General features: G+C 42.7%; 2 protein-coding genes across 2 annotated transcripts; both read right to left on the bottom strand.

Annotated features, from left to right (window-relative positions):
* Window positions 1–1,907: 1,907 nt before the first annotated feature.
* LOC116330629 (calpain-1 catalytic subunit-like) lies at window positions 1,908–6,814 on the bottom strand. The gene is made up of 12 exons (XM_039618153.1): window positions 6,582–6,814; window positions 6,358–6,445; window positions 6,160–6,275; window positions 5,928–6,061; window positions 5,644–5,833; window positions 5,488–5,550; window positions 5,239–5,324; window positions 3,692–3,763; window positions 3,410–3,567; window positions 3,108–3,265; window positions 2,802–2,813; window positions 1,908–2,114 (listed from the first exon to the last, which is right to left on the bottom strand). Exons 1-12 carry the CDS (start codon window positions 6,798–6,800, stop codon window positions 1,908–1,910), a joined length of 1,503 nt encoding a protein of 500 aa, XP_039474087.1. The 5' UTR covers window positions 6,801–6,814.
* A 35,568-nt stretch (window positions 6,815–42,382) lies between these two features.
* On the bottom strand, window positions 42,383–61,263 carry LOC120442156 (ribonuclease inhibitor-like). Its single transcript, XM_039617974.1, has 6 exons — window positions 61,152–61,263; window positions 59,656–59,829; window positions 59,283–59,456; window positions 50,063–50,236; window positions 43,652–43,696; window positions 42,383–43,476 (listed from the first exon to the last, which is right to left on the bottom strand). Exons 2-6 carry the CDS (start codon window positions 59,700–59,702, stop codon window positions 43,419–43,421), a joined length of 498 nt encoding a protein of 165 aa, XP_039473908.1. The 5' UTR covers window positions 59,703–59,829; window positions 61,152–61,263; the 3' UTR covers window positions 42,383–43,418.
* Window positions 61,264–62,451: the final 1,188 nt, after the last annotated feature.

Raw genomic sequence — 62,451 nt, 5'->3', positions numbered from 1 at the left:
TTTTGGAAGCAGTTTTTAGTTTGTTTTTAGTTTTAGCTATTTTGGGGATATCTGTGTGTGCAGGTGACTATTACTGTGCAGAATTATTAGGCAACTTAACAAAAACAAATGTATACCCATTTCAATTATTTATTTTACCAGTGAAACCAATATAACATCTCCACATTCACAAATATACATTTCTGACATTCAAAACAAAACAAAAACAAATCAGCGACCAATATAGCCACCTTTCTTTGCAAGGACACTCAAAAGCCTGCCATCCATGGATTCTGTCAGTGTTTTGATCTGTTCACCATCAACACTGTGTGCAGCAGCAACCACAGCCTCCCAGACACTGTTCAGAGAGGTGTACTGTTTTCCTCCTTGTAAATCTCACATTTGATGATGGACCACAGGTTCTCAATGGGGTTCAGATCAGGTGAACAAGGAGGCCATGTCATTAGTTTTTCTTCTTTTTATACCCTTTCTTGCCAGCCACGCTGTGGAGTACTTGGACGCGTGTGATGGAGCATTGTCCTGCATGAAAATCATGTTTTTCTTGAAGGATGCAGACTTCTTCCTGTACCACTGCTTGAAGAAGGTGTCTTCCAGAAACTGGCAGTAGGACTGGGAGTTGAGCTTGACTCATCCTCAACCCAAAAGGCCCCACAAGCTCATCTTTGATGATACCAGCCCAAACCAGTACTCCACCTCCACCTTGCTGGCGTCTGAGTCGGACTGGAGCTCTCTGCCCTTTACCAATCCAGCCACGGGCCCATCCATCTGGCCCATCAAGACTCACTCTCATTTCATCAGTCCATAAAACCTTAGAAAAATCAGTCTTGAGATATTTCTTGGCCCAGTCTTGACGTTTCAGCTTGTGTGTCTTGTTCAGTGGTGGTCGTCTTTCAGCCTTTCTTACCTTGGCCATGTCTCTGAGTATTGCACACCTTGTGCTTTTGGGCACTCCAGTGATGTTGCAGCTCTGAAATATGGCCAAACTGGTGGCAAGTGGCATCTTGGCAGCTGCACGCTTGACTTTTCTCAGTTCATGGGCAGTTATTTTTGCGCCTTGGTTTTTCCCACGCGTCTTGCGACCCTGTTGACTATTTTGAATGAAACGGCTTGATTGTTCGATGATCACGCTTCAGAAGCTTTGCAATTTTAAGACTGCTGCATCCCTCTGCAAGATATCTCACTATTTTTGACTTTTCTGAGCCTGTCAAGTCCTTCTTTTGACCCATTTTGCCAAAGGAAAGGAAGTTGCCTAATAATTATGCACACCTGATATAGGGTGTTGATGTCATTAGACCACACCCCTTCTCATTACAGAGATGCACATCACCTAATATGCTTAATTGGTAGTAGGCTTTTGAGCCTATACAGCTTGGAGTAAGACAACATGCATGAAGAGGATGATATGGACAAAATACTCATTTGCCTAATAATTCTGCACTCCCTGTATTTGGCGATGCTTCATCGCCTGCTTTGCGTTTGTGTGGGAGCCCCATCAAAAACCTGTCCATTATGCTAGCAATGTCCAAGCATTCTTTTTTTCTTTTCATACCCCCCCCCCCTGCAATGGCTCTGCGCCCCCCTAGGGGGCGAGCCCCACACTTTGGGAACCTCTGCCTTAAGTGAAGATGGCACTATTAGCTGAGAAAGACACAATGCAGCATCGTCTCTTGACCTTTAATGAATTAAGACTACAGCTTTATTTGTTGATTAATAAAGGAATGGCAGTTAATTATGACCTGCTGCACAACTTTTTATCACTTTTGGAAATAGACTGATGTTTGAAGATCATATTTGATCAAGCTTTCAGCTTTCAGCCAAGGATCCATCATATTAAAATAAGCGACTTTCTTTTGGAATAAAGGTCTTCAGTGAGCCTTACAAAATATGTGAAAGGTCAGAGAAAGCCTTTACCTGATCTTGGCATCAGCTTTGGTGTAGACAGTAAGAACAAAGTCTGCAGTGATGTTGGGTTCATATGTGAACGGGACGATCACATACTCTCCAGGTTCCAGACTGTAGAGTTGAATCACCTCTATGAAACCTTGATAACGGGTTGGTCGCTTTACAGTACTATTGGTGTTAAAGAACTCAGATCCCAGGCGTCCTTGTGGGGTCTGGGAGAAATATGAAGGAATGTATATGATGAAATTGTTTCCCAAGTTTCAGTGTATGTTGTTCAAGTTAAATCAATGCTGACTAAATCTGTGAAGGTTCTCAGTCATCCAGGTCATCGTAGTCTAAGGAGCTTGGAAAGAAAAGCGTCTGGACTTCTTTAAGTTGCTTGAAGACGTTTCACCTCTCATCCGAGAGCTTGAGAAAGAGGAGTGAAAGAAGCCATTTACGTCCACTGTGAGTGACCATCTTTCAACAGAGGTGGTGGTTTACCACACCAACTGTCTGCCATCTATAATCCAGTTTTGAGATCCCTTCCCAGACACCTTAACGCCCACTCACACCCTGGGCCATCTGACCTCAGGAAATCACATGATAGGGTGGGGCCAGGTTTCACAATGAGCTCACCTGAAACCCTGGCTGATTGTGGCCCACACCCGTTTTCACACCTTTAGGTAAAGAATCATCAGGGGGTCCTTTTGTCCCTCTTTGGGGGGATACTCCCACGGGGTTTAAATATGGGACTCTCCACCATTTGACCCTTAGAACTGAAGAAGCTTCTCGGATGAGAGGTAAAACGTCTTCAAGCAACTTAAAGAAGTCCAGATGCTTTTCTTTCCAAGCTCCTTAGACAATGCTGACTATACTTTCAGGAAAAGTTTCATATATTTATCATTGTTTGTACTTACCCCTGGTGGTACCTGTTGATTGTAAAATGGGAACAAGAATTTCAATCATTCAACAGTTCTGCTGGCAGAAAGACTTGTTTCCATAGTAACATTCAATAATGAATGTGAAGGCAAATGCTTCTAAAAGGTTTTTTTAATATTACTAACTTAGCTCTACTGTTATGTAAGTTGTGGTTCTTTAGTAGTAATGTCATAGAGCTGGTTGTTTAAAAAAGTGCTTTAATAAATTTGTTTCATAGCCTTCATTATTCAATTGTAGCATTTAACAGTTATTTATATCTCAGAGAGAACATTTTAAATAAATACCTTATAGATGAGAACTACAACCTCTTCGATTTTCATCTGTCTGCGATGCTCCTGAAGAGGTTTCTGCATCAGGGAGACCAAGACATTTTTGTCTTCTGGCTCCTCCTTGTCAATAACGCTCACCTGGATGCGATACTGAGGGTTTGTTGCAAAGGTGGCTACAAAGAACGAGGAAACATTAATCCTGTTAGTTACATGTTTAGAAATTTATGGTGGGTTTTCTGTTTGCACAGATAAAAGGAACATAAAAACACATTGTTGTTGTAGTGATAGTTATGGTTAAAAAAAAAAACTGGGCTCACGTTCATCCCACTTGCCACCTGCAGAGATCCCTGCTACCCAGCTGCCGTCATAAATCATGCATTTCCACTGACATTTAAAGTCACCATCAAGAAAGTTAGGGGTCTCAGAGCAGATGGTTACCTCCCGAAAATGGGAACAGAAGTCTTCAAACTCCATCCTAAAAGAAATGATTAGCAGAGAGAGATTTAAAAAAAGGTGGATAAAAAATGTGACATGTCAACCCAAAAGACATAAATTTTACCAAAGTTCTCCATGTGGGACTTTTAATTAAACTCATTTACCAGAACTCCCCATCGTCACGGTCGAAACACATTTTTCGAACTTCTGGCTCTACTTTGTCCCACATATCTGACCTGAAAACATGAAACAAATAAGCTCATGACAGACTTCCAAGCAGCAAAGCAGACTTGTTTTTTAATAATAAAATATATATGGCACATATATTATAGCTAGGTAGGCTTAGGCATGTTTTGACAGGTCTGTATTACAAGTATCTTCGTTGCATTTCGATTGTGGATCTTTCTAAATTCAGTTTTCACCTGACTAAATGAAATGTAACTTGGTGCTTCCGGATATGAGTTTTTTTCAAATCCTTTTATTATTTCTTTCTCTCATTTCAGTACATTTTGAATATTCTGAACACAGAATACTGTTCCACATGTTTTTTTAGTCTAATCTGGTATTTGTTTTTCACATCTGATATATGATTTGCACTTAGATGAAGCCCTCTGTTTTTTGTTTTGTTGTTTTCTCTTTCATAAAATCATGTTATTGTGGTAGACGTGGCTTATGGTTTTCCTCTTTGCTTATTTTTCAAAGGAACAGCCCATGGTATTGTGACACACTGTAATATGTGGTCACATTATGTGATTTAATTTTTGTATATTGTATAAGTCTTTAGGTGTAGTTTTGTTAAAGAAGGGCCTTAATTTTGTGATTTTATTGGAGACCCAACATGTGGTGTGATCCCTAGTTGCGCCACAAGGGGGCACTTCCGCCCTAGTGAGATGGTTCAATGTGACGCTACTGCTCGTTTTCAGATCTGGCAGAAGCTAGAGAGGAAAACACACTACCTGTCGTCCATCTCATCATTTATCAATTTTTTTTTCAGAATCAGACATAATCTGTTGGCTGCCCTCTTACTTGGGGCGTGTTACAGTATATTTATAGTAATTTACTGTATTTTCTCTGTTGTTTTAGATGAGGTATTGATTAAAATGAATACCAACATTTTAGTGCATTTTTATTGTAAGGATATGAACAGAAGTGCATATTTACACTATGCCCAGCTGCCTGGTCATTGTTCTTCTTGCACGCCATAGTGACGCTTATTGGATAGTTAAAAAGTTGGTAACCCTAGCTATGCCTTGGAAAGTGTTTGCCATTTTCTCATTTGGCTAGCTTTTCTAAAGATGTTATTCTTTACATTAGAAAGAATCCTGTGATCATCCATCACTACTGTGCTCTGTGGATGTATGGGCATTTTATAAGTTGCAGAGCATTTGGTTTCATTCTGTTTTCTATTTGTCTTTGGTAGCCTAAGAATTGTGTTTTCCTCTTGCACTGAGAGCTTCTTAACTGTGTTTTGTGGGTTTTCAACAGTTTAATTTATGAAAATAAACCTGTCTCTGCCCATGAAACAACTTTTGATTGAACTATATAAATGCATTTAATGGAGTTACAATGATTTTTTGTTAAATTGTCTAAGTTGTCCTTTTATACCTGCAAAATTATCATGAAAGTATAACTGGAATATGTTTTTATACACAACTAAAATAAGAAAAAATGTCTCATTGTCATAAAGTGGATCTTTGATAAAATCACAAACTTGTCGCTCCATTTTCCGTTCCACTCCCCTGCGCCCCATGGATTCATGACTCGCACCAGTCTTACTTTGGAGTCGTTTAACTTCACCTTCAGATTAAATAAAAAAAGTGAAAAAAATTAACCTGAATTCTTCTATATATAATATCACCAAGTATTGGTTAATTGATACTGTCATAATTTTGCTGGAATTATGCTCTTAACATAATCAGTTTTCCAAGATGGAATTCACTTTGCCAGCTCGAGAATTTACCTCAGTGATGCCTGTGACAGAATAGCCATGCCCATCTGCCAGTCCAGTGTTGGCCAATTTATCCTGAAAAAGACATGTAAAATAAATTAAGTTATTGATGGTTTTATTTTTGAGAAAATTATTGTTTTATTGTTTCTCTGAAAAAATAGTTCTTACTGCCTCTTCCCCAGTCATAGAGCAAATCAATGATTTGCACTCAGTGGCTCTGCTTAGTGTCAGCCAAAGCTCATCATGGCTCGGTGCATTGGGTTTCTTGAAATCGTGACAGTGGTACAAACCTCCAGTGAAATCTTTGAAGGCATCCGATGATGACCCACCATGCATGTCTGCGTATGAACCGCAAACTCTGAAGGAGACACAAAGAAAAGGAGAAATATTTGTAAATATTTTCTGTGATCTTCTAACTGATTTATATGAAAGTGTGAGAGGTGGTTCTGTACTTGGCATATGCCTTCTCCAGCAGAGGAGCCCAGAACTCATTTTGACATTTTGAGGACACAGACAGAAACTGTTTGTTGATCGTTGGCAGATAATCATCAATGACAACATCTACCCACTTTCCAAACCTCCAGAACTGAAACAGAGAAAACAGCTAAGGATTAATAACCACAGTGTGTTGTGTTTGTGTTTTGTAAAAGTATTCTTTAGACACATTTATTAATCTTTTGTTACCCTGAAGTGAAATATTCCTGCATAATCCTCAAAGGACTGGTCCATTGGCACAACTTGTTCCATCAGGTTTTTTTGGAAGGTCAGTGCAGACATTGCAGACAAAAACCAGCAGTTACCTGATAAAAGAAGGAAACTAATAGTTCTCCCAAGATTTGGAAAAAAATTGTCATTGTTGTCATATAGCAAATATTTGCTTACCCAATGAGCCTTGTGCAAAGTCAAATCGTGACATACCATCTGTACAGTAAGCAGGCTTATCATTGTTTCCTTGTTCTCTCAGTAAATCCTTGAAAAGACAGTGGAAATAAATCTGATGTTGACAAGCATTGAAAAAAGAATCTGTTTTCCTACTGTACAGAAATGCATTTAACCCATTAAATGTAGAAGTGAAAGAAGAATAAATATAATTAAAATGATGTTACTGCAGGTCGAAGCCATTTCACTTCACTCAAACCAGACACGTCACCCAAAGAATTACTGTTAGGTGGGAACGCATTGTCCACAAACAGTTCTCCTTTGCGGAGGCAGTCAGCTTTTATCTGGGCAAAGTCTTGATTTCTGAACTTGGCAGGGTTGGAGGGGCTTCCCTCGCTGCCATCCTGGTAACGCAAGTTGATGAGACAAGTTTCAGATTTAGCCATGATGATGATGAAGAAGTCTTCAGACAGATTCTGGTACAAGGAAAAAAAATAAATTCAGAGACACAAAACTCTCATTTAAAAGGTTTTCTTGAAAGAACAGAGATTATTACCTGTGCACGGTGGCAAGCAACTGATTCTTCCTTGCAAGACAAGCACCTTGGAATTGCCAAATGTGATATGTGCAGCATCTTATATTCACACTTTCTTATACAAGTTTGAAATCCCACCCCCCAAAAATGTAGAACGGTTATTATAGGGTGTGGCTGAGAGGAATGGGTTAGACAACAAAATAGATTTTCTCTGGGAAAAACAGATGCAAAACCATGACACCTGATTTGAGCATTGTAATTTGCATATTGCTCCGTCTGCTGAAATCCATCATGGGTTTGGACATGTTCACACATGGTCAACAACCAGGAATGAAGTTGCTGTGCTTATATTTGTATTTAAAAAAAATGTTTATACATTCTTATCATGCACACTGTGGCATCAAATAATGTAGTGTTTTCATTTTCAGCAAAATATAACTGAATAAATAAATACAGTTTGTTTGTTTGCTTTGTTTTTGTGATCAGAATGAAGTTTTCCACGTCTTTTAGAAGAACTGTCATCATCTTCAATGAGAACAGGACAAGTGAACAATTGACAATGACTAATTAATATTAAAATCTGTAACATAATGTATTGTTTGGAGTTTAGTCTGTTACTGTTACTATTTTTACCATTTCTCTGGAGCAACTGTAACCTACATAATTTCCTTAGGGATTAATAAAGTATTCTGATTGTTTCAGGATGACCTGCCATGATCCAATGACACATCTGCTGTATCTTTTGCTGTATCTTTTGCTCATTTCTCCTCCTCTTTTCTCTTTTTTCTAAACTGAGCACCTGATGGCTTTGAACTTTTCTTGTCCATCTTCCATTGGTTTTAATTTTGCACTCCAGTATGAACACCAATCCCTGAACTCGAGGATCACCACAAAATAACCTAATAGACCTACACCTTAGTTCACAGATTCACTTTGTCTGGGGTTTATTTCTGGGATTTCACACAAACCAGGATTCAAATCATGAATACATAATGGTCTTGGATTTACAACATTATGAATGAAATGTGCTCTATCTGGAAGCAGCCGGGTTGTGTGTGAGACTTTAAATCATCAAATAGTAAATTATAAATTGTTATTGAGCCCTTTACCCCTAGTCCAAACGTGTATATTTATTTTCTTACTCTTCTTATATATATTGTTTGTTTACTTGCTCTGCTGTAACTGGAGCCTCGTCGTCTCGTCTTCCTATATACTGTACTGTATATAGCGGAGATGACAATAAAGTTTACTTTGACTTCAGCAGCGAGCAGGCGCACCGAGGGCTCTCGCACTCACTTTTCGCGTATAGAATTTCGAAAAAACATGGGTGCAAATTATAAGTCTGTATCATATTGTCTGGTGTTTTTGTGTTTGTTGGCTTGTTTTTATTTTGCGAGTTGGTTATTAGACGCTGGTCCAGCCAGCCAGAGAATCCCCCGCCGCCCTACCCTCTCCTCCCTCGCAAACCAAGGGCGCCCTTACTCCCAGCAAATGGGCGATAGAAAACCGATCGGTGCCTATGCCATTCCTACTATGTGTTGGCATGATGTCGGGGCAGCATGAGTACGAGCATTTTTTTTTGCCGATGCCTGTGATGCCGCCCCCCACCAAGATGCTGTCCCGGGCAACCGCCCATGTCGCCCGTATCAAAAACCGCTACTGGCTGGAGCTTTCTTTAGACGCCTTCCCAGCTTTGACAAAAGTCCAGCTGGGATAACCACATTTACTCAGGGGCTTCTTGATGTGCTGTTCTTCTGCCTCCCTGGCCGCTGTGTCAGTGGGGATGGTGTTCGCTCTGTGTTGTAGCGTCCTAATGACACCCAGTTTGTGCTCCAGTGGATGATGAGAGTCAAACCTTAGATACTGATCCGTATGCGTAGGTTTACGATACACGTCAGCTTTTAGATGTCCCCCATTACTGATGGAAATCTCACAGTCTAAGAAGGCTAACCTGCCACTTTTCATATCCTCCCTGGTGAATTTGATGTATCGGTCCACCGAGTTAATGTGATCCGTGAATTGTGGTCCATCCTGAGATTTGATTTTCACCCAGGTGTCATCCACATATCTGAACCAATGGCTTGGTGGTGTTCCAGGGTAGGATAGCAAAGCCCTCTTTTCCACTTCTTCCATGTACAAATTGGCCACGATGGGTGAAACTGGGGAGCCCATGGCACACCCATGTTTCTGCCTGTGGAACTGACCCTTGTATGTGAAGTAGGTGGAATGAAGACACAGTTCCAAAAGCAAACACACTTGGTCGATGCTGAGAGTGGTCCTGTTGAGGACCGAGGGTATCGGTTAAATTATTAACTTTCAAAAACAATAACTTTGTCTTATTTTCGTTAAGGGTGAGACAATCCTGTTAGTGAGTCTTTAACATCATCTAGACAGTTAAGCTGAGGCTGCAATGGGACAGAGGTAAGACTGACGGCGTCAACATGTTAACGAGTTAACCGCGCTAATGAGCTAACCACGCTAATGCCATGCAGCCCACAGGGGCTGCACAGCCTAAAATCCTTTCATTCTCTCAAAAGTTGACAGCACATCTTATGTATGAATTCTCGTTGTGCTTACTGATCGCGAACCGATTTTATGTGGTACACGGCACTCAGCAATCTTTCAAAAAATGTTTTAGATGTGATGTCAAGATGTGACCTCATAAACAACTTCCCTAAACCTGCTGGTCTGGAAGTCCCGCAGTTCATCTAAACAACAGGCACTTAGACTAAAACAAATATATATGTGTTTGCTATACCATCTATCAGCAAGAAAAGATACAACCTCTTCCCATGACCCTAGGGTCTGAGTGTGTATGCCAGAACACGCTGGAATGCACACAAAGTCTTCGCAGACAACTAAGTATCAGACCCCTATCAATATGACATCGACTATAAACTCTAAGCATATAGGAGTAAATATTTCTAAGCATAAATGACAATCAACAATATAAACCTGACAGCTGGTACATGACCTGATGACAAGGAAGCATTTAATAAAAGTAAAATACTAGGCCCAATAATGTGAAGAGCTTCCTTGAAAAGTTGAGAAGGAAGAATATCCTGGGGGGAATTAGGTCTTAAGTGATCGATTACTTCCTTTAACGCAGGAAAAGTCACAGGCTCAAACTGCAGAAAAACAGCAGAGCACTTAGAAGGCACATCTAGGTCTAACACTGCCTGTGAATGTGGAGACCTTAAAGCTGAGACTTTTTCATTGAAGTTATTCAAAAAGTTTTTAAAGTTCAAAGGAAGCCCCCATAGGAACAGTGGCACAGCGGTTACTCACAGAATTAAAAATATTGAAAAGAACTTGGGGCTTGTGACTGTTGGTAGAAATCACACTGGACAGAAAAGCAGATTTAGCAGTGTGATGGACTGAGCAGTGAAGAAAACTCAGGCATAGGTTAAAGTCCAGAAAAGATTTTTTTTATTTAACTGAAAAACAAATTTAATCAAATTGTAGAGAAAAATCTAAATCTTGGGTCCATAAAAGAGGTCAAAATAACAGAACTCTACTCAAAGTTGACAACAAACAACACTGGTAACTTAAAAAAACTGACCTAACTAAATGAGACAGAGGGGAAACTTAAATAGTGGCTGATCAGCCCACAAAAACGGGGTGGAACACACAAAAAACCTAACTAAAACTAACAGCAGCTCAAACCTGTGGGCATGACACCAAAAACATCCAATCTGTCCTGTAGCTGTTTACTGAATCCTCACACTGCATGCTTAGAGCCAAACCCATTTATTTCTGTAACTCTTTAAAACTGATATTTTGACACAACAGGAACAAACTGAACTGAATGTGAAAGAGCATCTACAGGAGGAGGAGACGGATACAAAACAGTTGGCTGAGTTACAGTGAGCAGATCTGTTTCCAGTGTTTCAATCATTTAACCACAGAGATCAATACACATAATAACATGTCAGTATGTCTATTCTCAGCAGTGCCTTCATAGAGTGATTGACGGATTTGTTTTTCTTGTACTTCACTTAAATATGGGGCTGTATTTTAGAGTTTGAAATAAGTTAACTCTTGTCGTAGAGCTGTCATGCACATTTTACCATTTTAACATGTTAACATACAAAGGACGCCTGACATATTTCTTTCCCTTCGTTGTTGCCTGAAGGTCATACTGTTTTGACATGTCAGTGAAAATTTGAAGCTGTGTGTGGTGGGCCAAGAGTTGTTTCAGGACCTAATATGCAAATTTGATCATGTTTCCTGAAAATGTCGACTGAGAAAAAAAGAAAATCGTCTCATTTTGTTAAGTGGGTGAGATAGTTGCTTGTAGGAATGTTCATTTCCTTGGAATTAGAGGTGAGAGAGAGAGTGTTGTGGTTGTGATAGTTATGTACAGTGATACAGTGTAATGTCTGTATGTAGAAATGCAGATCCTGTATATGAACCCTATAGCTCACAAACAAACTATTGTTAATCTTTTGCTGCTGTTGGTGCCGTAACTTGTAACACTGGCATGATGTTTGAATGTGAAGTCTGGACTTTGATTATGCTGAACCTGCCTCCTGTTGTTTATGAGATATTCACACCAGAAATGTCAGTGAGAATAAAAAAGGGAAAGAAAAAGAAACTCATCTGTATGAGGGGCCGTACAAGCCAAAATTCATTCTTTCACTCTCACACACATACATTCTTCTTTCACATACATATATTTTCACTCTCACATACATATATTTTCACTCTCACACACATATATTTTCACTCTCACACACATACATTCTTCTTTCACACACATACATTCTTCTTTCACATACATATATTTTCACTCTCACACACATACATTCTTCTTTCACATACATATATTTTCACTCTCACATACATATATTTTCACTCTCACATACATATATTTTCACTCTCACATACATATATTTTCACTCACACACATTTTCACTCTCACATACATATATTTTCACTCTCACATACATAAATTTTCATTTATGCATTCCTACATTTTGCTCTCATTTACATGCATTCAGTATGCATTTAATCTCACAAATAATATATGTATGTAAGCAGAGAATGCATATATGTCAGAAGAAAATATATGTATGCAAGAGAATAATGTATGTGAATGAAAGAATATAGTGGAAACGGAAGGAGTTTAATGGAAACGGAAGGCTGGGTGTCTGTACCGCTGTGATTGGCTGAGAAGCACGCGCGGGTCACTTTCAAGTGTCTGACAGCATGGAGGGGGAGAAGAAACTCGAGTTCTTCAGCAAGCTATCGGGGTGTTAAGAAATATTTTATCATCTCCTGAAACGGTCACATCGTTGTCCTCGTCACTTGATCGAGATGGGACGGGCTCAACTTTGTTTTTACGTGCGCTCAGAATAGTGGCACAAAAATAACGCCATAGTTACCCACCAGCTGACCGGTGATCACTCGGGTTAAACATAATATATAAAGCTCAACTGACAAAAATCACCGACTACACCACCAGGTATTATAGGAAAACCATAAAGCCTTTGAACTAAAACAAACGCTGTTGTGACAGTGATGTACACTGTCTTGTTGGTATATATGCATGATTTGTATCACCTTCATGTTTCCAAACCGATACCATGAGCAGCAGTTTTACAGCTCTGGCTCCAGCAAACATCAGCTGATACTAGAAATTAATTTTAAATAAATTCTAACAGCTTATCAAGCTTGAACGTGCTGCTGTTGTTTAGCGTGACATCCGCTGGTTTCCTCTTTCTGACGCAAAGTGGGAGATAAACAAACAAGAAAGACGATCAGCTGATCATTGATCGGTTTCATGATTGAAGTAGCAACAGGAGAGGGAGGGAGGGGAGAGAATGAGGGAGAAGAGGCAGCTGCGCAACGTTAAGACAGAATAACTCCAGCTTTGTCTTTTTTCATTCTAGCTGAAGTACGGGACTAATCGCGTTGTTTTTCCTCTCAATACGGATGTATTGTAATCGGTCCAGCCCAGAGTTGATCATGACCAATTGGCTAATCCACCACCTTTCATTGTTTATACCATTACAAAAACAAACAAACATCTGTTATATTGTGGTTTTGTGGCACAATATAACAGCGTACACTAAAGAGTTGAGCGCGCACGGGCAGAAATGTTGAGCGTGAGCGCAAATACAAAAACTGAGCGAGAGGGGCTGCTATTGTGTGTGTGTGTATGGATAATAGCAAACACTGAAATACATTTTTTGCACGCGGCAATGAATTTTGTTCGCTCAAATTCAGCTTTTCTTCGCTCAAAATAAATTTCTCCTCAAAATGCAACACTTGCACCTGCAAACTTTTTTTTACGTGCGCTCAAATTTTTTTTTTATGTGCGCTCAGAAATAAACAAAAATAAACAAAAATAAGGCCATAGGTAACAGGCATCTCCGAAAATGTTAGAGCACTTATGGAAATATGTGATGTCTTGATGAATCAAGCAGATATTTGAAGTTTACACAGCACCATTCTCGCATGAAAATATCTTAAAAGTTTATTTTGTGACCTATGGCGTTATTTTTGTGCCACTATTCTGAGCGCACGTAAAAAAAAAGTTGAGCCCGTCCCATCTCGTTCAAGTGACGAGGACAATGATGTGACCGTTTCAGGAGATGATAAAATATTTCTTAACACCCCGATAGCTTGCTGAAGAACTCGAGTTTCTTCTCCCCCCTCCATGCTGTCAGACACTTGAAAGTGACCCGCGCGTGCTTCTCAGCCAATCACAGCGGTACAGACACCCAGCCTTCCGTTTCCATTAAACTCCTTCCGTTTCCACTATACTCTTTCATTCACATACATTATTCTCTTGCATACATATATTTTCTTCTGACATATATGCATTCTCTGCTTACATACATATATTATTTGTGAGATTAAATGCATACTGAATGCATGTAAATGAGAGCAAAATGTAGGAATGCATAAATGAAAATGTATGTGAGAGTGAAAATATATATGTGTGTGAAAGAAGAATGTATGTGTGTGAGAGTGAAAATGTATGTGTGTGAGAGTGAAAATATATGTGTGTGAAAGAAGAATGTATGTGTGTGAGAGTGAAAGAATGAAAATATATGTATGTGAGAGTGAAAATATATGTGTGTGAAAGAAGAATGTATGTGTGTGAGAGTGAAAGAATGAATTTTGGCTTGTACGGCTCCTCATACATCTGTCCTGACAAATTATAAAGAAATAGTTCACCTGTAATTAATGGATGTGTTTTTCTAGGTCTACTTTTTACAGTGTAAATATTTTCCTTGTGGCAGCACAGTGTGTGAGTAAGAAACTTGAGAATAGACGGAGTCAGAGCTGAAAAACCCTCCTGTTTTATTTTCTCCATGTAAACAGAGGTGGGTCTGCAGAGGTTCCCAGTGTGGTCAGGAGAGCCTGCCCTGCCTCTCCTGACCGCACGTCACTGGAGAAAAGTCAGATCAGTTTTAACACAGATCTCAGATTTACAGGCTGGAATAATACTTAAGCAGTCCTTCTCTACATGCTGTAAGTCCTAGCCCTGCATGTTCAGAGCTGATCAAAATCTTGATTACCAAATGAACAACTCAGGATCTGATGTTAAATAATGTTTTGTTCTTCTGCACAGCATACAGTTACACACAAATATCAGATTTATGCATGGTCCTTCTATCCCCAGGACCACACCAGAACTCTCCAGAAAATTCTAACAGAAAAGTTTGCCTTTATATCAAAAGCATTGCAATTCTTCTTTATCTACTTCTCATTTACCTAATTTGTCATGCTGTTTCCAGAGGGAAACATATTCAGAAAACATGTGCTTACAGAAAAAACAAACCCAGTGCATTTTAAAAAACTAAAACTGAAATGAGAGGACTACATGTATTTGTAGTCCTCCACGTCGTCCACTTTGACCCTCTCGATTGAACAGGGGTCACAGGTTTCCTGGTCCTCCTAAAATCTACAGTGAATTCTTTGGTCTTTGTCATGTTGAGCTGCAGATGACTGTGCTCACACCACATGACAAAGTAGTCCCACACAGCCTGATACTCCATCTCATTACCCTCACTGATGCCTCCAATCACTGCAGAATCATCAGAAAACTTATATCTGTGAAGGTTCTCAGTCATCTAGGTCATCGTAGTCTAAGGAGCTTGGGAAGAAAAGTGTCTGGACTTCTTTAAGTTGCTTGAAGATGTTTCACCTCTCATCCAAGAAACTTCTTCAGTTCTAAGATCAAATGGTGGAGAGTCCCAGACTTAAGCCCTGTGGGAGTAGGTCACAATAAGCCAGGTTTTGGGTGAACTCATTTTGAACCTAGCCCCACCCTATCATGTGATTTCTTGATGTGAAATGGCCCAGGATGTAAGTGGGTGTTAAGGTGTCAGGGAAGGGATCTCAAAACTGGATCATATATGGCAGACAGTTGGTGTCGTAAACCATTGCCTCTGCTCAAAGACGGTCGTCCACAGTGGACATAAATAGCTTCTTTCACTCCTCTTTCAAACCATCTGTTTTCTTTGTCCAAAATGTGAACATTGGCATCCTCAAAAAGAGTGTCCTTTGTCCTTTAGATGCAGGTGGACTGCTGAGTCTTGTCCCATGGAGGTGGCTCTTCTATGTTGTGCCATGCATTTATGAAGTGGCTGTTTGATCTCTCCAATGTAGAGGTCTGGGCATTCCTCACTACACTGTACAGCATACACTACATTGTTAAGTTTGTGTTTTGAGTTTTGTCTTTGGGATGAACAAGTTTTTGTCTGAGTGTGTACCTGGGTCTGGAGTAAACTGGGATGTCGTGCTTGGAGAAGACTCACGTCCAGACAAAGGCGCCCCATATATCACATAGGAGACACACACATTGATATACACGAAATATTTATTCCATTTCTTTTTTTGTGGTGCCCAAATTTATGCACCTGCTTGATTTTGTTTAAACAATTATTGCACACTTTTTGTAAATCCAGTAAACTTCTTTTCACTTCTCAAATATCACTGTGTGTGTCTCCTGTATGATATATTTAACTGACATTTTTTATTGTAACAACCAACGATTTATACAGGAAAATAATGGCTATTAACAAGGTTGCCCAAACTTTTGCATCCCACTGTATTAGTATATTCTGTCATTAGTGTAATATGAAATAAATTCTACATGTGTCAAGTCGTGTGCCAACATTTGCTGTGTAGTAGAACTGAGACATTAGTCATTATAAAAATTTATTTGAAATAATATTAAAATTCTCAAACAGAAAAACATTGAACATAAATATATAAAATATAAGTATTTACAGAGAGACAGGAATAAAAAGGACCCAGCTGCTCTCCAGAGCAGGAACAAAGCTGAGGAGGAAATGCTCCATTGGAGACTGGCGTGGCCTCTTCAGGGACACCAGGATGGCCAGCTCCACCACCGATGGACCGTCCTGGGACCAGTCCCTCATCTGCCTCGGACCTGTCCTCCTCTCTGGGCCTGTAAAACAGCACAAAACAAAGAAATGAGAAGGCTGCTACTAGATTTTAATTTCAACATTGAAAAAAAACAACAACAACAAAAAAAACAGGATATAATCAGATTGGTTGTAGATATTTAGTAAAGGTGATCACAAGGGAATCCCACCGAGTAAAAAGCTATCAGTGCTGCTGTACATCTGATGCTACAATTGCATACCTGTGGGTGCAGCAGCAGGAGCTCAGGGACTGGGGAGCAAGGAGAAGCAACAGGGGATGCTCTGCTGCAGAATCAGTTGGTTCTGGCAAGACAATATTAAATGTTAACAGGTTGAATACAATAATCATAGCGAAAGTATATACAGTGGTCCCTCATTTATTGCAGCAGGGGTTGTCAGAATAACTAGCCCCTCGCCACGCACTTTATACACTTTTTTCCCCACACACATGAACATTAGTCACAGTTCTCACAAGTTGATTCTCAAAGTGCAAACCTTTGTAGATTGCAAAACGTAAAAGTATTATGCCGTTGTTCTGACAAACCATCCTACTTTGGCAAAACGTCTTACCCGTAGGATAATTTTTCGGTGTCCCCTGACAAACAGTCCTACTTTGGCAAATCGTCCTACCAGTAGGATAATTTTACGCTGCCTTATGACAAACTGCCCTACTTTGGCAAAATGTCCTACTGTACGTAATTTATGCACATTTCTGCTGCCACACAATAATTCCACCACAAATTTAAGTAGGTATGACGGTTTGCCACTTAACTTTGCCCATCAGAGTATGTTTGTAGCTGATATTCATAAAGCCAGTACGGTTTGACACTTCTTTTTACCCATGAAAGTGTGCTTGTAGGTCACATTCAAGAAGGTAGCATGGTTTGGCACGTAATTCTTCCCGTCAGAGTATGCTTCTAGTTTATAATAACAAAGGTAGCATGTTTTGGCACATAATTCTTCCCGTCAGAGTATGCTTCTAGTTTATAATAACAACGGTAGCATGTTTTGGCACGTAATTCTTCCTGTCAGAATTATGCTTCTTGCTCTTATTAACAATGGTAGCATGTTTTGGCACGTAATTCTTCCCGTCAGAATTATGCTTCTTGCTCTTATTAACAAAGGTAGCATGGTTTGGCACGTAATTCTTCCCATCAGAGTATGCTTCTAGTTTATAATAACAAAGGTAGCATGGTTTGGCACTTGTTTGTAGAAGCAGTCTTCATGCCAAGGTGCTTAAGTTATACAGCTGTCACCATTGAAGTGATTGGAACACCTGACTATATAAACTTTGACAATGAACTCACTCCATTATAGTTACAGTATATATTTACTGAATATATTTTCAGATACATATATTTGACATTTATAGATCCAACAGAACACAGGGAGAAAGAACTGAAAAAGAAACAGTATTCATAACAAATTATGCACATTTTTTACACAAGTACTTGACCAGGCTGCTCTTTGTACTTTACTGTGACTGACAGCATATATTTACAGATATATATATTTGATATTTACAGATCCAACAGAACACAGGGAGAAACAACTGAAAAAGAAACAGTATTCATAACAAATTATGCACATTTGTCACACAAGTACTTGACCAGGCTGCTCTCATATTGAGCACATCCAAAATGTGCCCATCTGAGACAAAACTCACACTGCACCTGAAGAGGGAGAAGGGTGTGTGTGTGTGTGTGTGTGTGTGTGTGTGTGTAAGTGTGTTAACCAACATTACGAATTTGATGAGAAAATAATTACTACAGTGGCTTGCAAAAGTATTCGGCCCCCTTGAACTTTTCCACATTTTGTCAGATTGCATTCACAAACATGAATCAATATTATTGGAATTCCACGTGAAAGACCAATGTCTCTACTAGCTCAAGACTGGTAGAGACATACCCTAAAAGACTGGCAGCTGTAATTGCAGATAAAGGTGGTTCTACAAAGTATTGACTCAGGGGGCTGAATAATTACGCACAGTCGCACACCCCACTTTTCAGTTATTCATTTGTAAAAATTGTTTGAAATCATGTATGATTGTCGTTTCACTTCTCACGTGTACACCACTTTGTACTGGTCTTTCAGGTGGAATTACAATTAAAATTGATTCGTGTTTGTGGCTGCAATCTGACAAAATGTGGAAAAGTTCAAGGGGGCCGAATACTTTTGCAAGCCACTGTATATTGCATTTGTGGTTTATTTGTTTTACCATTTCAATCATACTGGACTCAATATCGGCTTCCAGCATGGAACAAACCACACAGTAGTCATCAGCATTACCTAGAAACACACTGGCGTTCAACCTAACAGTTTTTAAACAAAACTGAAAGCGCTATTGCAATACAAAAGCACATGACTCAACTTACTTTGATGTTCTAGCAGTTCGCAAGCAATTTCAGTGCGTTGCAGCCCAATGGCTTCTGGAGTGGACAGCACCCTAGTAACCTCTCCACTCATAAGGTAGTGTTCGGCAAACTGTAAAATATGTTACAGTAATTGCAATTGATTAACTTAATTCTAGTTAAATACAATAAATACAATTAAATACAATTGCTTATTAAATACCTTCAACACTAATACTCCACAACTGCTGGAGTCCATCTGCTTGTTGTGTGGCAGAGTCTCCATTTTCCAATCCACTCGGGACTCTTCCTTTCCTTTCATCTTCAGAAAATTCCTAATAAAAATAAAACAAGTTTTTAAAATGTAGCCAGCATTTTGCTCTAAATAAAAAAACAAACAAACCCACAAACAAAACAACCCAAAACAGATAATTAATGAATGATGAATACCTCCAGTTACGCATAATTTTCCTTTCATAACAACCTTCATTTCCAAGAGGGTCTAACAGCAGTACAGATTGTGAGGAGATTTTGACAACCTAAAATAAAAATTGTATTTAGTAGAATATGTGTATTTCACTCACTTAAGTAAACATAATCAATTGTAAGCATTTTCAAAATAAGAATATGCTGCTAAAAAAGAACAATAAAACAAAAAAGAGAAAAAACACATGAGGTGTGAACATGTACCACAAGGATCCAGTGTGCACCAAAGTTCAGTGGGCACAATCAAATGTCCTCAGCTGGAGACAACATCTGTGGAATATTTTTAAGTTTATAAAGGTTTAGATTCATTTACATTAGAGATGGACCGATCCGATATTACGTATCGGTCTGATACTGACCTAAATACTGGATCGGATATCGGCGAGAAATAAAAAATGTTATCCGATCCATTAAATATCAAAAAAACACCTCACAAAACTTGCCACACGGCGTAACTCTGCTCATAACCGTAGCACGTCATAGCAGTGTGTGTCACATGATAGAGCGGCTGTGTGTATTTGTAGCCTCGCTACCAAACCAGCATTTCATCTCCGAGGAAGTTATCCCAGAGAGAAGTAAAGCAAGTGTGTAAGTTCATCTCTGAATGTTTGTAAAGCGTTCCACGTTAAACAACAACCGATATATGGAGCGAGTGCCTCTTCTCCCTCACCTTCCTGCTGCTACTTCAATGGTGAAACTAATGATCAGCCGATCGGCTTTTCTGTCGCGAGTCCGTCTCTCTTCTTTGTTTTTGGTCCACTTTGCACCAGAAAGAAGAAACCAGCGGCTGAACAACAGCAGCACGTTTAAAGCTTGATAAGCTGTTGTTAGAATTTATTTAATATTACTTTCTAGACCAGGATCCTTTTCACGTAGTTGATTGCCGGTAACTGTGCAGGGCGGATCTAGCAAAAGTTTAGCCAGAGGGGGCCGATAGGGCATGAACAGGGAAAAGGGGCACAAAGACATACTTTTCTTTCTTATTCTCATTTAAAATATCTAGCTTTTAATAAATAATTATCTGAATCTTACACCCAAAGTTTTAATCTGATGTAAAATGTATAGAAGTCCATTACTGTATATAGTAACTGTTAAGTCTAATATACCCTAGTAAGCTATAGTACTTTTTCCTTTGGGAAGGTACCATCTGTGCAGTCTGCAATTCTGTTGAAGAAAGATGTTGAATCTATTTAATTATTCTTGAAAAATAATTGATTTCTGTGCATTGTTTTCACCCTGCATCAAATTAAAGTTGATTACATCGATTAAGCATCATGAGGTGGAGGGTGGGGGTGGTTCCCTATTTTTTTTGCTGGGAGTTTGCAACCCTATTAGTTAGGTTGCTTAATATTTCTGCTAAGTACTCTTTAAAATACCAGAATAGGAAGGATGGAGTAGGTTTAAGTTTATTAGATTGATCAGTGTTGCTGAACTATGAAATATTTTGGGTGCAGTGTATTTTTACATACAGGTATAACAGAATAGCTTTGCTGTTGTTGTTTATTTAAACTTGAGTATGAACTTATACAAAATGCAGCAAGATATTAAAAAAACAGTTTTATTGATTAAAAACACACTATATCGGATTCATATCGGTATCGGCAGATATCCAAATTTATGATATCGGTATCGGTATCGGACATAAAAAAGTGGTATCGTGCCATCTCTAATTTACATAACATGCAATATATAACCTATATAACATCTACATTACCTTGCTGACACATTTAAACTTCCCAGAAAACAGAGAGGTTGCAACAACGCAAGACAACTGATACACGGGTTTCTGAAAAATGCAAGAGTTTTTTTTTAAAAGATTACAAAATTGTATAAAATACTTTTGTGAAATAACCGGCATACGTTCTTACTTGCCTTTTGTTTCCTAATGAGGCAGTGCAGGTATGCATCAATGACCTGTTTGGATTAGAGATAGCACGATACCACTTTTTTATGTCCGATACCGATATCATAAATCTGAATATCTGCCGATACCGATATGAATCCGATATAGTGTGTTTTTTAATCAATAAAACTGTTTTTTTAATATCTTGCTGCATTTTGTATAAGTTCATACTCAAGTTTAAATAAACAACAACACTAAAGCTATTCTGTTATACCTGTATGTAAAAAATACACTGCGCCCAAAATATTTCATAGTTCAGCAACACTGATCAATCTAATAAACTTAAACCTACTCCATCCTTCCTATTCTGGTATTTTAAAGAGTACTTAGCAGAAATATTAAGCAACCTAACTAATAGGGTTGCAAACTCCCAGCAAAAAAAAAAAAAAGGGAACCACCCCCACCCTCCACCTGATGATGCTTAATCGACGAATCAACTTTAATTTGATGCAGTGTGAAAAAAAAATGCACAGAAATCAATTATTTTTCAAGAATAATTAAATAGATTCAACATCTTTCTTCAACAGAATTGCAGACTGCACAGATGGTACCTTCCCAAAGGAAAAAGTACTATAGCTTACTAGGGTATATTAGACTTAACAGTTACTATATACAGTAATGGACTTCTATACATTTTACATCAGATTAAAACTTTGGGTGTAAGATTCAGATAATTATTTATTAAAAGCTAGATATTTTAAATGAGAATAAGAAAGAAAAGTATGTCTTTGTGCCCTTTTTCCCTGTTAATGCCCTATCGCCCCTGGCTAAACTTTGCTAGATCTGCCCCTGCACAGTTACCAGCAGTACGCTACGAGAAAACGATCCTGTTGTAGAAAGTAATAATTCTAACAACAGCTTATCAAGGTTAAACGTATGCTGTTGTTCAGCCGCTGGTTTCCTCTTTCTGGTGCAAAGTGGCAAAAACAAACAAGAGAGACGGACTCGCGACAGAAAAGCCGATCAGCTGATCATTAAGCAGTTTCATGATTGAAGTAGCAGGAGAGGGGAGAGAGAGGCAGTCGCTCCATATATCGGTTGTTGCTTAACGTGGGAACGCTTTTACAAACATTCAGAGATGAACTTACACACTTGCTTTACTTCTCTGGGATAACTTCCTCGGAGATGAAATGCTGGTTTGGTAGCGAGGCTACAAATACACACAGCCGCTCTATCATGTGACACACACTGCTATGACGTATACGGTTATGAGCAGAGTTACGCCGTGTGGCAAGTTTTGTGAGGTGCTTTTTTGATATTTAATGGATCGGATTACATTTTTTATTTCTGGCCGATATCCGATCCAGTAATTTAGGTCAGTATCGGACCGATACGTAATATCGGATCGGTCCATCTCTAGTTTGGATTAAAAGAAGATTATTTTTACAGACCACCACTAGGACCAAAAATGATTACTTCACTTACCTCATCAGAAAGCCACCCACTGTCCTCCAGTGTGCGAAAAGAAGAGTCATACAATTTGTATGGCCACAACGGGCCACAAGCAGACAAGGGCCAACGGGCCAACAAAATAAACATGCCAGAGGGGAGCCGCTTTATGTAAATCAGAAATTAGCCAAAATCTGACCAACAGGTCAATATTAGCAAGAGGGGAGAAAAAATAAAACATTCTATCCATTCGACTAGCCAAACTGGCAACAATTGACCAACTGGTCAAACACTCACCGGCACTTGAGCAGGCACTTCTGATGGAAATACTGCCTCTCTTCCATACATCAGAAAAAAAGGTGTGTATTTTGTTGTGATGTGTACTTTTGACCGCAGTGAAAACAGGGTGGAATCTAGATACACTTCCCAGTTATTCTGCTGGTCATTCACCAGTTTTCGGAGGGCTCTAAATGCAGGCATAGAAATATGTAAAGACAGTAATGAAAGTTTAATTAGAAGTAAAGAAATTAATAAATTATTAGTAACAATTAAGTTTGAATAACATAAGTAATGTTATTAAAACTGATAGATAAAAATTAGGCATACCTTTTTATGTTGTCATTGGTCTTTTCATCTAGACCATTGGTCTGTGGATGGTATGCTGCTGTGACACTTCTTTCAATTCGCAATAACTTGCAAAGATCAGAGTTGAGTTTCAACAGATAAGGACAAGGTCCTTATACTTCTTATACAAGCACACAAGAAAAAATCTTTGACCCCAGTGAAGTAAAGTGAAAAAATGTAACTGAAAATTATTTAACACTTACTTCATTCACAAACTCTCTGCCTTGGTCTGACAAAATCCTTTTGAGGCAGCCATGTCTATATATAATGGAGCACAAGTGCTGGGCTACCTCAGATGCAGATTTCGTTTTTAATGGGAAAGCTTCAACCCATTTTGAAAAGTAGTCAGTTGCAGTAAGTATATACTGGAAGCCACTTGAAGTTTTAGGAAGAGGTCCAGTAAGATCTATACCAATAAGTTCCCACACTTCAGACACCTATCAAGGACAAATTAATAATTTGAATAACAATTTGTATAATGTACACATTAACATTGATGGTTAAAATTAGTTGGCAAACCCTCCTGCCTTTATAAATATGAGCTAGAATCATAGTTTGATGGGTAAAAGGGGCATAATATTTACCTGAATACACTGCAACGGTTGCACAGCAGTCAGTGGTTTCCCAACTTTTTGACACTGGTCACATTCCAGAATCTTTAAGGTAAAAATATTTATGGAGTTCACATAAATGTTCAACATTCTCATTTATAAAAAAAATCAAAAATCACTTAATGACATATTCTCTAACGAACAAACGATTTAGCAACAATACTTTGTGTGTGTCTTCAAATCTCTGCCAGGCCTACAGGTTATTACTGTAATATCACTAATTAACCATATTTATTTATATTTTGCAAGTGTACAGTTTCTCTTTTAACTGATATCAAAAAATTTGCTTATTTTAAACACTATTTAACAACAATACAAACAGTTAATACATACCCATGTTTTAATGTCAACTGTCATACCAAACCAGTAAAATCTGGAACACACTGCATTTAGCGTTTTGTGTGTGCCAGTGTGTCCTCCAATTGGAGATGAATGAAACTCATGAAATATCTTCCTGGCATCATCCATGGTTTTTACTACTCTTCTGGTTCCAACAAAGAGTTCTCCATCTGCAGTAAAACAATATATATTTAGAAATTAATTTAACCACATATATGAGTTGTTAGTATTAACAATAAATTACTGACCCTTTTGTTTGAATTTTGAGGCATATCTTCTGAGGTTTTGCCTCTGAGCCTTGTCATATCCTGAAGGGTAGGAGCCCGCAGAAATGAAGGCGTAAATCTCTTCCCACTTCTTCTCCATATCTACGAATGTAAGTAAACATTTTCTTCTGAGCTTCAATATGTGCAGTTAACAATGCAAATAATTTAACTTATTAAATAACGACATTACCGAAACAGCCTTAAAACACCGAAGCAGCGGATTCAAAAGTGTTGTGCAAATACCGAAGCTGCAAATTCGACAGTTTTGTGCAGAAAGCAGATAGCGACTTCACTTCAATATTGACAAACAATCACAAAGGCTTAAAAAATCAAGTATCAACGTCAATAAAAAGTACTAATACTTACTACTTACCTATTTTCCTGCAAATATGACAACGGAGTAGGGTTAAATCACAGCCGGATGCGCTTAGCTTCCCTTTTTGTGTTGTGCGCATGTGCGCACATGCTCAGGAACAACGGGTAGGATGGTTTACGGGGTAGGAGAAATTCCCAGAACACCTGACTTCAGCTACAATGAAAAAGACACAAAGCTGGATTTATTCTGTGTCTTTGCTGCACAGCTGCCTCTTCTTCTCTCATTGTCTCCCCTCCCTCCCCTGTTGTTATTTCAATCATGAAACTGATCAATGATCAGCTGATCGGCTTTTCTCTCTTGTTTGTTTATCGCCCACTTTGCACCAGCGGCGGTCACGTTAAACAAAAGCAGCACGTTTAAGCTTGATCAGCTGTTGTTAGAATTTATTTAATAATAATTTCTAATAACAGCCGATGTTTGCTGGAGCCACGGCCGTAAAAGCTGCTGGTCATGATGTCAGTTTGGATATGTGATGAAAGGGAAACATGAAGATGAAACCAGGAGATGTCCTTACTGAATCATCAGAGCTGAACAGGTGATGGAGAAACAGGTTTACCTTTTAGGTGACATGAATGAGTTGAAGGGAAGTTATGAACTGTTTCTGAGAGACAAATAACACCAGGATCCTTTTTTTACGTAGCTGACAGCTGGTAACTGTGCAGGGGCGAGTCTAGCAATGTTTTGCCAGGGGTCCATGTAGGGCATTAACAGGGAAAGGGGGGCACAAAGTATTTTTCCTTCTTATTCTCATTTAAAATATCTAGCTTTTAAAAAATAATTATCTAAATCTTACAACAAACGATTGATAGATCGATGCATATATACCATCAAAACAGTGTACATCACTGTCACAAGAGTGTTCGTTTTCATTCAAAGGCTTTATGATTTTTCCTGTAATGGTGGGCCGGTCTCTAGTCAAAATTGCACGGGCCGATTTTTTGTCCCAGTCCAGCCCTGTATGCAGCTCATCTGCAGTCTGGTGTTACCTACATCTTCCTATTCGGAAGGCAGAATTTCCAAGTTCTGAGTACAATCGGAAGCACCACGGCGTGGGATTTCTCTTGTGGAAATGTGCACATTATTTTTTCCATTCTATTGGTAGGTGGCACACTGCACTTGTGGCAAGTAAGCAAGCTAGAAGACTGGCAATCTGGCTGGGTATCCAGTTACGGAAGCAACACATTAACAAGAGAATTCTGAGTAAAACCAAAGTTACTTTCCTGAGTAACTAGTTACTTTGAAAGTAACGAGTAACTTGAAGTAACTGAGTTACTTTTGATAGAAGTACCTAGTAATGTAACTAAGTTACTAATTTAAAGTAACTTACCCAACACTGGCACTCTGTGATTTGTTCTCCTTGTGGTCCTTTTGCATGGCAACGGTATTTGGCTTCCAATCAGGGATCTTGTCCTGTGTGAGAAAACTACGGTGGCCCTGAAGTGCAAACCACAAAAACAAATCACAAAACGCACAACAAATTGAAAAGCGCAAAAACAAATTCACTTAACGCAAAAACAAATTGAAAAGCGCAAAAACAAATCACAAAACGCACAACAAATTGAAAAGCGCAAAAACAAATTCACTTAACGCAAAAACAAATTGAAAAGCGCAAAAACAAATCACAAAACGCACAACAAATTGAAAAGCGCAAAAACAAATTGAAAAGCGCAAAAACAAATTCACTTAACGCAAAAACAAATTGAAAAGCGCAAAAACAAATTCACTTAACGCAAAAACAAATTGAAAAGCGCAAAAACAAATTACAAAACGCACAACAAATTGAAAAACGCAAAAACAAATTGAAAAGCGCAAAAACAAAAACCAAACCGGAAGAGGTAGGTACCAATGCTGCAACAACAGGCATCACTGATTGGATGATTGATCCGGTAGCCTTTTGAACCGGAAGTTGTTCTGTTCGGAAGTTTGGTGACTGCTCTACCAACTTTTTTCCACAACTTGGACAAAACATGTTGGCTGTATCCCAATTCAGGGTCTGCAGCCTTAAAGGCTGCATTTTAAGGCCGATTACGCCACAGCGGCGCGTCAAGGCTGTCCCAATTCAAAGGCTGCTCGAAATGCGGCCCTCAAATTCGACCTTCATTTCCCTGAATTTTAAGGCTGTGGCGGTGTAGACCGTGGCCCAACATATCCCACAATTTATAGCGGCAGTCGGTGTGGATAATTTTGCCGCAGCGGCAGAAGCGTAGCGGTCGAAGAGTAAACTGTTAAACGTAAGTACTGAATATGATGTCACTTTTTATGTGCAAATGTTTAATAATGAGGAACATTAAAACACTACTGTTGGCCACATGTCGGCAAAGTTATTTGCCATTAGCGATGTTTGTACTTTCAGCGTTTACTTTGTTTTAACCCTTCTGCTCCCCTTCGGGCAGCCCCAGACCCCGGGGTCCCAGAGTACCCACCCTCAGTAGAGACCGGTGAATGAAAATGTAAAAAAAAAACCCAGAACGATCATTTGGGGTCAAGAGTGCCCCAGAGCGAGTCTAACCCTTCTGCTCCCCTTCGGGCAGCCCCAGACCCCGGGGTCCCAGAGTACCCCACCCTCAGTAGAGTCATGTGAATGAAAATGTAAAAAAAAAAAAAAACACAGAACGATCATTTGGGGTGAAGAGTGCCCCAGAGCGATTCTAACCCTTGTGCTCCCCTTCGGGCAGCCCCAGACCCCGGGGTCCCAGAGTACCCCACCCTCAATAGAGACAGGTGAATGAAAATGTAAAAAAAAAAAACAGAACGATCATTTGGGGTCGAACAGTGCCCCAGAGCGATTCTAACCCTTCTGCTCCCTTCGGGCAGCCCCAGACCCCGGGGTCCCAGAGTACCCCACCCTCAGTAGAGACAGGTGAATGAAAATGTAAAAAAAACCCAGAACGATCATTTGGGGTCGAAGAGTGCCCCAGAGCGATTCTAATGGGTTCATCAGGGGATCGGAAAGAAAAGCGTAGCACTTAGGGACCACGCACAGAAGCTGCTGCGGCAGCATGGGGGTCATTGATACCCCAGTACATGAAAATGAAGCATAATCACAATAATGATAATAATGATAATAATAATAATAAGAAGAAGAAGAAGAAGAAGAAGAAGAAGAATACAACACACAGACGCTTCTGAGTTTTATTTTATTTTATTTGAAATTACACTCACGATACAACTGAGGCAATCTGGAAGGCAAAATAAAAGTCAACAACGGGGTTGAATCAGCCTTTCAAGACAAACGAATCTCAGTAGATATGTCAAGAACAGGTTTACAAAAAAAAAAAGATTTACATGAAAAATATCAACAAACTGTCCGTGTTTCAGGCGCTCGGTGCTGTACAGCGCCTCCTGTGGACGAACGTCATAGAACCTGCCCGAAACTAGGAGAAAAATTGAAATGGGAGTGGCAGCCACAGAGGGAAATGATGACCTATCCAGGCATACCATTTAGGGACATGAGCAATAGGGGGGGTGCGTTTTAAAACGCCCCCCTCCCCCGGGCTGTGTTTTTGATTACAATATCAACAAACTGTCCGTGTTTCAGGCGCTCGGTGCTGTACAGCGCCCCGGTGGCTGTGAATACATGATAAAAATATCACCGTAGGATGCATGCATTAAAAGAATCAGCCTTTTCGTGACAAAGCGAATCTCAGTAATCTCCTTTGTAACACTCTGTGACCAGCCGCAGCTGGCCGATTTTCACCACATCTCCCACCAGTTTGTCGTGAGGCCTCGGTGATGGCGTCGAAGATTTTCCTCGCCGATTTCAGCTCATGCAACAGCGTCTCCGGCACGGTGCCGACCTTGACGTCGTCCCGCTTCAATGTTGCGGGCGATCAGGAGACGTTGAATGGAAGGAATGAAAGCGAGGCGTGAGGAGTCTTTCCTGATGCTGTAATAATGTTCAGCGTAAAAGTCATCCTCCAAGACTCGCAGACACCGTGTTGTCTCTGGCTGGGGTGATTGGTCTTGCACCCATTGCATGCGTCGGTGCGGTACTCGTTGATCACTATGTCGAGTAGGTGATACACCGCAGTTTTCACGGTATCGACGAGTAAAGAAGACGCCCAACCGTCAAGCTCGGCGTCTTGCCGCTCGCCCGCCGCTGCATCACACTCCGCGTCGGACAGTATCTCCCCCTCTTCCGAGGAACTGTCAGTTGAGCTGTCCGAGGAACGGTCCTCCCGTCGCGACGCAGGGGTGCAGAGTCCATCTCTTTTTTTATCTCCCTCAGTATTGAGACGGTTTTGACAAAAAAAAGTTTCGAACGAAAGAGACAATCGCCTTCTTTTGAAAATATTAGACAGGGGGGGCTTATTTTTTTTTGTCGTTGTTTATAGCGACTTCATAGAACAGCTACAGCATAGGCAAACATTCAGCGAGTAAGTAAGTAAGTAAGTAAGTAAGTAAGTACATAGACTGCATTAGAACTAGAAATCCGAGAAAACAAGTGAAATGAAACTCAGCCTTCAGTAGTGTAACAAGGAGAAAGCGGGTGGGTTTAGCTAAGTTTAACATTGCCAGTGTACAATTTTACTGAGAATATCCAAGGGCTCCACCGAGCCCCATGAGAACATAAGATGTAAAGTACGCTCCTGCGCCAAATAATCCCAGGGAAGCGAGGCCGAAGAATTTACACCGCTCCTTCAATTCGATCCTCTCCTCTTCTTCGCTTTTTCTTTGCTCTTCCTCCTTTCTCCTCTTCAGCCTTTCTCTTCGAGTTTCTTCTGGGCGCATTTATACATCTCGTTGGTGTAGTGGTTTCCTCCATTGAAATCCACCATTTCATCTATTTCATCCAGAAGACAGCGATTTTTCTTCCATCTTCGCCCTCTGCCTCTTTTCTGAGACAGCCGTCGGTGACAGACTCGGGCGAAACGTCCTCTTTGAAAGCGTTCGCATCCCCCAGGATGGTGTTTCCGGACGCACTCTTTCCCGATCCTGTTTTACCAACCAGAAGGAGTCTCAGTTCTTCACGGGTCGCAGAGCCTGCGGGGTTGGGGAAACGATGGTAACATTTGAATCATTCTATAAAAAACAAAACAAAACATGAAACACCACGTTACACTAGGCTATTCTTTTGTTATCTTTGTATCGATGTTGACAGCAAGCAGTTTGTCCACATAAAGCGAGTACCACAAGCAGCACACAACCCTGGGATTGCACTTTACCTTTGTATCGATGATGACAGCGAGCAGTTGGCCCACATAACGCGAGTAGCACAAGCAGCACACGTCCCTGAATCCGGCCTTTGGTCGCCAACATTTTCAGTAAGCTAAGAAAAGGAGAAAGAAAAAAGAGGTGAAATTAAGGCACATTCAGGAAAGCCTTTCAGATCAGATTACCAAGTTAAACCACACTGAAAATACGCGTTGAATAAACCATGACCCCAAACTGGTCGGTTGTCCCATGTGTTTCCCGTAGCTGCTCGGGCGCACACACAATGAGCTCTGGTTTCGCGACGCAGGCGTAGCAACAACCTCCTTCTCCTCCTCACTGCCTCCTGTGTGTGTGTGTGTGTGTGTGTGTGTGTGTGTGTGTGTGTGTGTGTGTGTAGGAGGTACTGGGTTCCTCAAAGACGGTGGTGTTCGCGAAACCCACCCTCCCCAAAGCTAAGGGCTCGCCAGCGAGGCGCGTGAGAGCGAGGGTCCGAGGTCCAAACGGAAGGCTGTGTTCGCGTAACCCGCCCTCCGCAGACCTAAGCGTACGCTACCGAGGCACTTGAGAACGATGTAGAGGGAGCAAGGATGAGGAGGAGGCAAGGAGTGTCTGAAGTCCAAACGGAGGGCGGTGTTCGCGTAGTAGGCAGGCCACAGAGCTGCTCTTTCACTAGCGAGGCGCTTGAGAAAGATGTAGAGGGAGTAAGGAGTACGAGGAGCAACGGAGAGCCCGAGGTCCAACTAGAGGGCGGTGTTCGTGAAACCGGCCATCCGCAGACCTAAGCGTACGCTCGCGAGGAGCATAAACGGAGGGCCGTGTTCACGTAATGGGCAGGCCAAACGGCTGCTCTTTCACTAGCGAGGCACTTGAGAACGATGGAGAGGGAGCAAGGAGGAGGAGGAGACACGGAGAGCCCGAGGTCCAACTGGAGGGCGGTGTTCACGTAATAGGCAGGCAAAACAGCTTCTCTTTCACTAGCGTGGCACTTGAGAATGATGTAGAGGGAGCAAGGAGGACGAGGAGCAACGGAGAGCCCGAGGTCCAACTGGAGGGCGGTGTTCGCGTAATAGGAAGGCCAAACAGCTTCTCTTTCACTAGCGAGGCTCATGAGAACGAAGGAGAGGGAGCAAGGAGGACGAGGAGCAAAGGAGATCAGAGGTCCTCACCGAAGGCGGTGTTCATGAAACCAGCCTCCGCAGACATAAGCGTGCGCTAGCGAGGAGCATAAGCGGAGGGCGGTGTTGGCGTAATAGGCAGGCCAAACAGCTTCTCTTTCACTAGCGAGGCCCTTGACAGCGATGTAGAGGGAGAAAGGAGGACGAGGAGGCATGGAGAGCCCGAGGTCTAACTGGAGGGCGGTGTTCGCGTAATAGGAAGGCCAAACAGCTTCTCTTTCACTAGCGAGGCTCATGAGAATGAAGGAGAAGGAGCAAGGAGGACGAGGAGCAACGGAGAGCCCGAGGTCCTCACCGAAGGGGTGTTCAGTGAAACCGCCCTCCGCAGACCTAAGCGCACGCTCGTGAGGAGCATAAACGGAGGGCGGTGTTCGCGTAATGGGCAGGCCAAAAGATGCGCTTTCACTAGCGAGGCACTTGAGAGCAATGTAGAAGGGGCAAGGAAGGCGGGAGCAACGGAGATCCCAAGGTCTTCACCGAAGGGGTGTTCATGAAACCCACCCTCTGCAAACCTAAGCGTACTCTAGCGAGGGCGTGACAAGGATGTAGAGGGAGCAAGGAGGACGAGGAGGCACGGAGAGCCCGAGGTCCAAACGGAGGGCGGTGTTCGCGTAATAGGCAGGCCAAACAGCTGATCTTTCACTAGCGAGGCGCAGGAGAGCGATGGAGAAGGAGCAAGGCAGGCGAGGAGCAACGGAGAGCCCGAGGTCCTCACTCAGGCCCATTTACGCTGCGTAACCCAAGGCCCATCCAGCAAAGCACTCACCTGCGAGGAGCAGGAGAATGGAGCAGAAGGAGGTCGCAGGACTAGGAGGCAAAGAGAGTCCGAGGTCCGCACTTAGGCCGGTTTACGCGAAAACTACCGAGAAGGAGACGACGATGATGATGATGATGATGATGATGATCTAAAGTTGAGAGTTGTTTCCTCCGGCGGTTCGGGGTCCTTCCAGACCCCAGTGTTTGTCATCGTAACTTACGACTGTGCATTGGGGTTGTGAAATACCCCATCGCCTTTACTAAGGGGTCACAGTGTACCCACGGAGTAGAGAGCACTCCGGTCCTTACTTAGGCGGTTTTACGCGTAACCCGGGGCCCATCCGGCAAGGTGCTCGCCTGCGAGGAGCAGGAGAACGGAGCAGAAGGAGGAAGGAGGACCAGCAGGCAGGGAGAGTCCGAGGTCTCACTTAGACCGGTTTACGGCGTAACCCGGGGCCCGTCGGCTAAGCCCTACCCTGCGAGGAGAGGGAGAACCGAGGAGCAGGAGGTAGGAGGACTGGGATGCAGGAGGCGTCCGAGGTCCTCGCTTAGGCTGGTTTACGCGAACACTGCCCTCTGCAAAGCTAAGCGTACTCTAGCGAGGGCGTGACAAGGATGTAGAGGGAGCAAGGAGGACGAGGAGGCACGGAGACCCCGAGGTCCAACTGGAGGGCGGTGTTCGCGTAATAGGCAGGCCAAACAGCTGCTCTTTCACTAGCGAGGCGCAGGAGAACGATGGAGAAGGAGCAAGGAAGACGAGGAGCAACGGAGAGCCCGAGGTCCTCACTTAGGCCCATTTACGCGTAACCCAAGGCCCATCTGGCAAAGCGCTCACCTGCGAGGAGCAGGAGAACGGAGCAGAAGGAGGTCGCAGGATGGAGAGGCAGGGAGAGTCTGAAGTCCTCACTTAGGCTGGTTTACGCAAACACTGCCGAGAAGGAGACATTGATGATGATGATGATGATGATGATCTGAAGTTGAGAGTTGTTTGCTCCGGCGGTTTGGGGTCCCTCCATACCCCAGTGTTTGCCATCGTAACTTACGAATGTGTATTGGGGTTGCGAAATACCCCATCGTGGGTACGCTTTGACCCCATAGTAATCGTAGAGTAGAGAACATCCCTGCTCCTCTCGAAGGCCGGTTTACGCGTAACCCGAGGCCCATCCGGCTAAACGCTCCCCTGTGAGGAGCAGGAGAACGGAACAGAAGGAGGAAGGAGGACTTGGAGGCAGGAGAGTCCGAGGTCCTCACTTAGGCCCGTACTGTGAACACTGCCGAGAAGGAGGCACGGCGATGATGATGATGATGATGATGATGTGAAGTTGAGAGTTGTTTCCTCCGGCGGTTCGGGGTCCCTCCGGACCCCAGTGTTTGCCATCGTAACTTACGAATGGCGGTTCGGGGTCCCTCCATACCCCAGTGTTTGCCATCGTAACTTACGAATGTGTATTGGGGTTGCGAAATACCCCATCGTGGGTACGCTTTGACCCCATAGTAATCGTGGAGTAGAGAACATCCCTGCTCCTCTCGAAGGCCGGTTTACGCATAACCCGAGGCCCATCCGGCTAAACGCTCCCCTGTGAGGAGCAGGAGAACGGAGCAGAAGGAGGAAGGAGGACTTGGAGGCAGGGAGAGTCCGAGGTCCTCACGGAGGCCTGTTTTCGCGTAACCTTGAACCCATCCGGCTAGGCGCTCGCCTGCGAGGAGCAGGAGAACGGAGCAGAAGGAGGAAGGAGGACGCTGAGGCAGGGAGAGTCCGAGGTCCTCACTGAGATCCGTTTACGCGAACACTGTCGAAAACGAGACGATGATGATGATGATGATGATGATGATGATGTGAAGTTGAGAGTTGTTTCCTCCGGCGGTTCGGGGTCCCTCCAGACCCCAGTGTTTGCCATCGTAACTTACTAATGTGCATTGGGGGTTGCGAAATACCCTATCGCGATTAAAAAGGGGTCACAGTGTACCCACGGAGTACAAAGCACCCCAGTCTCGCCAAGGCGGTTTACGTGTAACCCGGGGCCCACCAGCTAGGGCGCTTGCCTGCGAGGAGCAGGAGAACGGAACAGAAGGAGGTAGGAGGACTAGGAGGCAGGAGAGTTCGAGGTTCCTCGCTTAGGCCGGTTTACTGTAACCCGGGCCCATCCGGCTAAGTGCTCGCCTTCAAGGAGCAGGAGAACAGAGCAGCAGGAGGTAGGAGGATAAGGATGCAGGGGAGTCCGAGGTCCTCATGGAAGCCGGTTTCTGCGAACACTGCCCTCTGCAAAGCTAAGCGTCCGACAGCGAGGCGCAGGAGAACCGGGGAGAAGGAGAAAGGAGGATGCTGAGGCAGGCAGAGTCCGAGGTCCTCGCTTAGGTCGGTTTACGCGAACACAACCGAGAAGGAGAAGAAGATGATGATGATGATGATGATGATGATGTGAAGTTGAGAGTTGTTTCCTCCGGCAGTTCGGGGTCCCTCCAGACCCCAGTGTTTGCCATCGTAACTTACGAATGTGCATTGGGGTTGCAAAATACCCCATCGTGATTACTAAGGGGTCAAACAGTACCCACGGAACACAGAGCGCCCGAGGTCCCCACTTAGGCCGGTTTACACGTAACTCGGGGCCCATCCGGCAAAGCGCTCACCTGAGAGGCGCAAGACAACGGACCAGAAGGAGGAAAGAGGACAGGGAGTCAGAGAGAGTCCGAGGTCCCCACTTAGGCAGGTTTACGCGTAACCCGGGGCCCATCCGGCTAAGTGCTCGCCTTCGAGGAGCAGGAGAACAGAGCAGCTGGAGGTAGAAGGATAAGGATGCAGGGGGAGTCCGAGGTCCTCATGGAAGCCGGTTTACGCGAACACTGCCCTCTGCAAAGCTAAGCGTCCGACAGCGAGGCGCAGGAGAACCGAGGAGAAGGAGAAAGGAGGATGCTGAGGCAGGCAGAGTCCGAGGTCCTCGCTTAGGTCGGTTTACGCGAACACAACCGAGAAGGAGAAGAAGATGATGATGATGATGATGATGATGATTATGATGATGATGTGAAGTTGAGAGTTGTTTGCCCGGCGGTTGGGGTCCCTCAGACCCCAGTGTTTGCCATCGTAACTTTACGAATGTGCGTTGGGGTGGCGAAAACACCCCCATTGTGGCTACTAAGGGTCGGCAAATACCCCGAGGTGGTGAGACGGCGGTAACGAAATACCCCCCATTGTGGCTACTAAGGGGTCGGCAAATACCCCCGAGGTGATGAGACAGGGGTAACGAAATACCCCGTTGCGAGTAACGCGGGGTAGCGAAATACCCCACCACAACATCGGTAAAGGTAGCGAAATACGAGTTACTAAGCGTGTCAGGGTTGCGGACAAATTGCCAGCCAGAAAGACAGAGAAAGAGTGCACACCACTGACAAGGACATGTCCCGCACCAGGCCGTGGGTGGCGAGGAGGGATCGAGGCGTAGCAGCATCAACGGCATCAACATCTGCGTCAGCGTCGCAAACCTCTTGGGGAAACCGCGGCTCCTTCAGCGGAAGAAACTTAGGCACATCATGCACTGCTGCTGCTGCTGCTGCTGCTCCTGCTACTCTATTACGACCCGCTACATTTCATTATCAAGGCCTAGCCAGCAAAGACGCAGAAGACAACACGGTCGGCGGTGGTCACATAATAGACAGGTCCGAACACGAAACCTTCTCCAGAAAGACAGAAGAAGAAGAAGAAGAAGAATTAGAAGAAGTCAGTGTCCATCTAACTGGCGAGGTTGAACATGACAAGAAAATTGCCTTTGTTTGGGCCGAGGCGCAAGCATCCGGCTTTGAAATCTCATCGCAACATTACCAGGGTGACGACTCGGAAGATGACTCGGAAGATGACTCGGAAAAAGAGTCGCAAGATGACAACGAGCACTCTGAGGCCGAGCTTCGTGACGAGGATGCTATGGGGGGCACTGAGGATGGCGGTGATGATGGTTGCGATGATAATTACAGTGAAGACGACGGCGTGAGATTACGACGATTGCCACAAAGGTGGCGGCGATGACGATTACCACGAAGATGGTAGCGACGAAAGCGACACCCGGCGACTACGAGGGAGAGAAGAAGAAGAAGAAGAAGAAGAAGAGGAGGACGAGCAAGCAATCGCGGTCGATTTATCCCAAACCCCGCGACCTCGAGCAGCGAGGGAGGCCCCACCGAAGAGGCTCTAGCCGCGGTCCGAGACGCAGGCGTCCCTCGTTCATGGCGTACTTTCCGCCCGAGATAGAGGACGCCGTGGTCGCGATGACCAACCTGGAAGCGTCCAGGCGCCGCACCGCCATCGACGGTTGGAAGCCCATGGGCCGCGCCGAGTTCCGAGCCTACGTGGGGCTGCTGATACCGCCGGCGTGTACAGGTCGCGAGGCGAGGCCTGCGAGAGCCTGTGGGGACGAGAGGCGGCAGGTCTGTGTTCAGAGCCACGATGCCGCTCAAGACCTTCCGGGCTTACTCGAGCGCCCTGCGGTTCGACGACCGAGAGACCAGAGAGGCCAGGCGTCGCAACGACCGCGGTCAATACGACAAGCTGGCCCCGGTCAGAGCGGTGTGGGATGAGTGGTGCGGGCGCTTGCCTCTCATGTACCGACCGGGACTCGAGGTCACCGTGGACGAGAGACTGGTGCCGTTTAGAGGTTTGTGTGATGATGATGATGGGACGTATGGGATGGATACTCGGTTTTCCTCAATGTATTTTTTTTTTTGTACTTTTTGTATTTTTTTGGGGGAGCTTTTATTTGGTTTTTCTCCCTATGTGCTTGTGAAACTGAGATACGTTCTGAACTCTTTCACTCTCTTGGTGCATGTGTGTCCGACTGTCTCTCTGTGGTGATTGTGATGATATTGGCATGTATGGGACAGATATTAGGCTTTCCTCAATTCCTCAATGTATATTTTTTGTGTACTTTTGTTTGGATTTCTGCCTGCGTGTTTGTGAAACTCGGACAGCTTCTGAACTCTCTCTTGGTTTCTTGTCATATCACCCACAGGAAGGTGTCCGTTCAGGCAGTACATGCCCAGCAAACCGGCCAGGTACGGGATCAAGATATGGGTCGCGTGCGACGCCCAGTCCAGCTACGCGTGGAAAATGCAGGTGTACGCCGGCAAGCCCGACAAGCTCGGTCCTCCCGAAAAGAACCTGGCCGCCCGAGTGGTCATGGACCTCACCGAGGACTGGCGCCTGGGACGCAACGTCACCGCGACAACTTCTTCACGTCGCGCGAGCTCGCGACAAGGCTTTTTCGCGAAAGAGTCCACACATTGCTGGGCACCCTCCGAGCCAACAGGCCCGAGATCCCCAGAGAGCTGCGCTGCGTCAAGGGCAGGGCCGTCGGCTCCGCCCAGGCCGCGGTGCTCCGCGGCGGCCCGGACGGCTGGTCGCCCAACGCGGTCGTCCTGTCCTACGTGGCGAAGAAGAACAAGAACGTGCTGCTCCTCACCACCTCTCCCCGCTACGTCGGGCCCTCCGGGTCGCTGCTGGAGCCGAGCAGCAACCCCGACGGCGGCGGCGGCTCTGCGAAACCCTCAATGGTCCTGCATTACAATCGCACCAAGGGAGGCGTCGACAACCTAGACAAGGTTTTGGGGACCTACAGCTGCAGGAGAAAGACTTCTAGGTGGCCCGTGGCCCTTTTCCACAACATGGTGGACGTGGCGGCCTACAACGCGTTCATCCTCTGGAGGGAGATCCACCCGGACTGGATGTCGGGCAAACTCAACAAACGAAGGCTGTTCCTCGGCGTCTGGGCAAAGCGCCGTTCTCCCGGACGCTCGAAGCCAGGCGACGACGAGGAACGCGAGGAGGAAGGCGAGAAGGAGAAGGAGAAGCCGTCTCCACTCCTGATTCCCCCTTGTGACGAGGCCGCTGGAAACCCCGGTCAAGAGGCAGAGGTGCCGCGTCTGTCCCAGGAGCAAGGGACGTCAAGACCAAGATCGTTTGCTTCGCCTGCCACGTGCATGTGTGCTCGAGGTGCGCGCTCACGTACTGCCCCAACTGCGCGCCATGGCCGCCGTCGGTTTCGCGACGAGACCCGACGACGCACGACGCAGCGCGGGGCCCACCGGTGTCTGCTTGACCCCTCTTCCTTTCTCTCTCTCTCTCCACCTCCGAAGATGGTCGAGAAAAGCTACCTATTGACACACCGACTACTCGTAGGTCGAAAGCGTCTGTGTCGACGACTCGGGACATTCACGAGCTCTTTCTCCAAACCTCACGTCACTGGGAATGGACCTGTACGGTCGCGACGGCAGCAACGACGGCGAGAACGGCGACGAGGGGATCCTGGTCTCCAAATCGGACCGAATCGGACCGATCGGAGAGCGCGAACCATGGGAGGAGCGATCGTCGTGGAAACCGAACGAGCGCCCCGTGTGCTTCAGGGTCACCCGCCAGTCGCTACTGGGACAAACACAAAAGAAACGCACCGGTTCAAGCCGTGGCTCCGTTCGACGGGGCGTGCGCGTGTTCCGTTTGCAAAGTCGAGAAAACCCGCCGCGCTTCAAACGCCACCCCAGAAAAAGCGAGAGACGTCTTCCGACACTATGCGTGGATTTTCGATCCGCCGCAACCGCGCGGCCGCCGTCGCAATCGATGGAGGGTTACAGCCGTTTAGGTGTCTTTGTCTGATGCTGCGACGGGACCTGCTTTTAGCCGGGGTCCGCCTGACCCCACCTCCCCACCCCGAGCTGCCGCTGCAGCCCTTTGTTCCGTTCGCGACGAGACCTGGGTCCGCTGCGGGGTCCGTGTGACCCCCACACGCACACACCTCTCTCCTCCACCCCTCACCGAGCACCGCGAGCTGACCTGGGTCCGCTGCCGGGGTCCGCGTGACCCCCTCACACGCACACACCTCTCTCCCTCCACCCCCCTCACCGAGCACCGCGAGCTGACCTGGGTCCGCGCTGCCGGGGTCCGCGTGACCCCCTCACACGCACACACCTCTCTCCCTCCACCCCCTCACTGAGCCTCCGCGCAGGTCCAGCTGCACCATGAGCTGGGGGTCCGCGTGACCCCGCTCCCGAGCGTTTTCTTTTTTTTTTCTTTTGGTCCAGGCCCAGGGCTGCACAAGGGTTAATAAGGTTGATAACATTGGGGAGGATATCATAAAATTCATGGGGTATTAATTGAATTCATAAATTAATTTTAATAATTTAGGGTATTATAGGATTAAAAATTTCATATTGATAGTATAAACACAAGGGGCATACATGATTTGGGGGTCTAAAAATTTACAACTTAAAATTTAAGGTGTAATAACATTTAACATAAACATTGGGATTAAAAATTAATGTTAAAAATTTCATATTAAATTGGACTTTAAATATTACATATAAAAATAATTTGGGCCTACAGTAATTTAGTACATAGTGGGAAATATTATAATTCATGAAGAAAGCAATTTTTAAAATCATTGGGAAAGGGCTATTTACATAGGAAGGAAATTCAGATAAAAAAGACGAACGACAAATCTAACTGGAACAGAGGGTATAAAAGGAGCTGACACACAGAGAGAGGGCATTTCGCCTTGAGACACAGAAGGAGCAACATCAGAGACTAGACAAACACACACAAGTTTGTTTTGCTGATTTTTTTGTGCCACAGCCTGAAGAAGGCCCTTTTCAGGGCGAAACGTCAGCAAGGCACAAATTGAAATTTGATTTCATTTAATTTCATTTAATTCATTTTATTTTCAATTCATAAATACAAAACTAATTAAAAACACAAACACAACAAAACTTTTATTTCATTTTATTTTATTTTATTCATTATCACTTTTAATTTTTGATTACTTATATACCAAAGGCGACATTATTAATATATAACAAAGGCGACACCACAACAACAAAAGCAACACACTACATAAATAAACAAAAACAACAACACATTAAAAAGTCCATCGGGCTCGATGGCTTTTTTTGATGATGAGGATGGGTGGACGGTGGTCCGTCGTGGGAGGCGCCAGCGGCGTCCTGGGCGGTCCAACTTCCAGCAGCAGCGGGTCACCTGGGGGATGGACCGTGCACGTCCTCCTGCCTTCGAAAGAGGGGGGAGGAGTCAGTTTTCAATCCCTAACCAGCCACTATCCCGGCCCTAACCCCTAGCCCCATCCATGGTGAAGCCCTGACCTTAACCCCAGGGAGAAAGAAACCCAAGTAAAATTCAAAGTAAAGGCCACAAAACCACAAAGGATAAACAAAAATGAAGGCCATATATGTAATTAGGAAAGGAGGGTATATAAGCCAAAGGAAAGGAAGCAGGAATTAGGAGCCAAAGGAAACAGAAGGCAAAGTAAGGGTAGGAAAGGAGAAAGGAAAGGAAAAGGATAGGGTTAAGCCAAAGAAAGTAGAGTAAGAAAACTACAAAGAAAACCAAAAAAGGAAAAAACACAAAGCACCATAGGGAGGAGTCAACAAAGCCTATAAAAGGAGGGGCAGAGAGAAGTCTCCTTTATTTGAATCTGGCCACCGATGCATGAGCACAGCCTGAAGAAGGCACAACACCACCGAAAGCTAGCGCAAGCCATGCATCATCAATAAAAATGTTTTGTTTGTTATTTTAGTTTGTTATTTTCGGGGGAGGTTTATTTGCTGTTTTTTCATTTTCTTGTTTATTTATGGCCTAAGAAACTAATTTAAAACCTAAAATTTGGAATTCATGAAAAACAACACGGAGACTAAAATTCATTGGAAAAATATAAACTTTATTAAAAGCACAATTAAAAAACAGTTGATTAAAAGATTTAAAAAGAATTAAAAAACCTGTAAGAAAAGCAAAATTAATACAATTTGATTAAAAACAACAATAATAAAAATACGGTACTTACCTGGAAGCCTAAATGAGGAAGGTACTTACCTGATTCGGAACCGGAGAGTAACGGACACGGAAGACGGAGTGGCGATAACGTATTGGGTCTTGGGAAGGGTCACAGTATGGCCCGTGCACCGCTCCTGCCCTCCTCGTGCAGGGAGGAGCTTCATTTCCCTTACCTAACCCTAACCCTGAACATCGATAGCCACAGCCTTGTGCAATACAGCCTTAATTCATTTATCTTTTTGTGTGCCAAGCGCCTGAGGAAGACCCTTAAAGGGTCAAAACGTTGCGCGTACGGCACACTACCTTTTTGGATTTATTAATTAAATAAAACTTTTGCTTTAATTTCTTTTGTTTTTTTCCTTTTTTTTCATTATCTACATTTATTTCTCGCCTCATAAAAGCTCAAATTAGAGTTATAATTACTTATATAACAAAGGCGAACCCAAATCACAAAAACTAAAACACAACAACACAAGACTGAGGACCGGATGGCCTCAGCAGGTTGGACCGTCGTCCGACACGGGAAAAGGCGGAAGCTTTCCGTAATCGTGACAACCAGCAGGGTGGGTTTCCTTCGGGAGGGATGGCCCGTGCATTTCCTGCCTCACAGAGGTGGCAGGCTCAGTCCCCTTCCCCTAACCTCACTAAACCCCATGCTGTTACTTTTTGAGCCCCTAAACCTAACCTTTCCCTCCCTCCCTATCTATGTGTGAAAATGGAATACAACCCCTTTGCAGGTCTGTGGTGGGACCATGTGGACCCCTGAGTGGAGAATAAGGAAGGCCTGTGCATTGAAGCCCGGCGCGCCGCTAATCGAACTTCCACTTTGTTTCCCCTAACATTAAGAATATTAAACATAAAAACAATAAAACAGAGAATCCAAGAGTGGGAGGAGACAGCACACTATAAAAGCCAAGAGAGGCACACAGAAAACACACATAGACAGACACGTTGGGCCAGCCTGAAGAAGGCCCATAATTCGCCGAAACGTCGCGACGGCCCAACGTTAAGTGCACTATTATAAAAAACATAAAACCAAATCTTTAGTTAATTTTTGAATCGGGACTGGGATCTCATCACCGGCCCTTGGACGATTGTGCCCCTTTGGGGGCATACTGTGGGGTTCTGGACGCCCGGGATGGGAGCAGGCAGGACAGTGCATTGAGCCCGGCCCCTTCGGGGACCGGACTCCCAACTTGATTTCCCCTAACCCCATGAAAACAAACATAGAAACAAAGGACAGGATGTCAAACCAAGCAGGGGGTGCCATAAAAACAAAGAGTATAAGAAAGAAAGAAAAACAAAGAAGATAAACAGAAAAGCAAGTAAGAGAAACAGAGAAAATAACAAAGAAAAACAAGTCAGAAACTAAGGAAGAATTTTTGAAAAACACAAATAGAAAACCTAAAAGAAGGAGGAGTCAACAAAAAGTATAAAAGCCAAGAGAGGCAGAACAGAAAAAACACACAAAGAAACACATTGGGCCAGCCTGAAGAAGGCGAAACTACGCCGAAACGTCGCGACGGCCCAATGAGGTGCACTAAAACCCAAAAGATGGGTAATTTTTTGAACCACGGCAGGGATACCCCCCCATCGATGGCCCGTGCACGCCAGGCTTCCCAGCTTGCTGGTGGCCTGTTTTCACCTAACTCCTAACCCTTACTAAACATCAAACAGAATCTTCACAAGGGATGTGCTTGTGATAAAACACTAAAGCCTCCCCCCAGAACCTCGAGAGGCTGGGGAGGGGGACAAAGGAATGTCTCGATCCTATAGTTTGAATTAAGACTTTACAAATTTAAGAAACACAATGACACATTCAACAATTTGACTTAACAGAAGCCTGTGCTGTTTATTAATAACCCACATGGATTATGATCTCTCAATACAATCATATATTGGTTAGAACTGCATTCAAAAATATTGTGCCAATCTTATATGGCTGAAACATTTTCAAATGATGAGCTTGCAACAATGAGTGAAACAGTAAGAGCATGTGGAGATTAAGGAAACATCCCATTAAGAAAGAGAAATGAAACATTTGGATTCATTTAATGAACTCAGACTTGTTGAAAATGAAGAGGAGCTGATTGTGAATTGAGCTTCAGAGAAACACAACATACTGATATTCACTTTGAAGCTTTGAGTGGAAAAATACAGAAAAACAACATGTGGATCCTGGAATACTGGTAGCTTCCATCTTTAAAGGACTGAAGAGGGAGAAGACTACGAAGAATCATTTAGAACAGTTTCAATCATCAACTGATTGAATCCATGAGTCTGAAAACGTGTTTCTGAGTAAAAGAGACAGACATATGCAGACTGAACTGTCAGTTCAACAGTCAGAGTGTTTCTCTAACAGGAGGACACTCTTTACACTCAACTCAGCACAGACACACTGAGCCACCAGCAGACCAGGGAAATATATCAGACCAGAGTCCAAACCCAGGATAGAGAGCTTCAGTGAATGTGGTGTGGAAGGTGTGGAGGTGGATCAGAGTGTCAGAGGAGACTCTGTAGAATGACAGAATGCCAGCAGGACAGTCCACATACACTGCTATTCTCTTAGAGGCAGAGGAGGAGGAAGAGATGGATGTTTTTATCTTGTTGTGAGAGACATAACGAGGACCATCATCAGAGCAGATCAGACTCCAGGACTGATCATTTTGTCCAAACCTACAGTCATCACCGTGTCCTTTCCTTCTGACTCTTCTGTAACTCACTGATATAGAAACTTTTCTTCTCCACTCGACCTCCCAGTAACAACGACCAGTCAGACAGTTTCTACACAGGAGCTGATGAAAATAATCAAATCTTTCTGGATGATCATGATAGGACTGAACCTTCTCCACACACTTCACCTTCCTGCTTTTGTCAGACAATTTGAGGTTTTTGTGTACTGTGTTTGTGTTGATTGTGAGTTGACAGGAATCTGATGGAGAGAACAAACACAATCCAGTTACAGTTATTGATCCATCACCTGTTCATTGATTAACACTTTGATGATGACTCCTGACATCAGAGATGTGCATGAGCGATGCGGCACTTTGAAGATGGTAGAATGTATGCTCCTTTATTTTCATGAATCACATTAAAAACACACTTACACTTCCTCAGACCTGCTGTTCTTAACCAATGGACTCCAGCAGGCTCTGCCCTGAAAGGAGGAGGGGGATCAGACCAGTGCAGTTTTTTTAAGCATGCACACATGGACATCAGATTGCTCTCATACACATACTGTTAGACACTGATAAAGGAAAAGTCCAACATTTTCAAAAATACACTTCAATCCATACGTGGATCAAAGTGCTCATGATTTGGACTGATCCTGGATCTGTCAGTACACCACTGTATTGAATGAAATACAATGATTAAAACTGTGGACTTCATTATCTTTATATTCATTTTCTGTTTAGCTGGAAAGGACACCTCCCTGTCTTTGCTACCAGCTGTTTTTCTCCTCTTGGTGTCGGTGTGGTAACTGTACATGATCTTTGACCCCTGAGTGAGAACAGCTTTTTAATGTCTTTTAATGCCACCTGAAACCTGTTCATGTTCTTTTTTAACTGCAGATTACTCCACATACAAACAGAGAAATTTCTGCCTCTGTCACACAAACAGTGGACCATATATTTGTTTTTGAATGTTTGATGTTATAATTATTAAGCGACCACTGTATTTCTTCAGCAAACACTCTGATCCCCATGTTAGTGCACTGAATTGTTCTGCTGTCACTTGACATCACTGAGAGTCACCTGTCAGTCCCCTTCTGTCTTCTGAAAGTCTGAAAATTAATTTGTAATTCAAATTACTTCTAGTATGAGTTACTGTCTAATTACTGACAACTCAATGAAGACAAAATGGGAAGTAGAAAATCATTCATTTTGCAATACTTATTCTATTCCAGGAAAATCGAACAATAAATATTAAACTGTAACTGCTGTTAGCGTACAATATCCAAAATAATAAATTTAACAACAGCAGCATTGCTGGCTGTGGTGATACAAACGTAAATATGTGAAGAAGGAAGGTAGCTAACACTGATCCTTGAATATCGAATTTATATAAAGATTATAAAGATTTAACTACATTCACTTCACTGTATAACTATTTTAGATTAACATATTTATTGACCCATAATGACTTAAAAATACAGCTCTGTCTCGCTATGTTCACATAATAAAATCAGCACTTCAGGAGCTATCTGAAATCTGCATGAACCACATGATGATCCTGCATTCTGAACCTCCGCTGACACAACTCTCCATTCAATGGCTCATCTTTCTGAGCTCAACAGTGAAGGAGCTGACTCATTTGAATATTATGATCTGCTTGGGCTGAATCTCCTCTCTCTCTGGGACAGACCATAGTTCCGCCCCTTAACTGATAGCTAACAGCAGGGTAACAACACTATGCTAATTGTACTGCTTTGGATAATTAGCAGCAAAGCTTATTTAGTCCAATGACAATAACTTTGAGTTTAATTGTAGGCTTTATGTGAAGTGTTCTCAGGACTAAATTTAGCTCTTTGTGGCCATTAACAGGGTTAACTCCTTTGTTTGCACTATTAATTCAATTCAGTTTTATTCACATAGCTCCAAATCATGACAACAGTCACCTCTAGGTGCTTGAAATCCCATATTAGCAACAGTTCTCGTACGTGTTGCTGATAGCCGGTTAGCTAGCTAGCGCCGCTAGTGACCCTTTGTGAAAAAGCACCCGGCCTTGGCTTACAGTGAGGTGGCTAAAATTCGTTTCATCACCCGATTGCTCGGCAAGAGTCTGTGTCTTAGCTGGACTTATTTTTCGTTTATATGGGCCGATGATGCTGGTCGATGTGGAAAAAATAACTGAGTTGTTTGGTGGTGGAGCTACAACAGAGGGCAGCTATCCACCGGTGCGTGACAGAAAGGACATGCCGCGAACAAGACATACGAGGCGGGGAGGCGACCGCCGATTGACCGGTGGTTGCTAACGCGGAGGTCAATTGTGGATCAGGGAAACCGAAGGCAGGAGCGTGAGGTGAACTGAATTTCAGGTAAGAAGTTATGAACTGCACTCTATTTGGGTCAGACATAAACCGAGTTTAGGTGTAGTTTATTTTCGTTGTGCTGACTTTTTCAATCACTTACAATAACTCGTACTGCGTGCTAGCTAGCACGATGGAGTTTCTATACAGCTGTGTGCGCGATAAGTTACCGATGTTGAACTTTATGACAGCCTCCCCTGTCATTCTCTCGGCTGTTGAAACTTCAGTCATGAAACTGATCAATGATCGGCTTTTCGCTCGTTTGTTTATCGCGCTAAACAACAGCAGCACGTTTAAGCTTGATCAGCTGTTGTTAGAATTCATTTGATTTTAATTTCTAGTATCAGCTGATGTTTCCTGGAGCCACAGCTGAAAAAAGGGCTGGTCCAAACCAGGAGATGTCCTTACTGAATCATCAGAGCTGAACTGGTGATGGAGAAACAGGTTTATCCTTTAGGTTACATGAATGAGTTGAAGGGAAGTTATGCACTGTTTCTGAGAGACAAATAAACACTAAGCTCCTTTTTTGTGTAGCTGACAGCTGGTAACTGTGCAGGGGCGGATCTAGCAAAGCTTTTGCCAAGGGGCCAGGTAGGGCATTGACAGAGAAAGGTGGACACAAGGATATACTTTTCTTTCTTACTCTCATATAAAATATTTAGCTTTTATTAAATAGTTATCTGAATCTTACAACCAAAGTTTGTATAACAATACACAAGATTGGCTGTAGACCATTGTTAATCATTCAGAACACTGTGTAAAAACAACAAAAAACAAAAAGTGAATGCGAAAGTGCATAAATATTTATTTTACGTGTTTCATGTGTGTGGCGGGGCGTGGTCTGCAGTGCCGCTGCAGGGGAGGTGGACCCACAGGCGTAAAGTCTGTGCTCTCTCGGCTGTTTTTTGGGTGTATGTTGGGCTGTGAGTTGAAAAGCTACAGCCGGCTGTGTGGGTAAACCAACCATGTGTGAAAAGTGGTCCATAACGTAATGCTTCAAAGCGTGTTCATGCAAACATTGTTGGGTCTGCTCATGAACCTGTGTGCACAGCGTCTGCAAATCGGGGCTGTACGAAGTCACTTCATCTTTACACAAAACTGTAAGCTGTCATCTGTGAAGCGTGAGCGGTGTTTGTTTTTACCATAGTTCATGGTGGAGAATGGCTGCTCTGCTGAGTTTTGCTCTCTGTAGCCGTATGAATGGCAAACTACACTGATTAGCAGCGGCATAGGCACACTTAAAATTTCTTCTGAAATTTTCGCTTTCTAGTTATTATTATTATTATTATTATTATTATCATTATTGTTATTATTATATCTATGTCCATTATTATTCTAGTTCTAAGATTTTCAGTTCCGAGTACAATAACTTCAGTTTTATCTGAATTAAGAAGCAGAAAGTTAGCGGCCATCCAGGTCTTCATGTCTTTAAGACATTCCTGCAGTTTAACTAATTGGTGTGTGTTACCTGGCTTCATGGATAGATAGAGTTGCGTGTCATCTGCATAGCAGTGAAAATTTATGCTATGTCTTCTAATGATGCTGCCTAGGGGAAGCATGTATAATGTAAATAGAATTGGTCCTAGCACTGAACCCTGTGGAACACCATAATTGACCTTAGTGGGTGAAGAGGACTCTCCATTTACATGTACAAATTGGAGTCTATTAGATAGATATGATACAAACCACTGCAGTGCAGTACCTGTAATACCTACAGCATGTTCTAATCGCTCTAATAGGATATTATGGTCAACAGTATCGAACGCTGCACTGAGGTCTAGCAGGACAAGCACAGAGATGAGTCCACTGTCAGAGGCCATAAGAAGATCATTTGTAACCTTCACTAAAGCTGTTTCTGTGCTGTGATGAGCTCTGAAACCTGACTGAAACTCTTCAAATAAGCCACTCCTCTGCAGATGATCTGTTAGCTGTTTGACAACTACTCTTTCAAGGATTTTTGATATGAAAGGAAGGTTGGAGATTGGCCTGTAATTAGCTAAGACAGCTGGGTCTAGAGATGGCTTTTTAAGTATAGGTTTAACTACAGCCAGCTTGAAGGCCTGTGGTACATAGCCGATTATTAGAGATAGGTTGATCATATTTAAGATTGAAGCATTAATTAATGGCAGGACTTCTTTGAGCAGTTTTGTAGGAATGGGGTCTAAAAGACACGTTGATGGTTTGGAGGAAGTAATTATTGAAGTTAACTCTGAAAGATCAATTGGAGAAAAAGAGTCTAACTTAACATCGATGGCACTGAAAGTAGCTGTAGATGATATGACATCTGTGGGATGATTATTGGTAATTTTTTTCTCTAATGATAGAAGTTTTATTTGTGAAGAAGTTCATGAAGTCATTACTAGTTAACATTAAAGGGATGGTTGGCTCAGTAGAGCTCTGACTTTTTGTCAGCCTGGCTACAGTGCTGAAGAGAAACCTGAGGTCGTTCTTATTTTCTTCAATCAGTGACAAATAGTAAGATGTTCTGGCTTTGCGGAGGGCTTTCTTATAAAGCAGCAAACTATTTCTGCAGGCTAAAAATGATCCTTTAATTTTGTTACACGTCATTTCCTCTCCAGCTTACGAGTCATCTGCTTTAGGCTACGTTTTTGAGAATTATACCACGGAGTCAGGTACTTCTGATTTGATACCTTAGTTTTCACAGGAGCTACAGTATCCAGAGTAAATGCATCGTAGTAAGGAGGTAAAATTATTAACAAGATGATCGACCTCTGTTGGGAGTAGCGTTCACATAGCTGCTCTGCTCTATGTTGCTACAGGGCATTGAAGATGATAACAGTGGGTGGATTATATTCTTAAACTTAGTTACAGCACTTTCAGAAAGACATCTACTTTGATAAAGTCTACTCGCCACTGCTGTGTAATCAATTATTGTAAATGTAAATGTTATCAGGAAATGATCAGACAGGAGAGGGTTTTCAGGAAACACTGTTAAATGTTAAGTTTCTATGCCATATGTTAAAACAAGATCTAGAGTGTGATTAAAGTGGTGGGTGGGTTCTTTTACATTTTGAGAGAAGCCAGTTGAGTCTAGTAACAGATTAAATGCCATGTTGAGGCTGTCATTTTTAGCATCTACATGGATGTTAAAATCACCCACCATATTTTTTTTTTTCTGAGCTGAGCACTAAATCAGATAAAAAGTCTGAGAAATCAGACAGAAACTCTGTGTAAGGCCCAGGTGGATGATAGATGATAACAAATAAGACTGGTTTCTGAGTTTTACAGCTGGGGTGGACAAGGCTAAGCATCAGGCTTTCAAATGAATTAAAAGTCTTTCTTGGTCTTTCGTTAATTAATAGGCTGGTGTGAAAAATTTCTGCCACACCGCCCCTTCGGCCTGTGCTTCGAGATCCCCTATCTTATACTGGACTAAACCTCATCCCACCTGCCTTTGGGCCCTAGCAAGTTGTTTTGTGTTATTACCATTATTTCTATTTGTGATATATATGCATATATTTATTTTCTATACATCCATCTATACATTTTTCTTTTACCATAACATACATAATATATTTTTGAGCTCTATTTCCATTTCCTCTGTTTTATTCACACACTCAGGCTCTGTAGCCGATGCTAGTTCTGATTAGGTCATTATCTATGAAGCTGCAGTTAGGCGCCCTGGTCCTTTACTGCGTTACAACTGAACTGTTTACATTCAATGACTAGAATTTGGGGGGGAGGGTAAGTAAGAAAAAATTAAATTTCACCCGTCTTTTTGGGAGCTCGGGGCTCTTTGTTTATATATGCATCTGATCTCCCAACCATTCCTCAGACCTAATTCTGGGATCATTTCTAACTTGCTGTTACTCACATCTAGACCGAAACTGTGACTTTATGATTCTGCTCAATCAAATTCTTTCCTCCCATTATAATTCATTTCCCTATTGTTTGTTTGTTTGTTTTTTTGCAAATGAGCTCTAAAGCAATCAAGTGCATGATTTGAATGCTTACACATCCCATCACTCAGTGCTCTCTCCAACAAACCACATTTATACCACCAACTGCCTGATAAGAGACTGATCCAACTTATAAGAAATGTAAAAACCTAAAACAAGCCATCCAAATGAGCAGAAATTAGAACCACTACTTTACAATTATTGGTAGAATAAAAGTAGCCTAACTGTACAATATTGCCCCACAGGTGATGTACCAAAAAATACCAGTCCCACACAAAAGTTTATTTTGTGACCCAGAAAGAGTAATATTAAAACTAAGTAGCTGCCACCATTTTTAGAAACTGTAATTGGCTGGGCCGAGCTATGAATTCTGTGATAGGTTGGGCCATGAAGGATACACCTGACTCATCCTTCAAATGCGGGGAATGAATGATGCCTTTGTGGGCTGCATTTGGAGCAGACTTCAAACTGGGACAGCCTTCGTCGCCTGGCTATGATGTAATCAGCCTTCAAATGTGGCCTCTGATGGATGCAGCCTAGGAATTGCGACATAGCTATTCTCTCCATACCTGAGAGTGTCCAGTCTCCATTTTGGATCTTTCTGTTTATCCACCAGCAGCTTCATTCCCAAGTTGCCTGGATGATTGTAGCTCAGGTCCAACTCTCTCAGATGGGAGGGGTTGGCGTTCAGAGCTGAGGCCAGAGAAATACAGCCATCCTCTGTGATCAGACAGCGTGATAAACTGGAGACACACAGAACAACAATCTGTGAACACTTTACTGAAGCTTTGTCTTTGCTCCCCCCCCATAACATATAACATCACCAACTACAAACCTAGAACCAATGATGTGGATGGGGATGCTGCACATGAAGTTGAACTGCTCCTATGCCCTAATCTTATTAAAGCAGAAAAGAATAGGGGCAAACTCACAAATTACTTGGTTGATTCAGCTATTCACACTATTCGAACTCAAAATTGAACTAAAATGAATCCTGTTCACTTCCGGGCAAATGCAATGCTGCATACATCCTTTGTTCTGAAACTCACTCAGATTCTTTCACACTTCCTGTTTCAGCTCAGGCTCACTTCCACTTCAGCGAGCAGAACAGCAAGCGGAACAGTGAGTGGAAAGAAGACACGGCTTCTTTCACTGTTCCCGGCTCCCCCCTGAGCCAACAATCCAGCAAAAGACAGAAAACAGCTGCTCACACTTGTTCGGCTGTAAATGACCACAGCAGACCTAGTGGCATTTTGATATTTTTTATTAACAATTTGACGGTTGCTGTCCACAATACACACAGAGCTGTCCCGCTGCCAGCTCATCATGACAACCACAACATCAACGGCCACGCCCCGCCACACATATACATACACACAAGTACTCCTTCGGGAGGAGAGGGAAAAAATCTACACTGAGCTCTCTCGCTCACACATTTTACCATTTTTTTTTAAGGGAGAATTCCCTCTGTCAGTATTTATTTAGGTCACTGCCAGTGATTACTGCAGTTTTGGTTCAATATACAAGTTACTGTAGTATTACTGTTCCTTAGCGTTTTTCCTTTACGCTGTACAAAATATTTTAACATTATTTGATCACGACCTCCTTGCGATTTGCAGCGCTTTTACCCAAACGGTTTAAGATAAGATGAGATATGATAACTGTTAAAGTGAATTGTTACATGTTGTTTTTAATGCTTGCCATCTCTACATTGTTTCAAACTGTGTGATCAAAGACATTCCTTTGTCTCTGACCACCTCTCCAACCAATTTGGTGCTGGGGGAAGCTTTATTATAGGCACATCCTATCTGAAACATCTGTTTCTCGTGTTGTAAACTTCCTGCTTTGATGATCTTTTTCATGAGCAGGAGATCACACAAACGCACCCCCAAACACACACACACACACATTCTCACTTACTCTCTCTCTCACACACACACACACACACACACACACACGCACACACACACACACACACACACACACATTGTGCCTTGTCTTTTAGAACCATAGGGGGTTTTGCGGTGGGAAGTGCTTGTGTAAACTGTTGTGTGTGTTGCAACTCTGTTTTCAATAAAAGGCAATGAACAGAGGCGTAAGTCTGGGTCATTTTGTGATAGGATTCCAAGTGCGTTCCTGAGATACCAACGGGGCCTCCCTTGTGCAAGTAAATTCGATTGATTGATTGTCTTGCTTCCTTCATGAGGAATAACTTTCTAAACTAGTGGAGCCTGTGGAAGCGTAGACTCAACATTTATTTGGTACTTCGAGCCAGATCCCAACAAATCGCATCCACCGAGGAGAGGGAGATGACGCCGCCACAGTCTGCTAGCAACCAGCCTCTGTGACGCATGATAAAAGCCCGGGTGCGTAATTTTGTCGCCTCAGGTTGGATGGTCATTGATGGGATCCGGAGACTTTAAGTACAGAAGGCCTTAAAGAGCGGCTACGTGACCGTACGGTTAAACGCAGATATGTCAGTGTGCGAGATGTGCATGTAGACGCAAGCTACCTGGTTTCTTCGCCACTTTCAAGGACGTCTGGTTTCTTCACTAGTGTTTTTTTTTTTTTTTTTTAAGGAGGGTTAAGCAGGTTTCTCCACTGAAAGAAAGGTTTTTCTCTGCCGCTGAGGGCGTTGAGTGTTGGTTTCTCCACCGAAAGGAAGTCAGAGCTCTTGTGGGTGCCTATTTTGTGTGTGTGGGCCGTGATGTCACGGTGTGTATGAGCCACAGAGAGGTGTGAAAGTATGTGTGTGTGAAGTAGTCTCGAACTAGGGAAGAGGTGATTCTGCAGGTCACTTTCTAACCCAGTGGACACAAAAGAAATAAAATTTGTGTTGATAAAATATGGATGATAAATGAAGAATGTTTGGTGTTTCTCAGCCCGAAACAGCTGCAATCCCACTTTCTATTTTTAAGGAAGGAGAGGATGTTCAGCGATGGACTTTTGGCTCTGTGAACAGCACAAATGCCAGGTGACTGTGAAATAACTAACAGCATTTTTCCCCAAAATGTAGCTGGGAAGGTAAATTGCTCTGGTACGAACGACCTGCTAACCTGACCCCAAGTATCTGACCCGCTGCCGGACATAATACTGCTAAACAAACTGCAAGAGAGCCATTTACCCATGTGTATGAAAGGCAATGGGTAAGTCCAAGTTGGGGATTTACCATGGAATTTTTTCTTTTTTCGCTTGGTTGAACAGAATTAAGTGCCTGATGTGTTTGATGAATGCCACGTGTGCAAGTGATGAAATTCAGCGAGCATTAGACTTTGCATTTGACTCCTTATACCAAATGGCAATTACTGACGGAAGACAGAATGTGACCAAATGCTCAACGATCACAACAACACCTAGAATTACAACAGGAAAGGAGAGGAGTTGTAACTGCAGATGATTCACCAGTTGACTCTAACCCCCACAGGATGCCTACACTGAGAAGATTTGGGGGGTTGATAGGGGTCATAAAGAGGAGTGCTGACGAAGCTACAGCTTTGAAGATAGCTGAAAGCCACATGGACAAACAATAAAATCAACTGATGTGTTTGGATGCCTATATCTGTATACGTTTGGATTGTAGTGGCATATTCTTTGGAGAATGTTGATTCTTGTTTGACTTTTGACATTAATTTGTTTACTTGCGGGATGTAGTTTACTGTTTATGAGGTGAATGAGAATAGGATAATAGCTAAGCCCGTTTAGAACATGTATTAACTGTGAACGTTTGCTGCAATAGGAGGTGGATGACGTGAGGAGTTGTGTATGACTGAAATCTACACTTACACTGTCAAAAGCAAGTGGTGCATGGCTGAGAAATACTACACAGGAATAATCTGGAGCATAAAAATAACAAAACAGACCTAAACTTAGAAAAACACATTAAGACAATAACAAAGTCAGCTTACTTTCAAATCAAGAATATTTCAAGGATAGAAGATCTGATGTCTAAACAGGACCTGGAAAAACTAGTCCATGCATTCATTTTTAGTAGGCTTGATTACTATAACAGCATCTTTATAGGTCTACCTAAAAAATCAGTCAGACAACAACAGCTTATTCAGAACTCTGCTGCTTGAGTCCTCACTAAGACCAAAAAAGTGGGCCACATCAGTCCATCTCTGAGGTCTTTACACTGGCTGCCTTTTCACCAGAGGATAGACTTTAGCGTGTTGATGCTGGTCTATAAAGCTCTGATTGGTTTAGGACCAAAATACATCAGTGACCTCCTGACCCAGTATGAACCTTCCAGATCCCTTAGGTGATCTGGATCCGTTTTTTATGGTAAATGGATTGATTGTTATATAGCGCTTTTCTACTCTCCCGGAGTAAAGCGCTCTATACAACATGTCTCATTCACCCATTCACACCAACATACAAGCAATTCTAAACTCAAGTGCAACTAATAAACATTCACACACATTCACACTTTGATGAACGCATGGGAGGGCAATTTTGGGTTAGTATCTTGCCCAAGGATATTTGGCATGCAGACTGGGGTAGCCAGGAATTGAACCACCAAACTTCCAATCAGGAGCTGATCAGCTCTACCACCTGAGCCACAGCCAACCCCAAAATAATTGCAATGCTTTCCAAGGCACGGGCCCCCATCTCGGGGCGAACCCATTCCAGGGCACCCTGCCCTTCACATAGAAAAGAGAACTCTCCCCGGCGCCCTGCCAGCATCTCTGGGTTTGTTTGGTTTAGCGCACTGGGTGCCTCGCGGCGCCTATCTCCACACCTCCAGGTTCGGTGATATGAACCCGACTCTCTTTTGATCGGCCGGGGGTGATGTAGGACATCACCCCAGTTCCCAGAGTCAGAACCAGACATGGAGAAGCTGCATTCAGCTTTTATGCTCCATATATCTGAAACAAACTCCCAGAAAGCCTCAGATCAGCTGAAACACTCAGTTAATTTAAATCCAGGTTGAAGACTCACCTGTTCTCAACTTCATTTGAATAAAGCACCAAATCTGCACTGTTTTAATTTTAAGCTTAAATTTAAAAACTTATATTTTAACTACTTATTTTATCTACTGTTCCTTTTTTCCATTTAAGCTATATTGTAAAAGTGAACGAGACATGTAGCAGGTCTGAATGACAGCAACATCAGGAAGAAGGAACTTGAGAAGCTCAAGACATACCAAGGGCTCAGAGAAGAACTGGAGAAGATGTGGAGGGTGAAGGTAACGGTGGTCCCAGTGGTAATTAGAGCTAGAACTAGGTGTGGTGACTCCCAACCTAAGCAAGTGGATCCAGCAGATCCCGGGATCAGCATCAGAACTCTGTCCCGAAGAGCGCAGTCCTAGGAACAGCTAAGATACTGCACAGAACCCCTAAGCTCCCAGGCCTCTGGTAGAGGACCTGAGCTTGAATGATAGACCACCTGCATGGGCGAGAGGGGAATTTAAAAAAAAAAATATATATATTCTTTTATGTTCTCTTAAAAGTGCACTCTTTTTAAGCCTAATCATAAAAAAATTTTCTGTCTCCTGAATCCAAACAAGAAGGTGGTTCCACAGACGAGGCGCCTGACTGAAGGCTTTTTAAATACTGTAGGAACAACACGTAAAGCTGTTTTTATCCTCACTGTGTCACATGGCAGTGTACTCAGCAAATGATGTCACATTTTGGGAATGCTTCTGCTGGGTTTGCACCTTTTTATTATTTTTACGTGGTATAACGCAGTGGCACAATGCAATGCGTAGCACATTAAAGACATGACTGTTTTATTTTTTCCATTTTTAAGGCCATTTTAATTACAGAAGCTCAGACAATCACAAATTAGTATGTTGGTATGTTTAGTCATTGTATCTTAGCATCGTAAGTAGGGATGGGTATTGTTTAGGTTTTATCCGATACCAATGCCAAACCGGTACTTTTGATTTGGTGCCAGTGCTTAAACGGTGCTCGAACCGGTGCTTAAAGAATGGAGAACACAAACTTTGTCCTAAAACCTCTCATGTTTAACTGTTCTTTTTTGTAAAAAGATAACAATGTTAACCTTTTCTGCAGCTATAGGGCATATATGGTATCACTCTTGGCTGGAAGCAGTGCTTAAACAATGGAAAAAAACAAACTTTGTCCAACAACCTCTCATGTTCAGCTGTTTTCCACTTTTTCTTTGGTCATTTTAGCCTTTTTGGCCAGGGTGAAGGGAGTATCTGCCATCAAACAAGAAGACAGCCGCATGCAACTACGACGAGATTTGCTAGTTCACCTTATGTGCCTTAATTTAATAACGTGGTTAGCCTACTGTAGGGTATGGGGATATTTTGCTGCTATAATCATCATTACTATTTCATTAATCCACAAGTATTGATATTGTATTCATAGGTTTAAACATTGAGAGGGGGCATGTCACTGTTATTTTATCATTGCATCAGAATCATACAACGAGCATTTATTGAAGTTAGTGACATTACATTAAAGTTTGTATTACAGTGATTGTTATAACTAGTATAACTATAATCTTCTATTCACAGGTGTTGGTATAATCATATAATCTTTCATTGCAGGTGTAACCATGATCATCTTTACACACATTGCAGTTTTGTGCTTATTATAGAGTTGTGCTCAAGTTAATAAGGGTTAAAAGCTACAGTCAGCGGGATGTCTGGCTGATCTATTGAGTAAAGCAACTTCGAGCTGGAAGGCCGCACATGCTTATAAAAAAACACTTATATCATGTTATTCTTAATGATCTTTTATTCAGTTATATCTTTTGTTAAACTTTAAGTAGTGTGCATTTGCAATAATTAATCATTATTTCATTTAATCATCATCATTAATTGTTAGCTCATTGAAGAATTCCTTTAGGCTGTCGGCCTTATGTTACAACTTCTATTACAGGTGCAGTGATAATCCTTTTCATATACATGCATTGTATTTTTGTGCTTGCCAATGAGGGGGCTCGGTCAACTAGTGGAGGGTCGGAAGCTTTGTTCGGCGCGAGGTCCGAACAATCTATTGTGTTAAGGATCTTGAGCTATGGAAGGAACACGCTTACAAAACACATACTATGTCAGCTATCATTATCCTTTATTCATTTATATTCTTTTATTAAGTTTGGAATAGTGGCATTTGATTAGAACATTTAGTCAACATATTACATGTATGATTTTAGTTAGGTTATTGCACACATGAAAGAGTTGGCCTCTGTCCTTATAGACAGAGTGAAGGCTGAGGTCGAGGCACACACACACACACACACACACACACACACACACACACACAGTTAGTGAGTTCAGGTTTAGGTCAGAGATCAACTAACAATCTGCAGAACCTTGTAGCTGCCATGTTATGTCTCCATAGGGACAGTTGGCTCCAGGAGATAAGGGGGAGTCAGTGCCTGCCCTCGAGACAGAGAGAATGTTCCTTTGTTGTATCAAAAGTTGTCAACATTGATTGTATTGTACCTGTTTTACGCATGAGGGGGCGTTCTAATACCCTGATTTTTACAAAACTGTTGTTGTATGTTTTCTGGAGAGAGATCTTATGCTGTCTGCGTGCAGTGTTCATCTCCCACACGTGTGTTCATTAAAATCATTGTTTGACTTGACCCGGGCGGACCAGTGTTGTTATTGTGGTTTTCCTCTTGTATCCATCTCCAATATTTTGAACTCGTAACAACATATTGGCACCCAATTAATTAGTCTTTAGTATAGGAGCAGTTAGAACAACTTTAAACTGTGGAGTTGAATCTATAACCCAAAATGAATGCTTTTATAATCTTAAATGTTTATATGCAGCCTGCATTGTGAAAGAAAGTATACTCTGTGCCAAAATAAGACAGGAAACTACATGTTTGCAGGGCATGCTTTTGCAGAAGTGAAACCGAAAGCAGAGTCTGAGTGCAAGTTATTTTGAGCAGGTTATTTGTACTATCTTTTATGCATCTATATCTTTTGATTAAGCTTTTAGTAGAGGTTCTTGATTGAAACAGTTGTTTAATACATTTTACATATAAGTCAAGATCATTACACACAGGATGGCCTCAGCCTGGTTGCCTAAGCCGAGGTCAATTAAAGTGCAGAGCGAGGGCCACACATGCACAGACATACACACACACACACACATACACCCACATACAGTTAGAGAGATTCATTTTTAGGTGAAAGTTTAAGCATGTTTGCTATGACTGTATTTCTGTGTGTATGTGACTGTTTGATGAACAAGCAGGTGCAGGATGTGAGAGCTGAGCTGGCTTGCGGGAAACCACCGGGGAGAAGATGGAAGCCAGTGTCCTTTAATTGTGTCACAAGTTGTCAAATAGAACATTTGTGGTTTTGAGTTGACTTATCCATGTATCTGACGCAAAACTGTATTTTGAAGTTTGGAGACGAGATCTGATGCTGTTTGTACACAGTGGAACATCTCCCACGCATGTGTTTCATTAAAATCATCTTTTGACTCCACCTGGCAGGGTCAGTGTGTTATTCCGATCTCCTCCATCTCTCTCTCCTTGAAATGAACCTTAACACTACTCAACGTAAATTACACACTAACAACATTAAGCTACTCACACAGAAAAGAACGGCTGCTGCTGCCATCATCATCAGTCATCATTTCTGCTACACTGGCAGGGCTAGGGGCCAGGACTCTACTCTTCAGGTTCTTGGGGGATGTTGCTAACTCCGGGTTTGATAACAGGCACCACACCCGCAGTAGATGTGCTCGGCCTTGCAGCAAGCTATCAAATACGGTGCATTTCTCGGCTTTTAAAAAAATGCTATGCGTCGCCAGGTGTTTCATCAGAATCAAGGTGTTACCTCCTTTGCGCAGTATCACCTTAAAGCACTTATTGCTGGCTGCTGAGTTTGCATCTTTTGCTGTGAAGTACAGCCAGACTTTTGACCACTTCGCCTTGGGTCTTTTTAATCTGTAGCTCTGCTCTAAAAGAACTTACGCACCTGGGCCCACCTACTATCTTCGGAAAGGTAAAATGATTGGCTAGAATCCAAAGTGTACAACATCTCAGGGGGGAAAAAAGCACAGAAATAAAGCACTGAAATGTGCGCTGCTTTTCAGTCTGGTTACTACCGTTTATGTCAGAACCATTATGCCATTATTGCACCGGATAACGGTACCCATCCCTAATCATAAGCTAAAATTCATATCAATCTCTGCTACATTTGATGTAAACTAACTGTGGACATGAAACCATGTGCACCAGTCACACACTGTTCCTTACTTTAAATCCATCACAGTGCAGCAAACTAGCCTGTTTTTCCTGCACTAACCTGCAGAGAATTTTCATGGAATCTTTCAGTAACACAGTGAGTCTACCTCCGTTTTATTTGCAGCAAGTTTCACAATATCGAAAGAAACAACGTAGAGAATCAGTAGCTGATTTAAAAGTATCAGAACTTACATGTGAGCTTCAGATTTTCAGTTTATCAAACATCACTGAGCAATCCTTATCTTTGAATCTAATGTCTCTTCTTCCTCTACGGTCCTTCTTTCTTATCTTTCTCCATCTCTGAGTAAAGTGAACTCTTTCTTTTTTCTCCCAGTGAAATACAGCGGCAAGACTTTTAGGCAGCAACACACTGTGAGAGGAACGGCACATAAACAGTTTGCGTGGTTGCTTGTGACTGTGACCAAATCTGGTTTATCCAAATAACAAAATCCAAGCTAAACAATATATTGTATGCTATGCAGTGCATCGAGAAGTGTCTGACCAAATCTAAATAAAAGACACTATAAAAATGATCTAACTTTACAACATTTATTCAGTAAGGTAAATACAAATTCAAAACAATGAATAGTGAAAAAGACTGACTCTTACCTGAGGCTTTCGAGTGTACAATCTAGGCTCTCTATGGCAGCAGATAGACGTTTTACTCCTGAATCCTCCAGGTCATTGTCAGTAAGGTCCAACTCTCTCAGGCTAGAGGACTGGGACCTGAGGACTGAGGAAAGAGCTTCACAGTGTCTCACTGAGAGGTTGCAGACACTGAGCCTGAACAAAACAAACAAAAAAGAAACAAAAAATGATATTGTTATTTTTAACATCAGAATTGTGGAACTTTACTGAGATTTAGAAATAATAAAAAATACTGAGGCAACACAATAAATGGATGAAGCTGACATGTATTAGCTAAAACTTTTAAGTGGGCTCATTATGTCCTTTGGGAAAAATTAATATACTTTCATCTGACCTCAGGGTTTCCAGTGTACAGTGTGGACTCAGTAGTGCGGTAGACATGAGCTTCACTCCCGAATCTTGTAGGTTGTTGTTGCTCAGGTCCAGAACTTTCAAACTAGAGGACTGGAAGCTGAGAACTGAGGACAGAGTGTCATATTCTGTCTCTGAGAGGAAACATCCACTTAGTCTGAAGAATAAAAGTAAATAAATGAATAAAACAGTAATGTGTTCAAAACGAAAAAGTTTTAATGCTCAATCTAAAGAAAACAAATGTCATTCTGCACTACAATTAAGAGTTCACAAAATAACTTAAAGTTTAAGCTGACATAAAATAATAACTTTTAAAATTGTTCAGTGAAATCCCAGTTACAGCTCTCAACAGAAACCAGCAAGAGCCGGTACATTTACTGACACTAGTTTAATATGTGCTAACACTGGCACACAGGACTGTTGGTCACTCATCTTTGATCATTCTTGCTAGATACAATTCAAATTATTCCTTATTTATTTCACATACTGGACCCTAGTGCAGACACTAAGTTCATCCCCTGTGTAAATAAAGGGGTTTTGGCTCCTGTCCCTTTAAATCCCTGTCATGTCTTGATGCAAGCTCAATCATTCAGATAAACATATCCCAAAGTTGATTCTGTTCATGTGGCCATAGTGTTTCAGTAGGAGAAATGTTTCATCACTCTTCCAGTTGAACAATGGGCTGGGAGGGCAGTTCTTTGAAGATTTGCATTTATATGCAAATTCTAATGACCACTGACCAACTGGAGAAAGACACACAAAAGATATTGAGGGGATGCCTGCATCCTCCACAGAACTAGAGAGGACAAGCAGGACCCATTAGTCATCATACAGGATGACTGAACAGCGAAAGGACAGAGGTCGTTGGTATTCTCTCACAGAAAAGCACCTCTAGAGACCCAATCCAGGCCAAGTATGAAGTTAGTGAAAAGAGATACTCTAACAGAGCCTGAATCCTTCTTTGTTGTCATGTTTTCGCCTGTGTTAGGCCTGACTGATACCATAAACATCATCACAACTCCTAACTTCACCTTTATTAAGTTTTTAGGTCTTTCTCTCTCTGTTTCCACACAAGCTGAAAGTCTCTGCAGCCTGTTTTTATCTGCTATCATCAGATCTTCAAAAGCCTCATTCACATCCCTCACACGCCTCATCACTGCTTACTTCATCTTCACTGACTGATGGAGCACAACATAAACCTGTGGAGACTGAAAAACTGTCCTGCCAAACATCTCCCCATCACTACTCCACTTCTGTCTGCCTTTAAATGAACTCTGCTCAAATCCGTTACTTCTATTTGGAGCCAAAGGAAAAAACTGTTGTTCAGTCATTTTGAAAGACACATTTCTGAAAGCACTCCAACTTCTTCACATTTGCCTTCAGACACATCATAAACATTTATGAACTAAAAAAGTTTCAAACATCAATCAAAGACCTGAAATACAGAAAAACAACAACAGCTGCAGTCAGTGAATTCACCTCAGGATCTCCAGTCGACAGTTTGGACTCTCCAGTCCAGAACAGAGAAGCTTTACTGCTGAATCATGCAGCTTATTGTTACTTATGTCCAGCTCTGTCAGATGGGAGGGGTTGGACTTCAGAGCTGAGGCTACAACTTCACAGTGAGTGTGTGAGAGTCCACACTGAATCAGTCTGTCATAAGAGAAAATAAAAAATGTGTTATTATAAAAGAAGAAAATCTACAGTATAAACTGACTGAATGTATATGAAGACAAAACAGAATGACGTCATAATCTGATGAACATCTGCTCTTCAGCTCCTCTTACTCTGTTTGACATGGCACAATGATTCATGACTCTCTAAGACCTGAAGACTTTTAAAAAATAAAATGTGATTCTTATGTACAGCACAAGACAATAGAATAGAATACAATCTTATATAATCTTGTATAAATACGGGGTGGCTGTAGCTCAGGTGGCAGAGCAGATCAGCCACTAACCAGAAGGTCGGTGGTTCGATCCCAGGCTGCTCCAGTCTGCATGCCAAATATCCTTGGGCAAGATACTAACCCCGTGTTGCTCCCCGATTTATCCATCGGAGTGTGAATGTGTATGAATGTTAGATACTCAGCACTTAAAAAATTTAGAAGTGATTGGGTGAATGAATTAGTTGTGTAAAGCGCTTTGAGTGCTCAGACAGAGTAGAAAAGCGCTATATAAGAACCAGTTCATTTACCATAAACATCAGTGTCCAACACAATCATAGCAATTGTGGGCAAATTTGTGTGAAAGTGGAGGTTCAGCAGACAGTGTAAAGGCAATGGTGGCAGTTCAGAATTTTCTATGTTTGGGGGGTGGGGGGTTCAGAGGGAAGAGTTGAATGCAGGACTGGAGTTCGTCTGTGTGAGAACAGGGAGTGAATTCAGCATCCTGACAGACTGATGGACGAAGCTGTCTATCAGTCTTCTGGCTATACCCCAGATGCTCTTCAGTCTTCCTAATCGCAGCAAACGGAAGAAGCTGGTGGACGGATGAGTGGAGTCACCTGTAATGCAGAGGGCTTTTCGAATGAGGTGGGTGCAGTAGATGTCCTAGATGGAGGGAAGAGAAGTACCCACAGTCCTCTCCGCTGCTCTTGTTGCTCATTTTAACTTGTTCCGGCAGGACCCAGAGCAGAAGCTATACAATGCAGTGACACAGCTGGTGAGGATACTCTCAATGGTGCCTCTGCAGAAGGCTGCTCTTGCTCTCCTCAGTTTTCAGAGGAAGTAGAGTTGCTCTTGGGCTTTATTGACTAGTGATGGGTTGTTTTTTGTCCA

The sequence above is a fragment of the Oreochromis aureus genome, linkage group 10 (assembly GCF_013358895.1).
Source record: "Oreochromis aureus strain Israel breed Guangdong linkage group 10, ZZ_aureus, whole genome shotgun sequence".
NCBI lineage: Eukaryota > Metazoa > Chordata > Actinopteri > Cichliformes > Cichlidae > Oreochromis > Oreochromis aureus.
This window is presented reverse-complemented; position numbering and strand designations above follow the sequence as displayed.

Bases quoted from the DNA above. Each gene is read 5' to 3' on its own strand.
- LOC116330629 (XM_039618153.1), bottom strand. From the start codon at position 6,800: ATGGCTAAATCTGAAACTTGTCTCATCAACTTGCGTTACCAGGATGGC. The intron at 6,062-6,159 runs GTAACAAAAGAT...TCTCTGTTTCAG, and splicing joins CAGGAATATTTCACTTCAGG to TTCTGGAGGTTTGGAAAGTG. The intron at 3,568-3,691 runs GTAAATGAGTTT...CATTTCTTTTAG, and splicing joins CGTGACGATGGGGAGTTCTG to GATGGAGTTTGAAGACTTCT.
- LOC120442156 (XM_039617974.1), bottom strand. From the start codon at position 59,702: ATGTCTACCGCACTACTGAGTCCACACTGTACACTGGAAACCCTGAG. The intron at 59,457-59,655 runs GTCAGATGAAAG...TGTTTTGTTCAG, and splicing joins TGTACACTGGAAACCCTGAG to GCTCAGTGTCTGCAACCTCT. The intron at 50,237-59,282 runs GTAAGAGTCAGT...GTGTGTCTCCAG, and splicing joins TGTACACTCGAAAGCCTCAG to TTTATCACGCTGTCTGATCA.